The sequence below is a fragment of the Populus nigra genome, chromosome 17 (assembly GCF_951802175.1).
Source record: "Populus nigra chromosome 17, ddPopNigr1.1, whole genome shotgun sequence".
Taxonomy (NCBI): Eukaryota; Viridiplantae; Streptophyta; class Magnoliopsida; order Malpighiales; family Salicaceae; genus Populus; species Populus nigra.
The window spans coordinates 1,724,488-1,795,623 of record NC_084868.1 but is presented as its reverse complement, the minus strand read 5'-3'; the positions used below and the strand labels follow the sequence as shown (position 1 = coordinate 1,795,623).

Below are 71,136 nucleotides of genomic sequence, written 5' to 3'. Positions count from 1 at the left end.
TAGCAACATTTGCTGCCTTAGTGGTTATAATAATTACTATGCTATGCAACACTCCAATTGCAAAGTTACAGCTTAAGTTTCAGTCTAAGCTTATGGTGGCACAAGATGCGAGATTGAAGGCTTGTACTGAGGCTCTGGTTAACATGAAGGTATTGAAATTATATGCTTGGGAAACGCATTTTAAGAATGCCATAGAAATTTTGAGAAATGTAGAGTATAAATGGTTGTCAGCAGTGCAAACGCACAAAGCATATAATGGTTTTCTCTTCTGGTCTTCTCCTGTTTTGGTCTCTGCTGCTACCTTTGGAGCATGCTATTTCCTGAAAATTCCTCTGCATGCTAATAATGTTTTCACTTTTGTGGCGACTTTGCGTCTTGTTCAAGACCCAATTAGATCAATCCCTGATGTTATTGGAGTGGTTATTCAAGCAAAGGTAGCTTTTGTACGTATTGTGAAGTTTCTTGAAGCGCCAGAGTTGCAGAACGGAAATGTTTGGCACAAGCGCAACAATGGGAGTGTGGACCATGCTGTTTTAATCAAGTCAGCTGATTTTTCATGGGAAGAGAATTCTTCAAAGCCTACATTGAGAAATGTGAGTTTTGGAATTCGGCCCGGTGAAAAGGTGGCCATATGTGGAGAAGTTGGCTCTGGCAAGTCTACCTTTTTAGCAGCAATTCTTGGAGAAGTTCCACATACACAGGGAACTGTAAGTGTATCTTTTTAGAACTTCCATTTTAATCTTCTTAAATGTATCTTGCCATGCTCTTCCAGTCCTTAACCTTTTGAAGTTTCTTAAGAACAAATGTGCCTTAATGCAAATTTTATTTCCTATTTCATAAGTGAGCCTTTTTTTGGTCTTTATGACCTGCAGATTCAGGTTTGTGGTAGGATTGCCTATGTTTCTCAAACAGCTTGGATCCAGACGGGATCGATACAAGAGAACATTCTATTCGGTTCGGAAATGGATAGGCAACAATACCATGACACACTTGAGCAATGCTCTTTGGTAAAGGACCTTGAGTTGCTTCCTTATGGTGATCTTACTGAAATAGGTGAAAGAGGAGTCAATTTGAGTGGTGGTCAAAAGCAGCGAATTCAACTTGCCCGGGCTCTCTATCAGAATGCAGATATATATCTCTTGGATGATCCATTCAGCGCTGTGGATGCACACACAGCTACAAGTTTATTCAATGTAATCAAATTTTCCTGATAGAAACCTCTGTCTCCACTCTTAGTTGCTAGCCTTCCCTCAATTCTAACTTGATTCTTTACAGGAATATATCATGGGAGCACTTTCAAGGAAAACAGTCTTGCTTGTGACTCATCAAGTTGATTTCCTCCCAGCATTTGACTCTGTTATGGTTAGTATCCTTTGATTCAATCACTTTTAGGAAATAATTAGTTACTAGCTACAATTCTATGGCTGATTAAACGTCATTTTCACGTTAAAGCAATTTTTCCATAAAATTTGTTTGTTAATCTTTGTAAACAGTTGATGTCGGATGGAGAAATCCTACAAGCCGCTCCTTATCATCAGTTATTGTTGTCAAGCCAAGAATTTCTAGACCTTGTCAATGCACACAAAGAAACAGCTGGTTCTGAAAGGCATACCGAGGTTGATGCTTCGCAGAGACAGGGATCATCTGTTAGGGAGATCAAGAAGAGTTATGTAGAGGGGCAGATTAAAACCTCTCAAGGAGATCAACTGATTAAGCAGGAAGAAAAGGAAGTGGGAGACACAGGGTTTAAGCCTTATGTGCACTATCTAAATCAAAACAAAGGATACTTGTACTTCTCCATTGCTGCTTTCAGTCACCTGTCGTTTGTCATTGGTCAGATAACACAGAACTCTTGGATGGCAGCTAATGTTGATGATCCTCATGTCAGCACATTACGTTTAATTGCGGTCTATCTGTGTATCGAAGTTACCTCAACACTTTTCTTGCTATGTAGATCAATCTCTATAGTTGTTTTGGGTCTTCAATCATCGAAGTCATTATTTTCCCAGCTACTAAATTCTCTTTTTCGTGCACCCATGTCTTTCCATGACTCCACACCTCTTGGAAGAATACTGAGCAGAGTAAGCATCTTACCCAGAAAACGTTGTTTCCTTCATGAGGAATGATGTGTAACTGTTGATCTGGACCTGTGTTTATTTTATGTCTCATAGGTCACGTCAGATTTGAGCATTGTCGATCTTGATGTTCCTTTCGCTTTGATCTTCACCGTTGGTGTAACCACAAATGCTTATAGTGACCTGGGAGTACTGGCTGTTGTCACCTGGCAAGTCCTGTTTGTCTCCATACCAATGGTTTATTTGGCTATTCGCTTACAGGTAATTATGTTATCCTCTTACATGAGTGTTTTGGAATTGTAAGAAGCTTGGCAATGGCCCAATCTAAATAATCAGGAAAGTAGACTTGGGGCTTCAAGAATAATAAGAAAAAAAAGGCTAAAAACAATTCTTAATTTCTTACAATGAGCTGTTCAATTCACCCAAACTGCCTGGAGTGTGGTTCTTCTGAAACCACAGGATAACGTCTCCTCTACATTTAAAAAAAAAATTCATTACAACTTGTGACCATGTCAGAAGTTCAATGCAATGAAATGTAACTAATCATTTTTTATAGAATAATTTGATGTTTATTGTCTTACATTGCCACATGTAGGAATGTAGACCGTAGGCTTAAAAAAAAGGCTAAAAGTTTTCTTACAGTGAGCTTCAAATTGACCAAACTGCTTGGAGTTTGTAATTCTTCTGAAACTGGTTATCATCCCAACTTTTTTTTAGAACAACTTTCTTACTACTTGTGAAGAATCAATGCAATGTAACGCAAGTAATCATCGTGTACAATTTAAGACATGAACTTTCAATTGTATTAGTAATGTTTATATGATAGGTAACCAGTTTAACAAATCAAGGCATGTATAGTGTACACATTCACGAGGGAAATCTTGTTTTCAAGCTAAGAACAAATCTAAAGATTACAGTAGTATTGGCATAACTTCTACAAGAATGGACGCCTCAGTTAGTCTAACAAAGTTGAACTGCTCAAATATAATGCCTAAATTGATTATATGGCTGGAAGTGGTAGTATGCTGTTATGATCTCCTTCTTTTGAGGACCATACTACCATTGAATATGATTTTACGTTTATAAAGTGGATTTAAGGATTTTCTCATTCTTATCTGCAGGCATATTACTTTGCCTCTGCTAAAGAATTGATGCGGATCAATGGCACAACCAAGTCTTTAGTGTCAAATCATCTGGCTGAATCTGTAGTAGGAGCCATGACAATAAGGGCCTTTGAGGAGGAAGAACGTTTCTTCGCAAAAACCCTTAACCTCATTGACATAAATGCTAGTCCTTTCTTCCACAGTTTTGCTGCAAATGAGTGGTTGATTCAACGGCTTGAAATATTTAGTGCAATTGTTCTTGCCTCTGCAGCACTCTGCATGGTTTTACTACCTCCTGGAACTTTCAACTCTGGTGAGCATTTATGTTTACTTTTTTTCAACTTTTTTTGAACACATAATATTACGAGCTTCCCAATTCTGACTCGTTGTAATACTTCCATTACTGTAGGATTTATTGGAATGGCACTTTCTTATGGACTTTCATTAAATATGACGCTGGTGTTTTCGATTCAAAGCCAGTGCACATTAGCAAATTACATCATTTCTGTTGAAAGGCTTAACCAATACATGCACATACCAAGTGAAGCCCCTGAGGTGATTAAAGATAACCGACCTCCATCGAATTGGCCGGAAAAGGGTAAAGTGGATATTTGTGATTTGCAGGTTAGTCTTACTCCTATGATTTATTGGTATTTGATGAGACAATTGGTGAAGCCTAGCAGACTGAAAAAGTTTAGTATCAAACAGATTAGATACATGCCTGACGCACCACTAGTTCTTCGAGGAATCAGTTGCACATTTGAAGGAGGGCACAAGATTGGAATTGTTGGTCGAACCGGCAGTGGGAAGACTACACTTATAGGTGCTCTATTTCGACTGGCGGAACCAGCTGGAGGAAAGATCATCGTAGATGGAATTGACATCTCTAAGATTGGACTTCATGATCTGCGGTCACGACTCGGAATAATACCTCAAGATCCTACTCTCTTTAACGGGACTGTGAGATACAATTTAGACCCCTTATCCCAGCACACTGACCAGGAGATATGGGAGGTAACTTTTCCAGTTCATTAGACATTTTAATCTAGTAATCATTGTCTATAAACCAGCGGAACTGTTGTTTTCTACCTTCATGCTTTCTAACTTGAAAGTTTGTTCCATATTTTCAAGGTTCTCGGAAAGTGTCAGCTTCGAGAGGCTGTACAGGAGAAAGAGCAGGGTCTAGATTCTTTAGGTATGCTTTCTTCCCCTACATGGAAAATAATGAGTGTATGCTTGCGATTGTAATAGTCAGTGAATGATTAACAACCTGCAACACAGTTGTGGAAGATGGATCGAATTGGAGCATGGGGCAGAGACAATTATTTTGCTTGGGCCGTACCATTTTGAGTAGGAGTAGGGTACTGGTGCTTGATGAAGCAACCGCATCAATTGATAATGCCACTGACTTGGTTTTGCAAAAGACTATTCGGACTGAATTTTCAGATTGCACTGTAATCACAGTAGCTCACAGGATACCAACAGTGATGGATTGCACAATGGTACTTTCCATTAGCGATGGTAAGTTTCATTTCTTTAATTCTTATCTAAAAAATGCACTTATCTGTATCCTGCACATCGTGACTTTGAGGATTTGCACTGATTTGTCGCCACTCCAAGATAATCTCATGTAGCTGATCATTCATCCATGCCATCCAACATCTTAGCAGAGGCTTATTTTTCTGGAGTGACCCCAAAATACCAGAGCTATAAGGCGATCTATTGCCAAACCTTGGTTTCCATTAGAAAAAAAAAAAAGACGACAAAAACACAGCCTAACACTTAAGAACAAGAGACGACTGTAGCTGCAACTTCACGTAGATAAATCTCAAAAGAAATTCCAAGATGTATCACTGAGCTGTTTTTGTTCTATTTTAGGAAAACTAGTCGAGTTCGACGAGCCGGAGAAGTTAATGAAGATGGAAGGTTCACTTTTTGGACAACTTGTGAAGGAGTACTGGTCTCATTTACACGCTGCAGAATCACATTGAAGCTGAATATTATTTATCGTGTATCCCACTTCAGCAAGGAAAAGGATGCTAGGACCAGGTAGGAAGTATGATGTATGATATTGCAACAATATTACAGGGCTAGAGAGGAAAAATGGAGAAGAGGAATATCAGTTCCTATCCTTAGTTTTGCACCTGTATTCAAACATCAAGCTTGCTAATATCTACTGGGAAATTGACTTGTAACCAGGATGATGGATGCATGTAAATCAGTGGATGCAAATTATTTTAATAGCAATAATTTTTTTTTGGCAATGCTATGTTCTTTATTAGAAGTTTCTAAGCGATATGCTGCAGACATATGCACAAATAACAACTTTTTTTATTTATTTATTCAATAGTAACCTTATTTTTAGATTAGTTTTCGATTCAATTGAGACAAAATCCCTTCCAGTAATTTTAAAATTACATTTTTATATTATTTTCATGTATTTAAAAAGAAATTCATAAATTTTCATAGCTATTGGCCTCAAAATATAAACTTGAGAAATTAAGGAACATGGTTAATCACCTTAACTATCATATCAACCTATGCCCATGGGGATTATGAACTTAGCAACATGATCATATATAGTAGCAAGTTACTAGTTAATAATATATACCAAAATAAGAAAATTGTAAAATTAACGAGATAGGAATATTAAGCTGTACATAAAAAAATTGGCAAACCTCAAATATACCATAAACTATTAGGGTAATATCAATTTACCTTAAAATTATTTTTTATATCTATTTTATTTTTGAAGTATTTTGATTTCTCAATTAAGAACTTTTAGAGAGAATAAGAGAAATCTTTTAAGCAGGAGAACATTAAATCAATTTTCTTAGAGTATGTTTGTATATGCTTGTTAAAGTATTTGCATCCAAAATGTTAAAATAAATTCCAAATTGTCCTAAAACATAACTTAAAGTTATAATAAATTCTCCACTCATATGGATTGGTGAGGTAAAGGGAAATTTTTTATACTGAAATTGTCGTTTAGGGTAGACTGACAATTGATGGAGGCAAGCAGGGCTGAAAAGGTTCATATGAAACAGATTAGAAATATACCTAACACACCACTAGTTCTTCGAGGGATTAGTTTGGTATTGTTGGTCAAACTGGAAGTGGAAACACTACTTTTATCGATGCTCTATTTCGGCTGGTGGAACCAGAGGGAGGAAAGATTGTAGTGGATGGCGCTGACATTTCTGAGATTGGACTTGATGATTTGAGGTCACGATTTGGAATAATACCTCAAGATCCTACTCTCTCTAAAGGGACAGTGAGATGCATTTGGACCCCTTTTCTCAGCATACTGACCAGGAGATGTGGAAGTTGCTTTCCAATTCTTGCTCATATATAGTTTTTAATCTGTATATAACCATGATCTAACCAATGGATGAAAAACACTTTCTACCCCCATGCTTTTTTTACTTGTATTAGTACAAGTAGGTCGTATAGTATTGCAACAATACTGTAGGTCTAGGGAGGGAGAAATGTGGAGGAGGAACTGAAGTTCCTAACATCAATTTTGAACTAGATTCAAATATCAAGTTTCGCAAATTCTTCTTGGCAATTCAATGAAATTGGCCACTTTTTGCAAGAGCATCAGATTGCAGGCCTGTTGCCACTCCACTGTGATTTTCCTGTATCTATCCACACTCCTGCAGCTAGTTCCTTAGTGTGGATAGATACTGGGAAATCACACTGTCAAAATCATCAGTGATAACTATCATCTGGAGTTGAATCCAGGAGCTCTACGAAGAATACAAAAGGTGGTGCTACTGAAACTTGAACTATAGGCTTTTTGCTTCCTTCCTCTTTTGCTGCTGCTTTTGTCCTGAAAAATGATGCAGAAGCTGTAGATTCTGATAGCGTAAAAGCATGTTCCTCTGTTTTCCAATTATGAATGGTGAAGCAAAAGGAGAGCATGCTTGATCAAGACCAGAGACCAAAGACGGATGCATTTAGCAATCATCAAAGCCCATTGACAAGGAATTGGACAACTTGGGATACATCAAAAGAATTTTATTTTTTATTTTTTAAAAAAGAAGAGCGTATGCTCAGAATGAGGATATAGAATGAACACCATGCAAGTCCTATGAGATATTCCCATAAATAAACAGTGACACCATTCAAAAGATGAAATGATCACTTTCATTTTCTTTATGGTCCTCCAAGAGTAGCGTTTTCTATATCTTCTCTGCTCAATGCGTAACTGAATCTCTTCTCCACATCCTTTTCAAGATTCCCTGGTCCATTCTTTAAGTACCTGATACAGTCTGTTTAGCCAAGCAATAAATCTAAAAGGATGAATAGCGTAACTGAGCATAAGACTTATTTCCTTCCTTTCACGTCAAATTAGCATTTCAGAATCCATCTCCAATGGTAAAATCTAACTACCCTGGATAAACAATGATATCTTAATTTGTGCAATTTGATAAATTGATCGATTAGTCCTAGCAGGTTGAGAATTCAAAATTTGAATAGTAAGGGAGAATAGGGAAGAGTGAACTCTCAGGCAAGCTGCAGAACCAATTAAACCTTGTTTCCCACTTGAAGTTATCCAGCTTTCTCCAACATTCCTTTCCTTTTATTGAATCCCAACCAAGATTCAATGAGCACAATGTCATCATTGCATTGGTCTTACTCTTGAATAGGTGCCATCATCTTCATATTTTAGAAGATTGATGGTAGAGAAACCTCAATTGTACATAGTTCAAAGAAGGTCTGCACAAACCATTACAATAGTAAAAAAATACATATATAAAATATGGAAGCTGCTATTTAAAATGAGAAATCATCTTCTTAAAGAACAGAACATGATATGAAAACCATAACTTATGTCCCAAATTTCAGAAGGGCACTAACTAGCCCAAACTGAATCAATCTTAACCAATTGGTCTGCAGGTTATGAGCCTATGAGCTAGTCCCAAATTTCTGCACCAATGACATTAGACCCATTGATATTTGTTGGACAGGGCTAACCTTTCTGTTAACTTTCCTATTGTCATTGATCACACGACCTCCAACTTCCCACATATTGGTACCAATTTCCTTCACGCAATCACTAATCCATCTTGACTTTTGATCATGCTTAAATACTTTCATTTACATGATCTATTAGCATGAAACTGTTTTTCTATATGATCATGAAGAAGAAGCCTGTGATGGTCCCATAACTTCTCTGCATTGTGTAGGTATATGCCATGCAATCATCTATCTAACTCCATCTCCAGTAGCACTATACTTTTCAATTCCCGCACACACTATTTATCCAAATTAACACAAACTCATCACGTTTATATATCTCTGTCATCAATTATTCCCTAGCTACTTCCACTGAAAAGTGAATAGATACTCTTACAATTGCTAATTTTGAAACTCTAATTTATACATTGCTGCAGCATTTCTGATCTTATCAAACTAACTACAATTTATTAATTCAAATCGTCCATAAACTACTAATATTTTAATAATATTGCTCCACACCATATTACTCTTCTTCCCCAAATGCAAACCTCATATGAGCACAAACTTCTTGACACACTTACTAGATTACTTCTCTAGTGTACAACATGACTAATTGAGAAAATATGGATGTGCTCTTTTTTTAGATAAAATAGAAAGGTATTAACACTGATTCTTCAGCCTTTTGCGGGTCTAGAAAGGTTATCATTACATCAACCAAAATTACCATATCATAGAAGCTCATCTATTCATCGAACCTCACTAAATCCCTATATTCAAACTAGTTGGGATCAGCTAGATCCTTTTTATCAATTCTTTCTGAGCAGCAGAGTTCCCATCACTAACAAGAATAATCTCACTTCCATCATTATACAAATATTTTCAATCGGGGTTGTGTAGCCAAAGATTGACAAACAAACTTCGAGCAATAGCTATAACAAAGCACACTTGACTTGTCAGATTACAGCAAACGCCATTAAAAACTCTCCAGCATAATTTAATGGAAGCTATAATACATCTAACAACAATATTATTTGTTGTTCACTAATTCAAATCACCAATTTTTCCTTGGCAGCTCAAGTTTCCTTCTTTTCTAAAAATTCCAAATTACATGTAGAAACCACTCAACCTAATAATAAAAATAAATCCAAATAATGAACATAATACAAAAACACAGTAATCATTCACAGTAAAATGTTAAGCTCAGCTTAACAAGATTAGAAAGAATAGAAAGAAAAGAGAACAGAAATTGAGAAGGAACAGAAACAAGAGAGAGCAGAGAAATGAGATTGATCTTCTGTATTTTCTTCTTTTTTCTCACACATTTCCATACACCAGTTTATATACAAGCTTTTATTCTTCTACTGACTGTAACTATATTCAAGCCTACTGACTCTAACTACTTCCTTAACTCAACTGCTTTTCTAACTTCCAGCTAACAGAATTCCACCAGACTAACCGTTATTCTTTTAGTGCTGTTGTTGCTTCTTGTTGCTCTCCTTCCAGCCTTTATCATGTCTCCTGGTTCGTAACATAAAAGATAACTTAAACAGACTACATCATGACCACACCAGTGGCAATTCACCAAACCACAATGATCGTATGCAAAGTTGAAAACTTGACAGCAATTACTCACATACACTAATAAACATAACAACAAAAACCCAGATGCTAAAACAACAATAAAGAACCAAACTTTACCTTATATAAAGATCAGTGACATCAAGTGATAACTGAGCATGCCAATCAGGTTTCTCAACAAACCAAACAGCACGGCTCTCTTTGCTTTGGTAAAACCCTAAACCCTTCAACCAAGCTTCAATGCAAGGCAAACTATGAGAGTACAAAGGCTTTTTCTTGTCAGGGAGTGTTTGTAGCCACTCATCTCCTGTTGATGATATCTTCTCTGCTTCTGATGATTTTAAAGAAACTATTCTTTTGGGTTTTCTTGGAAACTTACATAAAGGATAAGGACATGAAGGAGATTTAGAGAAAAGGGATGGATGCAATGAGGGAAAGTGAGAGACTGGAAGCACGAGTAGAAGTTGAAGGGTGCGAGGAGAGGGGGGTGTTAGTAGTGGCAAGGAAGGAAGAAATGGTGGTCATGTTTTTGTTCTATTTCGGGTCCTAAACTTATGGATTCATTTAATTTTTGTTGGGATGGATTGGAGAGGGGAGGTTTTGGTAAAGCTTGGAGGGTGTAGGGTGGAGAGAGAGTGTTTTGAATGAGCAAAGGAGACATTCATTATCTTCCTCTTTGGAGTTAAAGGGATGATTAGAAGAATAACAGTGATAGTTTTTCAGAGTGATTTTTGTTTTTAAATATATTAAAATAATATATTTTTTATTTTAAAAAATATTTTTGATATTAATATATTTAAAAAAATAAAAATATAAAAAAAATTAATTTTTTTTTGGCAAACTTTTGTCTGTGCTTAAAGAGAAAGTTCAAGGTATGGACAAGGAGCTTATTCTTAAAGTTTAATGTGTGGATATTTGGATCGGGTTTGTAATCAAATTATATAAAATAATTGATACAATGAAACTTAATTAAAACCTTATTAATTTGCCTAATTTCATCATAGATTCAATTCAAACTTGATTGGATATAACTAAAATAAATATTATTTTTTTATCCTTATTTAAAAAATAAAAAAATCACATTTATGAATTAATGAAGGCTATATGTTTATTTTTTTGTGGTGCTGTGTTTTTAAAAAAAGTAATTTTTTTTACTTTAAATTATTATTTTTTAATATTTTTGGATTATTTTTATGTGTTATTTAAAAAATTAAAAAAATACTATTTTAAAATATTTTCAAATAAAAAATACTTTAGAAAGCAATTTTTACCACAATATCAAACATTACTAAAATAATTTGTAAGTTGAAATAACTTCATAAGTTGTGAGGTAATGTAACTTAATAATATGAGCATTTCATTGGATTACATATTGAATTATATGGGAAATTTTTTTTGATAGTGTTATTAAATTTGGTGTGGTTTAGTTAGTTAATATGTTAACTTAGTTTCTTGCTTTGAATTGTATTTTAAATTAAATTGAGTTGGAGTTTATTTAAAAAATTTATTAATTTGTGATTTGATCAATTCAATAAAAAATGATTTTTTAAATTAAAACTATATTATTTTATTTTTAAAAAAATATTTAAAACAACAATAACTTTAAATTGAAATTTAAAAAAATGGATTTAAAGTCTTTGATCAACAAAAAAAAAACAAAATCCCGCCAAAAAAAGCCTCAAAATTCGCCCTTTCTATTGAATGATAGGTGTTTAGCATATGGGAATTTGTTTAATGAGAAGTTTAATAGAGTTTTTAGGAGTGTTAATGAAGGGTTTGTTAGTAAATATATTCACTTTAGTTAGGTTGATTTGAAATGTGAAGTTATGTGTGTTAATTTTGATGAGTCTGAAGTGCGTTTTGAGCTTTTTGAGAGGGGGATTAAGGTTTTAGACTTGGGATTTTGTTCTAATGATTCTTTCGGTTTAGGTTCTGTTCTTGTTCCTTTTGGTTTGCTATATTTTTTTTTATTTTTGTGTTTTAAAAGTATTTTTTTAAAAAAATTTTATTTTTTTATTTTTTTATTTACTTTAAATTAATATGTTTTTAGTGTTTTTAAATCATTTTGATGTGTTGATGTTAAAAATAATTTTTAAAAATAAAAAAAATTCATTTTGATATATTTTACTACGAAAAGTTATTTAGAAAACTCTCAAACAGATAATCTTAAGACATTAGATGTGAGTAAAAAGCCTCTGGAAAGTAAGTTCTGTGATCTTGAATTAGTTAACTTGGACATGTTTTCTAGATTTAGTTAGAAATTCATGAATTCACAGTAGTTGTGAACAAAGGAAAATGATTTTGGAAGATTTTGGTGGTGGAATTGCGAAATTACATGTTAAGGCAGTCCAATTCTTTTATGAACTTACTTGAGCTTTCAAGAGAAGTTGAGAAAGACCAAATAGAAAATTGCAGTGAGTTGTCTTAAGATAAAGTTCTTAACATGATATGGATTGAAATGGGTGAGTTTGTCTTCAAATCCACACCTATTTGGCAACATCTCTTGAGTTTTCTGTATAAAAAAGGTTGTGGGGGCTTTGGTTTCTCATTCGAGATGGCAGTTCGTATTAAAAAAATATTTCATTTAAAAATTAAAATTATTAGATAAGATTTTAAGATATGATTTATATAATTATCTGACACATTCTTTTTAAGTGAAAATTTTTTAAACTTGAAACTTGCACATAATTACATTATTTTATGCTTATTTTTTATCAAATAGAATAAGAGTGGTGAGATTTGAATTCGTAACTGCTAGGTCAACAAGGCTTTTAATATGATGTTAAACAATTATCTCAATCTAAAAATTTAAACTATTATTTAAAGCTTATAAATACAATTTATATAATTTTCTAATAACTCTGTAAATGTCAAGCCTTTTATGGTTTCTTCGGCTCTGCTCTTTATTGTGGGAGATGAATTTCACCCTCATGGAGTCACAAGTAAATTTGATGGTGTGAGTTTGGGTCAAGTTTTTAAGAAGACAGAAAATGAGGGTTGCAAATCAAAAATCAATTTGAGCCGCTCTCATGGACTTATTGGTTCTCAATCTGGGCACTTCCCATCCGATAAGTGTGCTGTCACAGGAGGTAGTAAAAGAAAGAAGAACAAAAGAAGTTTAAATATCAGCACTTACCATTAAAATAATATTTTATTATTTGTAAAATTTATTTTAACATTAAAATAATCTAAAAATATTTTAAAAAACTAATTTTAAACTAAAAAAAATCAAATTTTGGGTAAATAATGTTTTGGTTTCACTATCAAACACTTAAAGTTATTGGGTTATTTGATCAATTTTTGTAGTTTTTTTTTTAAATAAAACATCATTATTTTGGATAAAAAATTTAAAAGTTTTTTGGAGTTGACCCGGCTGAGTCTCACTCGGTTTTTAATAGGGTCAATTAAATCACAAGTTGATTAGTCAAGTCACTCGGATTTAACCAGTATTTTGGGATTGTTTTAGGTTGTGTTTAAAAATATGATAGTGGTTACTTTTTCAAAGTGTTTTTTGCTCGGAAATGTATGAAAATAATATATATTTTTATTTTTTTAAAATTATTTTTGACATCTGAACATCAAAACAGTTTAAAAACACTAAAAAATTAATTTTAAACAAAAAAAACTAAAAAAATCATGAAACCGGGAATAAAAAAAACCCTAATAACAATGAAATTCATAGCCTGCTTTCGATGGAATCGTCAAAGTGGAAACCGATTTCAGACTGCCCAAAAAACAGTCCCTAATCCCCTTTGATTCCAAGAAACTCACTGAGAGACTTAAATGGTATCTGCCTAGACAGCCAAGTCAAAACCGTCATGGTCCTCCTATTTATAAATAGAGAGGACCAGTATAACCTTTAAGAACCATGGTGCCTCGAAACAAGAAGAGAAGACTTTAGATTTTGTTGTGTGGTCCTGCACCATGTGATGGGGGACCACCATATTAATTAAGGAGGCAGCTGGCTGCCTCCTTGGTTTAAATTAAATGAAACGGTTACTGTAGATGGCAGTAGCAAATTTAACAAGAGAGGAGAAGAAAACCGAGAGAAAGAAAGAAGAAGAGGCAGCAGAGCAGCCTGCGTTCTTTCTTCAATTTCCAGTTCGTTCACCGTTGGATCGGGCTGAGATTTTGACAGCAGCTTCTAGACACATTCCTCTTCATTCTGGACGGTTGGATCGAAGATTGGTGGTGTGGAAGCTGGCCGTTTTGACAGAAAACGGGGCTGTCAGTTTTGTGAGTTTTTCTCAAATAATTCTCCTTTAATCTTGTTGTAATCCGAGAATAAGTAGTTCTTGATGATATATATGTTGTATCCCTTAGTTGAATCTGAGGAAGAACAGTTATGAACCCATTATTTGTGATAGTGGAAGTTTTTAGGTGGACTCCGGTCCCGTGGTTTTTCCCGCATCGGGTTTTCCACGTAAAAATCTTGGTGTTAATTTGTGTGATTATTTTCATTATATTTGATCATTGTTTGAATCTGTTTTTTACTGCACAAAGAGGGAAAAAGGATTGGGACTTGTGAATTGTGAATTGTATTCCGCTGAATTGATCTGGTTAGTTATCCCGAGTTTTCCCAACAAAGTGGTATCAGAGCATTTGATTGTGTAGATTAAATTCTTGTGCAGTTAAAATGGAAAAGAAGATTCGGGTATGATAAAGCTCACTTCCTCAAATTATTTCCTATGGAAAACAATGATGGAGGATCACTTATATTGCAATGATTTGGCTTTGCCGATTGAATGTAAAGGAATAAAGCCTGATGACATGGATGATGCAAAATGGAATGGACTAAATAGAAAGGCTACAGCTAATGTTAGAAAATGGGTATCTTCTAAGTCCATTAATCATATTTCTCAAGAACATGATTGCTATAAAGTTTGGAAGATGTTGGAAGAAACATTTGTCAAGGAGAGTGCACAAAACAAGGTTTTTGTAATTAGAGACCTTGTGAATTTGAAGTATAAAGATGGTGAAGATGCTTCGGTGCATATAAATGTATTCCAAGGGTTCTTGAATCAGCTGTCATTGATGAACCTTGAGTTAGCCGATGAAATGCAAGCATTAATCATATTGAGTTCATTGCCGGATAGTTGGGAGACTTTGGTAGTGTCACTTAGCAATTCTACTCCGAATGGAAAGCTCACTTTGAAAACAGTGAAGGATTGTATCCTCAATGAAGAGAAGAGGAGGAAAGGGACAAGCACTTCCGAGTCTCATGCACTTGTTACAGAAAGTCGAGGGAGAAGTCAAAGCAGGTTCTCTCACGGCAAGCAAGATGGAGAATCCAGCAATAGAAAAGGCAAATGGAAGCCAAGAGGAAGATCTCAGTCAAGGAAGGGTTTTAAGTGTTATTACTGTGACAAGCCTGGGCATATGCAAAAAGATTGCAGAAAGTATAAAAGAGATAAAAAGGGTAGAGATGAAGACAAGAATGAAGAGAATGGTACAGCTGTAGTTGTATCTGATGGTGATGTTGCCATTGTGTGTGATGATGGCTGTGTTAATCTTGCATGTCAAGATACCACCTGGGTTGCAGATTCAGCAGCTTCTTACCATGTTACACCCCGACGTGATTTTTACACATCCTACATTGCTGGTGACTTTGGTCAAGTTAGGATGGGAAATCAAGGGATGGCTAGTGTTGTGGGCATTAGAGATATTTGGTTGGAAACCAATACTGGGTGCAAGTTGCTACTCAAAGATGTTAGGCATGTGCCTGATATGCGCCTACATTTGATCTCTACTGGTACTCTTGATGAAGAAGGCTATCACAGTTACTTTGGAGATGATAAATGGAAGCTCTCTAAAAATTTCCTAATTGTTGCTAAAGAGAAGAAGATGAGTCTCTACATGTCACAAGCCAAGGTGATCAAAGGGGAGGTAAATGCAATTGAAGATTGCTCTACTGATTTATGGCATAAGCGGCTTGGACATTTGAGTGAGAAAGGCCTTGGAATCCTTGCCAAGAAGAATTACCTTCCTTTAAAAGGTATGAACTTGAACACATGTACTCATTGTTTAGTTGGTAAACAACATAGAGTTGCATTTCAAAGATCACCTCCACATAGAAGATCACATGTTCTTGATTTAGTTCATACTGATGTTTGCTCAATGATTGATAAGTCTCTTAGAGGTGCATTGTACTTTGTTAGTTTTATTGATGATCACTCCAGGAAGATTTGGGCCATTTGTTTGAAATCCAAAGATCAGGTGCTTGATGTCTTTAAGGATTTCCATGCCAGAGTTGAAAGAGAAACTGGTAGAAAGCTGAAATGTGTTCGAGCAGACAATTATGGTGAATACAGGGGTCCTTTTGAGAAGTACTGCAGGGAACATGGCATCAAGTTAGAGAAGACAGTTCCTAAGACTCCACAGCAGAATGGAGTGGCTGAGAGAATGAACAGAATAATTATTGAAAGAATTAGATGTATGCTCTCTCATGCAAAGCTGCCTAAGTCCTTTTGGGGGCAATGAAGACTACAGTTGCCATGATCAACCTTTCTCCATCAGTTCCTCTTGAGTTTGAAGTTCCAGATAGAGTTTGGAAAGGAAAGGATGTTTCCTATGCACACTTAAGAGTGTTTGGATACAGAGCATTTGTACATGTTCCAAGGGATGAAAGGTCTAAGCTTGACAGCAAGACAAAGCAATGTATTTTCTTGGGCTCTGAAGATGATGAGTTTGGTTATAGGTTGTAGGATCCAAAAGAGAAGAAAATTGTGAGAAGCAGAGATGTTATCTTCTTTGAAGATCAAACCATTGAAGACTTTGAACTGAAGGAGAAAACAGAGTCTACTACTTTTATTCCATCTAATTCAAATCCAACACCTACTCCACAGTTATCTTTGATGCCTGCTAATCACGGGGGAGACTTGCAAAATGATGAAAATGGTGGTTTTCTTAATGAGTCATTAGTTGGTGATCCTGAATCAGCTAATGATGATATTGATGTTATTCCTGAACAGGTTATGCAGGAAGCTCCAGATGAGCCACAATTGAGGAGGTCAACTAGACCTCGCCAACCTTCCACCAAATACTCTCCTCATGAGTATGTGCTGGTTACTGACGGGGGAGAGCCAGAATGCTTTGATGAAGCTATGTCACATGAGAAGAAAAGTGAGTGGTTGAAAGCAATGCAAGAAGAGATGAAATCCTTGCATGAAAACCATACCTTTGAGTTAGTGAAGCTTCCTAAAGGTAAGAGAGCACTCAAGAACAAATGGGTGTTCAGGTTAAAAATTGATGAACATTGCTCACAGCCAAGGTACAAGGCAAGATTGGTTGTGAAAGGTTTCGGTCAGAAGAAGGGTATTGATTTTGAAGAAATCTTTTCACCAGTGGTCAAGATGTCTTCAATCCGAGTTGTGCTTGGCTTAGCTGCTAGTTTGAATCTTGAAGTTGAGCAACTTGATGTGAAAACTGCCTTTCTCCATGGTGATTTAGATGAGGAGATCTACATGGAACAGCCTGAAGGGTTTGAAGCAAAAGGTAAAGAGCAGTTAGTTTGCAAGTTGAAAAAGAGCTTATATGGGTTAAAGCAAGCTCCAAGACAATGGTACAAGAAGTTTGATTCTTTCATGGTGGATCATGGTTATGACAGGACCACTTCTGATCATTGTGTATTTATGAAAAGGTTTCCCGATGAAAACTTTATTATTCTCCTGTTGTATGTGGATGATATGTTGATTGTTGGCTATGATGCTAAGAAGATTCAGATTTTGAAGGAAGAGTTAAGCAAGTCTTTTGCAATGAAAGACTTAGGACCGGCAAAACAGATTCTTGGCATGAAGATCACGCGTGACAGGAAGAAGGAGAAACTTTAGCTATCTCAAGAGAGATTGTCCAAAAGGTACTTGAGAGATTCAACATGAGCAACTCCAAACCGGTTTGTTCTCCACTTGCAAGCCACTTTAAACTAAGTTCTAAGCAGTGTCCTTCAAGTGATGAAGAAAGAGATGAGATGAAAAAGGTTCCTTATGCATCCGCAGTTGGTAGCTTGATGTATGCCATGGTTTGCACAAGGCCGGATATAGCTCATGCAGTTGGTATGGTTAGTCGATTCCTCTCCAATCCTGGTAAAGAACACTGGTCAGCAGTGAAATGGATACTCAGGTATCTCAAAGGTACTTCTAGTTTCAGCTTATGTTTTGGTAATGATAAACCTGTGTTGGATGGATACACAGATGCAGATATGGCTGGTGATGTTGATTCTAGAAAGTCCACATCAGGATACTTGATGAAGTTTGCAGGGGGAGCAGTCTCATGGCAATCAAGGTTGCAAAAATGTGTGGCATTATCCACTACAGAGGCTGAATATATTGCTCTTACTGAAGGGGGCAAAGAGTTGTTATGGATGAAGAAGTTCTTACATGAACTTGGCCTAGTTCAAGAGAACTTTGTGTTGCACTGTGATAGTCAAAGTGCAATCCATCTCAGTAAGCATCCTACTTTTCACTCTCGGTCATTGAGGTTAGATATCAATGGATTCGAGATGCTATGGAGATGAAGTCATTTGTTGTCGAGAAGATCCATACCGATGACAACGTGTCAGACATGATGACCAAACCTCTACCGAGAGAGAAGTTTGAGTTTTGCATAAGGGAAGCAGGCTTGTCAGAGCCTCCTAAATTGAAGCTTACATGTTGATCGCCAGTATGGCGAATTCCTCACATGGTGCGTGAGGGGGAGATTTGTTGTGTGGTCCAGCACCATGTGATGGGGGACCACCACATTAATTAAGGAGGCAGCTGGCTGCCTCCTTGGTTTAAATTAAATGAAACGGTTACTATAGATGGCAGTAGCAAATTTAACAAGAGAGGAGAAGAAAACCGAGAGAAAGAAAGAAGAAGAGGCAGCAGAGCAGCCTGTGTTCTTTCTTCGATTTCCAGTTCGTTCACCGTTGGATCGGGCTGAGATTTTGACAGCAGCTTCTAGACACATTCCTCTTCATTCTGGACGATTGGATCGAAGATTGGTGGTGTGGAAGCTGGCCGTTTTGACAGAAAATGGGGCTGTCAGTTTTGTGAGTTTTTCTCAAATAATTCTCCTTTAATCTTGTTGTAATCCGAGAATAAGTAGTTCTTGATGATATATATGTTGTATCCCTTAGTTGAATCTGAGGAAGAACAGTTGTGAACCCATTATTTGTGATAGTGGAAGTTTTTAGGTGGACTCCGGTCCCGTGGTTTTTCCTTCATCGGGTTTTCCACGTAAAAATCTTGGTGTTAATTTGTGTGATTATTTGCATTATATTTGATCATTGTTTGAATCTGTTTTTTACTGCACAAAGAGGGAAAAAGGATTGGGACTTGTAAATTGTGAATTGTATTCCGCTAAATTGATCCGGTTAGTTGTCCCGAGTTTTCCCAACAGATTTGTACATTATTTTTATGCAGAATTCTTCTGTACTTTCAATGAGAACGGCAACGATTTCTTTCCCACAAACCACGGTGATCAGACTTTTTCTACTAAAACAACTAGACACGCATGGTCCTCCGAAGCTATAAATTTGTACCGTCCCCACATTGTTGATACACAGAACAAGCTTGAGATCCAAGATGGCTTGCCAAGCAAAAGCTATCACCCTTCTTCTATCCATCTTAGCTGTCTCCTTATGCAAACCCTCAAATGGTGCAGGCATCGCCATCTATTAGGGTCCAAAATGGCAATGAAGGCAGCTTAGCTGATACTTGTAACTCAGGAAACTATCAATTTGTGAACGTAGCTTTCCTATCTAGTTTCGGCAATGGCCAATCTCCAGTGCTGAACCTAGCAGGCCATTGTGACCCCAACGCCGGTACTTGCACCGGCATAAGCAATGACATTACATCTTGTCAAAATCAAGGAATCAAAGTGCTACTTTCCATTGGAGGTGGTGCAGGTGGCTACGTACTCACTTTCATCAGCCGACGATGCAGGGCAAGTTGCAAACTATATTTGGAATAACTTCCTTGGTGGTCAGTCCAGCTCACGTCCGCTAGGCGATGCCATCTTAGATGGGGTTGATTTTGACATCGAGTCAGGTTCAGGCCAGTTCTGGGATGATCTTGCTAGGGCACTTGATGGCTTTAGCCAACAAAGGAAGGTATGCTTAGCTGCAGCTCCACAATGCATCTTCCCTGATGCTAATCTAGACACTGCAATCCAAACTGGCCTATTTGATTACGTGTGGGTTCAATTCTATAACAATCCTTCATGTCAATACGTAAATGATGCTACCGGTCTCTTAAGTGCATGGAACCAATGGACCACAGTTCAATCCAATCAAATATTCCTGGGACTACCTGCTGCTCCCGAGGCAGCCCCCAGTGGTGGATTCATCCCTGCTGATGTGCTCATTTATCAGGTCCTTCCATCTATCAAGGGTTCACGAAAGTATGGAGGTGTTATGCTCTGGAGCAAGCAGTATAACAATGGGTATAATGCAGCTATAAAGGGCAGTGTCTAGATTTTTTTCAGCCCTGCTCTTCCCCATGCTGTGTGCTCCTGATTCCTGAATAAATTTGATATATATATATGCCACAGCATGTTTGTTCTAAAGAGTGTATGCGGCGATCAAAATATTATGTTTACTTAAATTTCAAGCTAAATAAAACGAACTTATAGTTCCCTGACAAGGAAAATATAATCAATTTACCAGTGAATTCCTTATAGTGTTTTTTCTTTTTTTTTTCTTTTTCATCAAGCTCAACAAAAGTCTTGTGGCTGTGGAGTAACTTTATGCCTTCTAAGAGTCTTCAAAACTCAACTGGGGTGTCTAAATTTTTCCACTCGATCCATGAATGCAAATCCCTTGATATATTAATTTGCTGACATTTTCAAAGGCAAAATGTGAAAGAAAGAAAAGTTGCCAAACAAATAATATTCAATCAATGAGACTAAGGTTAACAGAAATAAAACCCGTTTTAATGGGGGATCGATGAACAAGAAATAGAAATGTAATAAACAGCTGGGGTGTCATGCATGACGGGAAGAGATAGTAGTTCATATGCTTTTAAAAAATTATGTATGTATTAAATTTTATTAGTTATGAAAGCTTTAGTCATTTCAACAATAATTTTAATATTGTCGGATTTAGTTATAAAAATAGATAAATGGTTAATTTTAACAATGAATTTTTTAAAACAAAAGACATATATCCATCCAATATTTAATTTATATTTTTGAGATAAAAAGATGAATCGTGAATATATTCTCCTATTTTTATCAATAATTAGTAAGTAAATAATAGACTTTAAAAAATTATTATTATCTTATGTCAATTATATACATAGCTTAATTAGTATTTTTTATTATTTTCTTATATTATAACTATCCATTGATTAGCTTTTAATAAATAAATTTAGTATTTCTCTTGTATTAAGGCCATGGATTGTGTGTAAAGTATAAGCCATTTGTCCTGAAAACTGTTTTAAAGGCCCAAACCCAACTGAAAACATTTTCCAGTAATCCTATCTCAAGCATGGAAGGCAAGGGCAGTAAAACGCAGTAGTAATTAAGAAAAAAAAATAAATGTTCCATTTGTTTTCTGAATAATTATAAGATTTTTCTCAAAACCCTACATTTTTCACACTACACAGCCAACAACTAAGAGAAATATTTTATTTGCTTTCTGTAACCATAATTTCGACAATATCGCAGCCCATGCAGCTTGAGATAGAAAGTTTACTTGATGCAGAAGCTCAACTCCAACTACGAAAAGAACAATGATTTCGTATGAAGAAAACAAACTGGTCATAAAATTTCAAATTTGAAACCCAATATGAGATTTTGGTAACAAATTTTTATGACAATTTGACTCTTTTTTTTTTTTTTTGGCATTGATGCTCGATCTCAAGGGTTGAGATCATACAAAAAAATATCTAATTAATTTGGATATGAATTAAGGTCTTCCCTTATGAAAAAGAAAAGTATAATATATAGTGAAACTAATCTACAATACTCTATTTTTGATAATATATGGTGATAGTGTGTATGATTATATAAGATCAACTTGCTTCAAACTTCCAAATTTGCTAGCAATCATTAGTTATTGGTGAGTATGGAATATGGATTCAGCCTATAATTTAGTCCTTAAGCTTGAATAAAGTTAATATTAACCTTAATTCGATTGGATAACCATTAATCACAGTAAGGAAAAACAACAAATTAATTAACTTTGTGAGATTAAGGTGTTTGCCTCTGCTAAGTAGAGGCGAGCAAAAAAATAGAAAAACCGATTAAATCAAGAAAACCGGAAAAAAAATAGCCGAACAAACCGAACCGAAAAAAAAACCAATTAAAATTTTGAAAAAACCAGCCGATTCGGTTCGGTTTCGGTTTTATAAGCAAAAAACTGAAAAAACCAAATCGAACCGAAACTAAAAAAAACGGAGCCAAAACCAGTTTGAACCGGTTTTTTCCCTAAAAAACCAAACCGAAACAGGACGGTTTGAGCCGGTTTCGGTTCGGTTTCGGTTTTTAAAAAAAAATCAGTTTGGTTACTTTTTTTGATAAAAACCGAACCGAACCGAAAATGATCATCCTTACTGCTAAGACAGTGCCGAATAAGGTGAAGAATTTCAATTAGATGGGAGATCAAGGGAATGAAAATTTGTCTTCCCTTATTTTCTATATATAATCCAACTCCATAATTATAGATAATGTTCTCATCATCATCCAAGTTATCAAACAAGGTAGTTTAATTGATCTCAACAACTTCTTAGTTAGCCAATCAATATGAGAGACTCTGAGTTCTTTCAGCTTCCAAGCCCACAATGCTACTCTAACAACATACAAGGGCATGACTATTTATATTTTGAACCAGCTATGAATGTTGATATACACCATTTTGAGTCCTCTCCTCCTCTCGCAACAACTGATTTCACTTCTAATGAGTTTATTGGAATCTACAACAATCTACAAACATACACAGGAATGACAATACGAAATCAGAGGAATCCTAGCAGCCTGCAGAAGCACTACTGCCCACAGCACCCTAGAAGCCAGTCTATTTCTATTCTGCAATCTTCATATATATATATAGACACACACACACACACACACACACACACGGTTAACAGGTTATTAATTAGTTAGTTATAACCGTTAAAGTTAGTTGAGAAAGTTACGTTCGAATATGTGTATATATTCATTCATTCAATCTGTAAAGTATAATAAGAATGTGGAGGAAATAAACTCTGCATGCAGATAATCTAGTTAGAATAAAAACTCTTGTTTTTCTTTCAAGAATTCATTCTCCTCTTCTGTTGAATCTTCATCTGTATGTTTTACATTCCTCACGTAGGAATTCTACATGGTATCAAAGCTAAATTCCAAGCTGTGAAATTCAAAGTTTTTTTTGCTCTTTGAACCTCTTCTTCATCGTAAACAGAAAGATTCAAATTCTTTAAGGTTTTACAATCCTTTCTTCATCATCTTCTTGATCTCTTCAAAGACTTCAAAATGTCTGATCATCTTGAAGGAAATGCTTCTACAGCACACAATGAATCATTCAACACCACTACTGTGAATCTATCTGATGATTCCTCATTCTGCTACTACCTGCACCCTTCTGATAACCCTGGTGCACTTCTTGTCTTTGAAATTTTCACGAGCGAAAATTACATTGCATGGAGTAGATCCATGACAATTGCCCTAACAGTGAAAAATAAGATTTCTTTCATTGATGGTTCTTTAATGCAGCCAATCACCAACAATCAATCACTTTGTGTGGCATGGCTAAGATCAAATAATCTGGTCATGTCATGGCTGATGAATTCTATTGCCAAAGACATTCGCAACAGTCTTCTTTACTTCACATCAGCCTTCGATATTGGGGAATTGAGAGTTAGATATCTGAGAAATGATGGACCAAGAGTTTTCAGTTTGGAGAAATCTTTAAGTTCTATTTCTCAGAACTCAAAAACTGTTACAGATTACTTTAGCAAATTCAAGGCCCTATGGGATGAATATATTAGTTTTCGTCCAATACCAAACTGCAAATGTGGAAATCTTGATTCATGTTCTTGTAACATTCTAAAGCACCTAACAGATCAACAACAATCAGATTATGTGATGAAATTTCTTGTAGGACTTCATGATTCCTTCTCTGCAGTCAGAAGCCAATTGCTACTTCAAACTCCCTTGCCATCTATAGGGAAAGTGTTTTTCTTTGCTTCTGCAAGAAGAAAGTCAGAGGTCCCTAACGAATATGGTAGGAATTTCCATTAACTCATAAGTCATGGCTGTTGGACAATATCACAATCCAAATCACAGGTCAGGTTCAACATATGTTACACGTTTTTCTAAACAAAAAGGAAAATCTGAGGCAACTTGTTCCTACTGTGGATATCCAGGACACCTAGTTGATAAATGTTTTCAGATCATTGGATATCCTCCTAGATGGAAGGGGCCAAAAGGAAAAAGATTTGTTGCCATGCCACATGCAAATAGAAATTATCAAACACTACCCATTGCACATAATATTGTTGCTTCAGAACAAAAACAAGAACCTCTCAACATTGTTTTCTCTCAAGAACAAATGCAGAATCTACTCACCCTTGCAGATAACATTTCCAACTCAAAGCTATATAACACTGCTAAGGAACAAGTATCTGTATCAGGTATATCATTTTCTTGTTATACAAATTCTTCACCTCAGAACAATTTTCCTTGGATTCTTAATATAGAGGCAACAGATCACATGATCTGTAGCCCCATTCTTTTTTAGTCCATTATTCTACCTAAAATACAAAACCAAGTTCATCTGTCAAATGGCCAAAAGGTGCCTATTGCCTTTACATGGACGGTTAAATTCTCTCCCGATATCATTTTAAAAAATTCTCTTTATGTACCTTCTTTCAATATTAATCTTATCTTTGTTTCAAGATTAACTGCTGATAACACTATTGGCTTGTTTTTTCTTCACACAAAATGTTTTCTGCAGAATCTAAGCAAATGGAGGACGATTGGGCTTGCTGAAGCTGAATCTGGTCTATATCATAATCACAAACCTTCTGACCAGTCTACAGAATGCTCACCTCCTAGATCATTAATCAAATCTTGTATTGTTGCCACTGACCTTTGGTATTTACGTTTAGGCCACATTCCTATTTCCAAAATCCATCTTCTTAATAAAATTGATCCTTCAGTAACTTCTACAGGTAAATCCATTTGTGACATTTGCCCCTTAGTTAAACAAAAATGGCTGCCCTTTCCCCTGTCTATGCATACATCTACACGGGTTTTTCAATTAATTCACATTGACATTTGGGGACCCTTCTCTGTTACCTCATATTCTGGTTATCAATTTTTTCTCACAATTGTTGATGATTACAGTAGATTCTCTTGGTTATTTTTAATGAAATCCAAGTCTGAAACTAGAGGTCTTCTTAACAACTTTCTAATATATGTTCATACTCAATTCAACACCAGAATTCAGACTATCCGAACAGACAATGGACAAGAGTTTAATATGCCTACTTTTTATCAAGACCATGGCATCATCCATCAAACAATTTGTGTTGAAACACCCGAACAAAATGGAAGAGTTGAAAGGAAACATCAACATCTACTAAATGTAGCTAGATCCCTCATGTTTCAATCCAAACTCCCCTTAACTTACTGGACCAATTGCATCCTCACATCAACTCACATAATTAACCGCACTACCTCACTTATTCTACAACATCAAACACCATATCAACTTCTTTTTAATAAACCACCCACTTATAATTACTTCAAAGTATTCGGTTGCTTATGTTATGCCAGCACACTCATACACAATAGAGGAAAATTTCAACCACGAGCCACCAAATGCATTTTTTTAGGATATCCCCCCCCCCACATTAAAGGGTACAAACTGCTTAACTTAACAACATGCAAGACTTTCGTGTCTCGCAATGCCATTTTTCATTAATCCACATTCTCATCAATACCAAACACAGTTCACATACCCCTTGTCTTTCCTGATTTTCCTCAATTTTTTGATTCCTTCACTTGCAAACCATCCCAGTCCACCCCACACCATTATGTTCTTCCAGCAACCTTGTCTTTCCAAACTTCTGCTCCTCCAACTCCTACCTTGCCTCAGGATGATGTTTCCCAACTTAGAAGGTCTGCAAGAACTAAACATCCACCTTATTACTTACAACAATATTATTATAGAAATATGGCTCAGGTTACTTCAGCAAACCCAAGCTCTTCAAATTGCTTCATTCTTGGTACGCCATACTCACTCTTCTCTTTCTTATCTACTTCCAAATTATCTTTACAACACCGAGCTTTAACTTCTTCTGTTTCTTTAGTTTTTGAACCAAAAACTTACAAATAAACCAGCTCTATTCCTCATTAGCAACAAGCGATGACTAATGAAATTATAGCTCTTGAACAAAACCACACTTGGGATTTAGTACTTCTGCCTCATAACAAATCTGTCATTGGATGTAAATGGGTATACAAAGTCAAATTCCAAGCTGATGGCAAGGTTGAACGCTACAAGACCAGATTGGTAGCTAAGGGCTACACACAACAAGAGGGAATTGATTTCTTTGACACTTATTCCCATGTGGCCAAGATGACAACCGTTAGAGTTTTTCTCATCATTGCTGCTGTCAACAATTGGCATTTACACTAACTTGATGTAGACAATGCCTTCTTGTATGGTGACTTATTTAAGGAAGTATATATGCAGTTGCCCCATGGTTACTCCACTCCTCATGATCCTCGCGTCTATAAACTCAAAATATATGGCCTAAAACAAGCTTTCAGACAATGGTTCTCTAAGCTGTCTGCCTCTCTATTATCATTCGGATTTCCACAAGCAAAATCAGATTCTAGCCTCTCCATTAGAAAAACTACCAGCAGCTTCATTGCAGTATTAATCTATATTGATGATGTCATCATCACTTCCGACACCCTTACAGCAATTAACCAAGTTAAACAGTTCCTTCACACGACTTTCCCTATAAAAGATTTGGGAAAGCTCAAGTATTTTCTAGGCATTGAGGTTGCTCGATCTAAAACAGGCATTGTTCTTTGTCAGCGCAAATATGCCTTAGATATCCTAACCGATAGTGGATTCTCTAGAGCTAAACTAGTCAGCTTTCTTACGGAATCCATATTAAAACTCAATGCCTATGATACTAGCCCTATTATGTATGACCTTACATCTTATTGTCGTTTAATTGGCAGACTTCTCTATCTCACAATCACACGCCCAGACATATCCTATGCCATCCAAACTCTCAGCCAATTCATGTCCAACCCTCATACAACGCATATGCAAGCTGCAGAAAGAGTCCTTCACTATCTTAAAGCAACACTAGGTCAAGGATTACTTCTCAAAGTTGATTCGACATTCCATTTAAAAGCATACTCTAACAGTGATTGCGTTGATACTAGGCGCAGTGTCACTTGATACTTGGTGTTTCTTAAAGATTCACTCATCTCCTAGAAATCAAAGAAACAACCAACTGTCAGTCGATCCTCAGCAGAAGCTGAATATTGAGCCTTGCCAACTACATCATGTGAACTTCAATGGCTGGTTTATTTATTGGCCGATTTTCATATTCAACACTCCCAACCTGCCATGTTGTATACTGACAGCAAACCTGCTTCCGATATTACCTATAATCCGGTTCATCATGAACACTCTAAACATATACAACTTGACTGCCATCTTATACGTGAAAAATTACAGGAGGGATTGCTTAACATCATTCATATCCCTTCCAGATATCAGCTCGCAAACGCACTCACAAAACCACTCAGTTGTCTCACCCTTACTCCTATCCTTAGCAAGATGGGAATGGTAAATATCCATTCTCATCTTAAGGGGGGATATTAGAATCTATAACAATCTACAAACATGCACAGGAATGACAATACGAAATCAAAGGAATCCCAGCAGCCTGTAAAAGCACTACTACCCACAGCATCCTAGAAGCCATTCTATTTCTATTCTGCAGTCTTCATATATATATATATATATATAATTACGGTTAACAGGTTATTAATTAGTTAATTATAACCGTTAAAGTTAATAAAGAAAGTTACGTTCGAATATGTGTATATATTCATTCATTCAATCTGTAAAGTATAATAAGAATGTGGAGGAAATAAACTCTGCATGAAAATAATCTAGTCAGAAAACAACTCTTATTTTTCTTTCAAGAATTCATTCTCCTCTTCTGTTGAATCTTCATATGCATGTTTTACATTCCTCACGTAGGTATTCCACAGAGTTGGTAGATTTTCCTGTTGATTCTGATTTAATGAATATTGATGAGTATTCACCGCTTGATTTTGAGGAGTTTGAGCTCATTTGGAGGGACCAAAATGGGTACTTGTCAAAAGGGCTCGAGGAAAGTTGTTCTTTTCAACCATATTATAGCGAAGGAAAGGTGACCGAAAAATGCAGCCCTAGACCATCCACTATTTGGAGTGCTGGTGCAATATCAATATCAACCATGGATGCTTCTTTGATCCAGCAACCGCTAACCTTGCCAACAGGAGACATGGAGATCGATAATCAACTTAGTGTGCATCATCTAGTCAAGGCTTACAAAGAAGCCATGGAGAACAAAGAGGCAGAACTTGCAGAAGTGATCACGAGAAGGATTAGTAAGAAAGTTGGTCCAACGGGGGAGATAGAGGAGCGCCTTTTGTATTACTCATTTCAACCCTTGACAAGGAAACAGATTATCTTACGCAAGAATCTGCTAAGAACTTTGATAGGGCTTTGGAGGCATTCTATAAGATTTTCCCCGATGGGATGATTTCTCATTTCACAGCTAACTCGGTCATTCTTGAGGCCAAGCCTCGTGATGCTGAGGCTCTACACATAATAGACTTTGATGTGGGAGAAGGGATGCAGTGGTCTTCAATGATCATGGCTCTTGGTCGAAAACAAAAGGAGCTACAAGCACAACAATACTATGTTCATATTCCACACTACACGACCCTAAAAATCACAGCAATCAAGTGGAAAGACGAGGGTTCTGGTCATCATGTACCTTCATGGAGAAAGTTCGAGGAGACAAAAAGGAGGCTACATGATTGTGCAAACCCCTTTGGTTTAATATTGGAAGTGGAAGAGGTGGAGCTACGAGATTTGGCGAGGAAAAGATAAAGGGAAAGAGAAAATGTGGAGAAAGGAGAGAATGGCTGGCCTTTAATTGTATGTGGGCTCTTTCCAAAATGGGGAGAAAGAGGAGTAGAAGGCATGTATTGGACTTCGTTAGGACGGCAAAGGAAATATTAGCCAGTATTTCTGTCTATAGCAATCCTAGTAATGGAGGTTTATTAACATTTGGTGATGGAGGAGCATGGGAATTATTCAAAGACTGCCCTGGTTTTGGATTTTTCTTTGAAAATTGTATGGAACATTATCAAGCCTTGTTGGAATACAAGAGTGGGAGGAAATAGAACAATGTTGTGATTTTAAGACAGGATTTAGGCTTGAAGGGTTGCGGCTAAGCAATGAGAGTTTATTGGAAGCAAAAGAAATGGTGAGAGAAGGAGAGGCCCCATATGCAGTGAGGATTGAAGGAAAGAATTACAATGAGATGGTCTTGGAATTTAGAGGAACTCAATTGATCAAGTTCTCTGCCTGGAAGTCATGATGTACTTTAGTTTCTTTTCACATTTTTCATTTTAAGTAGCTTTTTTCACTCATTATTCATTTGATTAATTCGTGAGTATCAATGTAATATACATAATTTATTATTTTGATAGAGTATTATTGATTACCAACAAAGTTGTAATCCATTCCTTTTTAAACCGATTTTCTTAGCTCTAATGCCCTTATAACCCATCACTATAAATCAAATTTTTATGGATTCAGCACCCTTCATCATCCCATGACATGCCATAAACTATATGGGAAGAAAAGAATCATGCTTGCTTTTTCAAAAAATACGTGAATGATGAAAAGATATTTAGAAGTGTGGTAACGATTATTTTTTAAAAAACTTTTCGTTCAAAAATATATTAAAATAATATTTTATTATTATTTTTTAAAATTATTTTTTATATTATCATATTAAAATAATTTAAAAACACCAAAAATTATTTATAAAAAAAACTCAAATCTGGTTGAAATTTCAGTGTTAACGCAGCTCTAAACATGTCAAAATCAAAACAGTGTGCGTTTGTGTCATGGGCCTAGCGTAGCGGTGTAAACGCAGCCCTCTTTGTCGCTTCTACGCGTTCCTGGGCTATCAAAAGTTGAAAACTTGCTCCGTCAAGGTCAACGCTAAGGCCGCTGACTTTATAACGATGCGGACGATGATAAGATTATTAAACAAGGAAGAGGAAGTTTCTGTCTAGCATCCAAGCAATCACTTATTTATTTACCTTTTAAATATATCAAATTAAAGAATATCAGCTCAATTATGATATCACTAATCATGATTAATTAGCAGAGCTTCAGCTTCCAGATTAGTCAAAATGTTATACACTACTTTTCACTAATCATGATTTTAATTATCACCATATCTTTATTTATTTTGCTTTTTATTAGTTTTTATATTAGTAACTTTTGTTTATTTGTTACTAATTGAAATAAAAAAACACATAAAGGAATTATATTTACTTAATTGGCAATATAATTTCTACTCCTGCTACGAAGGGGACCATTGGCCACTCGAAGAAGCATCATTGAAATTGCTCGTGATCATGGCTATCAGGTCTTCTTCAATTTTTTTTTCATACTTGCTTTAACCCATTGAAACTCGTTACTCCAATCATCATCGATATTTTCTATTGATATAGTATAAAATTTATCTACATGTTATAGTTTCTGTTAAAAAAATAATATAAATTATATTTTGAATTTCATCTAAAATTTTAAATTTTATATAAGATGATTATTTGACATGATATCAAAGTTTTGATGATCAAACGGTCACGAGTTCGAATCTTATCATCCTCATTTATTTAATAAATATTAAAAACAAGTTAATGTGGATCTGTATAAATTTTAAGTTTAAAAAGCTTTTAGTTGAAGATGTATATTAGAAAAATATAAATTATTTGTATTTTAAAAAATCACTTAAAAATTTAAAAACTAATTATGATATATCATATTTAGAGGAATTATATGCGTTTTGTACAAGTAAGTTATTTATGACAAAATAGAAAAACCTGTTTCAGCTGTCTTTTTGTTAGAAATCTTGGGAAAACGACTATTAAGTCCTCCAATTACAATCCTACATCATTGAGCCCTCAAGTAGTAATTTTTATCAATTGAGTTCTTAAAGTATGCACTATTCTCAATTATAGCCTTATATCTAAAGCTTCAAGAAAAACAATGTCAAAGTGAATCGTCTTTTTTTATTGCATAAAACATATATGTTGACAGAATTCGGTAACGAGATATGAATGAAGGGATATAATCGAGAAACCTGAAGATTTTCAGGGTCCAAATGTGGAAATTTGGGACTTTATTCAGAGATGATTAATTGTTTGGAGAAACATAAATGCAATCTCATCTTTCCAAGTTGCATTATCATTATTATATATGTTGATGTTTCTTTTAATTTGCATTCTCTTGTATATATATAAAATGTTGTTATTTTAATATTTTATATTTTCATTTCAAACTTTATTTTTTTTATTTTAATCCTTATATGTTAAAAAATAAATAAATAAAATTGTTGAATAATATTTCGACGAGAGAAATTGTTAAATAACTGCATTCCGATCACTAAAAAAAACGAAATATCTTGGTGATAATAAGTTTTTTTTAAAGCAAATCCAATGGAAATGGTGCCATACTTTAATCATGTTTTAAAAAAAATAAACAAAAATTCTTAAAGCAAACATGCTTAAAAAGTTTTATTTATTTATTTAATTATTGCTTTTAGATATTAGAAATCGTTAAAAGGTTTGAATATAGATTTATTAAGATATTAAAGATGTTTTACAAATTAACATGTCTTTTTTAAGGGAAAAAAAAAGGCTAGAGAGGACAACCTTAAAAAAAAAACATTAATCAACCAAAAGCCCGTGATTTTTGTTTTTGAATCTCAGTGCCCGGCTTTTTAAAAAAAAAAAAACTGTTGATTAATTTTTTTTATTTGAGATTTTAATTATTACCATATCTCTTATTTATTTATCTATTTATTTTTCTTTTTATTAGTTTTTTATTTAAATTTTAATTAATATCCTCTCACTTGTTTTTTAAAATTTTTAGTTAATCTTTTATAACATAATAATTATTTTTTTAATTTCATAATATTTCAAAGAGATTATTATAATTTTTTTTATTTTTTTCTTTTATATTTTATATAAATAAATTGTAATTATATAGTGGATTTATAAAAATAACAATCATTTATTCTTAGTAACCAAAATTAACCTCTAGAATAAAAAACAAATAGCCGAGATTAGATATTTGAATGTGCATGTATCTAGTGTATGTATGTTTGGTATTATAGTGTAATATGCTTTTTAAAAATGCTTTTTGCTTGAAAATATATTAAAATATTTTTTTGTTGATATTTTTAGTTTTTGATATCAGAACATCAAAACTATTATAAAACACTAAAAAATCAATTTAATACTTTTTTAAGTGAAACACACCAACAACAGAAGTTATCATACTCTCAAACACTTCCTAAAGCTTTTTTATTTAATATTTAATTAGCATTAAGAACTATTTTTAGTTTATTATTTCGTACTTTTTATCAAATACTTAATTTGTTTTATTAAATATAAACAATACATTTTTTCTAAATAAAAAAAAATCATGATACCCACCACCAGTATTTTTAAGATGGGAAGAGGGTAACCATCTAGGTGGTGGCCTAGTGGTAAGAACTTGGGACCAAGAGGTTTGCTCCCTCTATGGTTTCAGGTTCGAGCCCGGTGATTACTCATATGATGATCACTAGAAGTTTATATAGTCGTTAATTTTAGGGCCTATAAAATTAATTAAAATGCACATGAACTAACCCGAACATTCACAATAAACTAAAAAAAAGATGGGAAGAGGGTTGTGCAAGCAAGCAATTAATATCCCAGCAACCTCGATCACGCGTATGAAAGTGATGCATGTGATTCCTGATAACTAAACTATCAATCGAATTGGAAAGAGATTGGAATCATTGATTGCACAGGACAAAAATATTTGCAATAGCGGTCAAATGGGCTAACAGGAACATACCCTCCTCCCTTTATTTATTGCCTACAAGACTTCATGCAATTTAATGGAACCCTAATATTGTAGTTCTAGAACCAATAGAATCAATGATTTTACTTTTAGGAAGAAGGAAGAGTTAGATAAGTTGCTTGGTGGGCAATCTTACGTGTGGTTCTTGTTGTCAATCTTGCTTGAAAGGTTTTTGCTTGAGCTAGCATATTCACAAGTGTCAAAATCACTTTGAATTTCCTACACTCCATCGCCGGCTCTCGAGGTTGACGACATGAGAATTTTCAAGTCTTTCCAACCAGCCAAAAATGCCACGAATAATCTTCTTTGGGTGTGTGTCCATGCATTCCATCCTTTTGTCTAGGCAGCTTTGATATTTGATTTATTATTTGCCTGTCCTACGCCACATGTTCTTGAGATAGGCTTGGACAATTTCAAGTCTTTATATCTTCCCAGTCATCTTGGAGGGTTCTCACGAGCTCCATCTTTTTGTTTAAACACTGTTCTTGTCTCAAAAGTTAATTTCCCAGTTGCAAGTTGATCTTAACTATCAAGATTCCATGGCCTCCACGATTTGTTTGTTTTTGTTGTTCTTTTTCTTTTCTATGATTGTTGAGGCTCAAAGTGTAGACTTCATCTTCAATGGATTCAATGAAAGTGAAAAAAACCTCACAATTGATAGAGCTTCTATTATCAAGCCTAGTGGTTTACTAAGGCTCACCAACAAAACACAAGATGCTGTAGGGCATGCATTTTATTCCAAACCAATACAGATGCTTGACACAAGTTCAAATTCATCTCCAAATGCTTCATCTTTCAGCACAACCTTTGTCTTTCAGATAGTCTCTCCAAAAGGAAAAGGAGGCTTCGGCCTTGCTTTCGCCTTAGCTCCCTCCAACCAGCTTCCCGGGGCTGCCGCGGGGCATCACCTTGGTCTTTTCAACACTTCAAATGATGGTAATAGCTCGAACCATATTTTCGCTGTTGAATTTGACACGGTTAATGGGTTCAACGAGAATTCAGACTCTGAAGGAAATCATGTTGGAGTCAACATTAACAGCATGCGTTCGAACTCATCGAGGGCAGCTTCCTATAGCGAGGATGACAACCCAAACCGGTTTGAAGAATTGATATTGGAGAGTGGTAAACCTATTCAAGCCTGGATAGAATATGATGGTGCGGCTAAACTTGTTAGTGTAACAATAGCTCCCATGGAGCAAAGCAGACCGATTATACCACTCATTTCTTTTCCCGTAGATCTAAGCACAATTGTTAAGGATAACATGTATGCTGGTTTCTCTTCCTCTACTGGTAAAAAGACAAGCTCTCATTACATACTGGGATGGAGTTTTTCCACTGAAGGAGCAGCCCGTCCCCTCAATCTTTTTCGACTTCCCGTCGCACCAATATTTGAAGACAGTTCATCATCTTTCCAACCCTCAGTGATTACTATTATCGCTTCGTTATGCGCTGTGACCACTATTCTGTTCGCAATACTGTTCTTTCATGCTGTGTACAGAAAGTGGCCTCAGTCTGAGGCTCTTGAAGACTGGGAATTGGATTGTCCACACAGGTTTCGCTATCAAGATCTACATACGGCAACTAAGGGTTTTAAAAAGAGTGAGATAATTGGGGCTGGTGGGTTTGGTGCGGTGTACAAAGGTAGATTGCCTACAAACGGAAATGAAGTTGCTGTTAAGAGAATCACTCCCAATTCAATCCAGGGTTTGAGAGGATTCACTGCGGAGATCGAGTGCCTGGGACGTTTACGGCACAAGAACTTGGTGAATCTCCAAGGATGGTGTAAGAGAAATAACGACCTCCTCGTGGTTTATGACTACATCCCAAATGGAAGCCTTGCCGGTCTCCTTTTCAGTCGGGGAAACAACTTTGTACTTAGCTGGGAGCAAAGATTCAATATTGTTAAAGACATTGCAGCAGGGCTTTTGTATCTGCATGAGGAATGGGAGCAAGTGGTGATTCACAGAGATGTCAAGTCAAGCAATGTCCTGATAGACGCTGGAATGAACGGGCGGTTAGGGGACTTTGGTCTAGCCAGGTTGTATGATCATGGCACCATGTCGCACACCACAAATATTGTTGGCACGATAGGGTATATCGCACCTGAATTGACACGGACCGGTCAGTCTTCTACCAGTTCCGATGTGTACGCATACGGTATTTTGCTCCTTGAAGTGGCTTGTGGCCGAAAGCCCGTTGAAACGAGTAACTTCATCCTGACAGATTTCGTGATTGAATGCCATCAAAAGGGTAGAGTTCTTGATGCAGCTGATCCAGAGCTGAACTCTGCCTTCGTGGTCAAGGAAATGGAGGTGGTGCTGGGGTTGGGTCTTCTGTGTTCTCATCAGAAGCCTAAAGCCAGGCCAACCATGAGAGAAGTCATACGGTATCTCAACTGGGAAGACAAGCTCCCAGTGATTGATGATCTGGGCTCTTCTGATTCTCCATGTAGGAGCACAAGATATATGGGAGAGGTTTCCATTGAAATGATCACAAGTTCCATAGATGCTGGCAGATAGCAGAATCCATCTTCCTCCTGTTTCTTCCTCGTCAACAGCCTTTTTAGCTTACAGTTTTATGTACGTTGACAAGGGTTAATTTTCAAGTCTTGTATTGGTTCCATCATTAACCATTTATTCCCTCCCAATAATGCAGAACAGTACATTGATTCTTGACTTTGTCATCATGATTTTTGGTCTGAACTCCACTTGCATGGGTTTTACCAAAAGCGCCAACACGTGGTTATCCTAGTACAGTAAAATATTTATCCTTTTATATTTAAAAAAAATTGAAATTAAAATTTGTTTTGTTTCAAAATATTTTTTTAATATTTTTGTATTATTTTGATGTGTTGATATTAAAAATTATTTTAAAAAATATAAAAATATTATTTTAATATATTTCTAAATAAAAATTACTTTAAAAACAACCATAATAAAAAAAAAGAAGGCTATTCAACTAATATTTTAATAATCACATCAATTGCTTCTAGAATTTTATGTTGAATTGGAAGTCACACTGAAAATAAAATATATATGACCCAATCATAAATAGAATAATATTTTATTGAGTAAAATGCAATAGTTCCTGGTCTAAAATACTGAAAAATAAATTTATATTGGGTTTGGAAAACACAGATTTTCAATAGTTTTTTTTATGAAGTTTTCAATTTTTTCAAAAAAAAAGTGTAAAATGATTAATAATAAAAATTTTAATATGTATTAAGATGGTTGAAATCATAAGTTGACTTGTAAAATTATATATAATATATAAAATTAAATTAAAAACTCAAAAACCTGGAAACTCAATCAAATCCGAAAACATGGATTGTTACAAAAAGCAAGAAAATTAATTGACTCCCCTTATAAAATAAGGATCTGGGCTCTCAAGTAATGATGTAATATTTATTCTTCTTCCTCGTGTACGGGTTTTTGCTTCTTTTTCTCTGCAATGATCGATCAGCATCATTCTTACCACTTTCTTTCTCCGACAAGTTTACTCTGTCTTCTTCAAGAGGAGAGGGTACTGGAATGTAACTTGTTGCATACAATTTCTGCACTTCTAGAACGCTTTCTCAGCGCCCAAAATCACCTAATAAATATTCAATAACCATAAATATTTTACGTGTTTTACGGTGTTTGTTTCTCAGTAAAAAACATGTTAAAAGGAAAATATTTTCAGTCCACTGTAAAATTAAAAGAAGGGAAGTAAAACATTTTCCCCCTGTCAACTCTCTCGGATCTCCTCACTCACTTCGCTCTCTCTCAATCCGGATACCAAAGGTACTCGTGTGTATAATACACGAGTACCTTTGAACAATATAAAATATTAAAATTATTTGTTTATTATAAATCTAATATAAAAGACTCTTTATTTGAGTTAAGAAATATTTTTTCCTCATGATCATTTTCAATTAGAACAAAATAAAAATGAGATTTTATATAATTATATCATCCACGATGACCACGACTCGAGAGCATGAAAGGAGATGATACCTTAAAAATGACCACCGATTAGTGGATACATTAAAACGAACCAGAGTACTACGGCGCTTGCATTTGACAACATTCTCTCCTATCCCCACTCAGAGCGGACGGATTACCAAAAATCGTTAAGATTTCACATCCTTTACGACCTCCTTTTTCTTTCCGGGTTCCCTCACAGCCTACCCAAACTAGAAGGTGCCTATTCTAGATGTAGTAACCAAGGACCATAAACAACTTTTACTCTGAAAGCTGAGCTCCATCTCATGAAACAACGCGAGCGATCATCACTTGGGTCCAGTTTGCAGTCTCTTTGAGATGTTCGTCGTCGGATTGAAGACACTCGCCGAGAAATTGAATGCAGAATGCGTTGTCTTTGAACAGTATCTTCGTGTTAGGACCAAGAGCATCCGCCAGGTCGCCCATCACGGCAACTGCTGCTTTTGTGACACTCTCATCCCTGCAAAACAAGGGAACAGCACATTAGATACGAGAAAACAAATGCAGTGACGGTTATATCAGGGTGAGTGGGAATGCAGCGGGTGAACCAAAGAAATGAAAGAGGAAAGGATACCTATATTTCTCTCTGAAAACCACTTCTATGAACTGGAAAAGATGACCAGCATGTGGCAGCATCAACTCAGGCTTGGAATCTTTGAATCCCTGAAGAATACCAGAATAAGCTTCAAATATGCTACGCTTAAGCTGGTTGCCATAATCCATCAACTCCTCATCACTATTGTCCATCTGAGCACAGACCTCAGCTGCGCTCCGCATCATTGCTACTGTAGGCTCAACGTACTTAGAGAATTGCTCACCTATCGCAAGAGCAATATCACCAAAGCAGGCAAATATTGGAGGCTTAACTGACCGGTGGAGTTCAGCACTTTGGAGATTGCGGACAAGGTGGTTCATGATCCCATCACAGTAAGGTAAGACCTTGTCCTCCAATGCACGGCAAATGTCACCAATCACCCCAACTGTGATGGCACAAACCTCGTATTCCTCAAAATTCTGTAATCCCATCTCCAGGTATTTGTATAGCTCAGGCATGTACTTCTCAAATTCTGGACCAGAGGCATGAGCCAGTGCACCAATTGCAAGCATTGCTTCCTCATGCACAGTAGATCTGCGGCAAGCAAAAACCCTGAGGAACAGAAACATAATTGTATCTGCAGCCTGAAGTATACTGGGCTTGGTCTCATCAGTGCTGCTAAGCTTTTGGACGATCACCTGGATAACAGCACAAAGGGATGCTTGCAAGTCTCCTTGCTTCTCTCTATCATCTGATGAGACAATTTGAAGATCTAGAGTCTGCCCCAACTTATGCAAGACGCTTTTGAGCAGCTCCAAAATAATTTGAGATGTTTCCACAATATTGGACGACCTAACAACCTCGTTCAATGTTTCATAAGCAGAAGTCCTGATCTTAGAATCGCTCCCATCTGACCGCTCAGCAGTTTTGAGAAGTTCAGAGATTATCCTAGGGATGTATTGAGTTAGAAGTGAGGAATTTGTTCCAGCATCTTCATATCCCTGTGCAAGGTAATAGATTGCCCCACAAACCTTTTCAGCTACATTTGGAGCATCATTAATACTCTCCAGCAAGACAGTTACAATCCTTTCCAGGTTCTCTGGGGAAACCACAGAAAATCCACTGGCAGGACAGTGCAAAAACTCAAATATACGACTAAGAGCCCATGCAGTTGTGTCCTTAACATGATTATTTTCATCCCTCATCGCATTAAGCAGAAAATCCAAGCCATTAGAAACAAGCGGACCTAATGTTTCAAGGCTAGGGCCTTCTAGAATTGAGCCAAATGCATATGTGGCTGCCTCACGACAATGCCAATCTGGCTTCAGAATATTACCCTCTACAAAGGGCATTACTAGTTTCACAACAGAATCCCCAACAGTTCTAGCAACAAGACCTAGACAGGTGCCCCCTGACATGGATATATTCCAAATGCTATCATCTTGATCCTGATCCTCCTCCTGTTTCAACAAAGTATCCAACAACAAAGGAACAAGATATGGGAGGGCCTTTTCTATGAAGCGTGAATGAGTAGACCCCGAATCTCCACCTTCAAGGGTCCCATATTCTTGAAGCTCTATCTCTTCATCACAAATGGAGCTCCAGAATTCTATTGCTTGGAGGGCAACACTCTCTTCATCCCCTTTCACAGCATTTGATGTGAGCTGGAAGAGGGTCTGCATATAAGGTTCAAGCACATCATAGTATGTTGACGCTATCGAAACAAGACACTCAAAAGCAGCCTGCCTGATATCTGCCTCTTTAGAAATTGCTGTCTCGCATACCACCTTCATTATGTAATTGCGCTCCATATCATTTTCAAAGTTGGTCTGAGCAAAATCTAAGGCATTATATAAGGCCTTTGTAGCAGCAAGGCGTACTTCACAACTATGTTCAGCAAGGTTCATGCCTTGGACAACAGCAGTGAGAACAGAGTTCACTTCATCCTGCACAAGATCCTGGTGGGATATCTCCTCACAAACATATCCAAGAGTTTCCAATGTTGCCTGTTTCAAAGCTGCAGGACTATCTTGCTGGGTCATATTCTTAAGCAATGATCCGATAAGCTCAGGCCACTGCTTCCGTGGAATCTCAATGGAAGCAACTTTTGCAATTACTTGGGCAGAAGTGTGTCTTGCTTCTGATGCAGATGACCCAAGAGTCCTCAGGAGCAAGTCTTTGATTTGTGCTTTCATGGAAATTTCAATTGCCATCCATTGCTGAACAAGATGTTCCTTTCTCACAGAATCTTTAGCATCTAAAGAGTTTTTAAGAACAATACCAGCCAACCTACGTGATTCCAAAGGCTTCTCATTGTTTGCAAGCTCCACTGACAATGATAAGAGGAAAAGGGGCAAGCTCTGCTCTTGGAACTGCCTAAGACTAGCCTCTGCCTGAGTACGGATATTTGCATCTGGTGATTGGGCAGCCAATAGAAACTGAGTGATCTCCATTGCCATTGCTTTCAACACTGCAAGCGAATAAATAACATGAAGTTCTATCACTGAAAACAGTAACATTAAAACAAACATCAATAAAACAAAAAATTGAGGAACATGGAAAAATACAAAATGAATAGAGAACAAAATTATCATAAACCACTACAACAATATGCGCACATGGCAGCAACTAACTCTAAAAACATCAAAGGATCCATCAACAAGATTATGCATTCAGTTCCATCCACATAATATCATACTAATTTCCACAACTTCAAAATCATATTAAAATCCGAGCTAATAGACAGATAGAATCGTACCCAGAAAACAAATGAAATTCTAAAAGAACTTTGAAAAACCATATAATAAAAAACATTAATTACAACAATGCCCATATCATATACAACGAAGGCGGTACAAATTCTATAACCCGTGACAAAATACACACACATCATCCATTACCTATATGATATTATACGTAGAACCTCTAATTTTCAACCAGATTAATCAAAACAGTTCCAGACATATCTTACTTCACTTACGACAATAAGCTGATTTCAGCAACTAATCCGGACCAGCTGGTTAGCAAAATCAGATCAAATAACAACAATTCAAAGCCTTCTTTCACTATATTTACAAATTCAAAAATTGGAAATTATTATTATTATTATTATTATTATTATTATTATTATTATTATTATTAATTGGTAAATCAATAAAAACTACTAAAATTTGTAACTAGAAAATTTTAATTTTTAATCATTCGCTTTAAACAATAAAAATGAAAAGACTTCCGAAATTAAACGCTAAAATAAATACCTAAAAAAAAAAACAAAGAACACAAGCGGTTAAGGAAAAAGGATTGTTGTTTAATTACACAAGCGGTTTTGGATTTTGTGGCAAAACTGCTCCTTTTTCAATGTTAAAGAGTAAAAAAAAAATCCAAAACAAAAAATAACTGAACGAACTAAAAATCTGATGAAACCCTAAACAAGAGTAATTAGAGAGTAAAACCACAAAATCCAAAACCCTAAGCACTAAGCACTAACTGAACACGAACTAACAAACACAACAGATCTACTGATTAAACAAAAAATAAAATAATACCTTAAATCTGATGGAACCGGAGAGATCAGTAACCGTAAAGTGAGAACAAAGAGCGTGACCTTCTCTTCTCTTTCTTCGATGAAGCTGGGGAGAAGCGGAGAGGGAGGGGAGGGATTGGGTGTGGTGGTTTAGTGGTGGAGTTGAGTGAAGAAACTGTTTGATTGATTGACTGATTGATTGATTGATTGATTTTAGGGTTTTGGAGGAAATGAGATGAGTACTGTTGTGATTATTATTACTATTAAGAAAAAACTTATTTTTTTTAATTTTCGAATGGGAATGAAGAAGCGGGAGGCAAGGGAGAGAAGAGGGGTTTTTAGCGTGAAAAAAAAAATACCAACGGGCAAGGGTTTTGTGGCTGCCCGAACACTGCCCAGGATCACCGACTTCAAAAACCCTAGCTTTGTTCTTTTTTGATTTTGAATTCTCTCACGTGTGATGGATGTCGCGCGAGTGTTGCATCCCCAACGTTTAAATCAATTGGGCTTGATTGGGCTTGCATAAGTGGGCTTTCAGGGTACTTTTTGGTTAACATTTGCTGAGTTTTATTTTTCAGGGAATTAATATCACTGGGATTTCTTTACAAGCAGTTTGGCAACATTGTGAAAAATAATTTTTAAAATTAAAAAAAATATTTTTAAATATTTTTAAAAAAATAACCACGCTTCTAAATATTCTAATATATTTAATCTATATATAATAAAATAATTTATTCCATATATTTTATATTTTTTTTATTCAAGTTAAAGGATATCTTTAAACAAGATTATATGGGAACTAAGATTAAATACTTTCTCTAAATAGTTTTAAAAATACATTTGTCACGTTATCTTGAGAAATTTAGGGCTTCTTTAGCCTCTGCTTTTCCACCTTTTACTAAAATAAAGAGCAAAAAAAGTTTTTGCTAAGATTTTAAAAAATCACGTCCTTAACGTTTGATGGTGAAAGATAATTTTTATAAAATCAATTTAAGAATATATTAATATACACTTCAAAAATCACGGAAAATGATTTGTTAGTAAATAGTATGTTAAGTTTTTAATGGTATTTAAACTAAGTTATAGTAGTTGTTTTTTAAAATATTTTTTTGTTTTGAAATATATTAAAATAATATTTTTTTATTTAAAATATTATTTTTAACATTAATATATTAAAATGCTTTGAAAATATAAAAAAATAATTTTAAGCAAATAAAAAGTTCAAATTTTGATAAAAGTTTGAAATGTAATTCCAAACAATAATACCTTAATCTAACAACGCAATTATAAATGATTATTTTTTGTTTGGTTTTTATCAAAAAAAAATAGTCAAACTAATTTTTTTAAAAATAAACGGAACCGAACAGGAACCGGTTCAAACCGACCGGTTTTTGGTTTCGGTTCGGTTATTTTAGAACAAAAATTTGACTCTGTTTTTTTTTCGGTTTGGCTCTATTTTTTTCGGTTTTGGTTTGGTTTTTTTGGTTTCAGACTTATGAAACCGAACCGATTGATTTTTTTAAAATTTTAATCAGTATTTTTTACAGTTCGGTTTTTTCAGTTATTTTTTTCTAGTTTTCTTGATTTTTTAACTTTTTTTACTCATCCTAAATGTCATACAGCATATATTATACGATCTAGCACAGCATTACAAACATATTAAAAATCAATCAAGCTCTAAATAAAAAAAATTTAGATATCGGGCTCCAAGGTTTGAACCTAAAAAAGGAGGCCAAGTAAGATATTTTATAGTATTTTACTAATTTTCATTTAAGCTAAGAGTATTTTTTTCAAAAAAAAATAAAAATAGGAGAATTATTACATTTCATGATTTATTATATTTTAGTAAATTTATTCAATCCAATATGAACCATGATTCCAAACCCTGTATTAATAACCTATTTAATATTATAGTAGTAATTGTTTTAAATGCTTTTTATATAGAAATATATTTAAATAATATTTTTATTTATTTTTTAAAATTTATTTTTTACATCAACACATAAAAATAATATAAAACCATTCAAAAAATTAATTTAAAGCAAAAAAATTAATTTTTTTTAAAAATACCAAAAATATATAATAAATTTAAAATTGAACTTGGACAAATTAGCAGATGCAATTTGTTAAAGCTGCTCTCTTTTTTAATCACACAAGAGTAAGCGAAGGCAACATGGATGTTGCTATGAGTTTAGCAGATGCAATTTGTGGGGGAAATCCAGGCTACCAATCATGACACCATTTATGGAAACATAAGAGTAATGAAAATCTGTAGCTACATATACATCAAATATCTTTATGTAGATCTCTCAAAGGCCTATTAAGTGAACAGAGTTTCTTTTGTTTTGTAGAACAGTACTGAGGCTGGACATTTGGTGAGACTTGTCTCGCAGGACTCTTTACACCACAGAGCTTGTGCTTCAAGCGCCAAGGGAACAGGAGTTCCAGGCCACAACCTTTATGTGAAGCCTCTGATGGATGTGATTGCCCTACTGTTCTTGAGACGTACTCCTCTGAATAATTGTATGGATATGGGAGCTTCTTGTTGAGATTACTGAACGCGCAAAGTGTAGATGATGCAGCTAATGCAGTGGCATCCGGCAGAAACCGCTCCATCATGAAATTTAGAGACTGGCTATCAGTTGCGTTCACACTCTCTAAATTTAGCCTGTCTAGTCTGTGACCATCGTTGGATTTCTGGGCAATGTCTATTGCTTCTGTCAATGACAAAACATCTATGGCATCTGAAAACACGTCAATCTCTTCGCCATCATCATCGTCATCAGCATCAGCATCACAACCATCATCATGATCATCCAGGCTGACGAAACAATTGGGGTCGCCATTTTTTGCTGCTTCATTTTGTAGATGCCATCTGCATGGTGGGAGCCTCGGCTGAGGAGTTCCTGCTTCATGGATGTCATAACTATCCCCGTCCTTGGGCTTGCCAGGAGCTTGTTCCCAACAAAATGGGATCCTATCACTCGTATCCTGTAAAGCAGCCTGTGACTTTGTTGCGTAACAGGTTTCTTCCTTACCGGCGTGGCCACCCAGCCGCCTAGTCGATAAGAGAGGCAGGTTTAAGTTCAGCTTTCTCGGGCGATTGACATCGATCCCTTGTTCACTATTTTCTTCCATAAACACACTATTTTCCTCCATAAACACAACCGGTAGTTTCGTTGAAGTAGTAGAATGCACATAGAAGGAAAAGAGAAAGATGAAGGATGGAGAAATGTGATTAAAAGTGGTTGGCTGATATTATAAAAAGGCAGTTGAAACTATGAGCATCTCGTGCAATCATTTACACCAGCTTTTCGACTTTAGAAATGCTCACAGGCAAAGATAGGAAAGACCCTCTCTCTCACTTTATAGATTGGATTGAAGGAGTAGTTCAACACCGTTAGTGTTACTTTCAACAATCAAGTATCCTAGCTGGTATATCAAACTGTACGTATGGCTTCCAAGTGTTCAGAAATAATGTACATCTTGCAATGAAGTTCTAGAATCTGAAAAATGATGTGTCCTGTGGAGAAGGGAATAAGTAAATAAGTATTGAAACAGAGACATGGAATATTGGGTATGAATTATGAGAAAATTGTGAAGCACAGAGAGCAATACAAGAGACATTACAGTATGTTTTGGCAAAAATCAGTTAATCCATAAACCTCTTGACAGGAGAAGACTTCAGCATAAGCTGCCATTCATGTACATGTTTCTTTCAACTATAATACATTCATTTCAATCTTTGCCGAAGAGAAATATTCGGCAGTGGCAAGAGAGCAGCAGTCTGCAGAATACATACATTCTTCGATAGCAAAGCAAAGCAAAGCAAAATGCAGATATTACATAAATTTACAAGTTACCCCAATCTCTACTATCCCTTTCTTGTTAAATTCAAAGTATCCCTTTCTTCTTCTGCTGAACTTCCCTTCACTTAAGGCCACGGGGATGTCTGCATATCTATGGAGAAAATCCCGAAAAAAATAATTTTCCCTGAGGAACACTGGCCTTCCTAGTACCAAAAACAAGAAACAGAAGTGGCAATGATGTGATTGCCCGGATAATAAAGATAACAAGCATGGATTTCTGGCTCTCATTTTTCTGGTTCATTTCCCCGTTCCCGTGCTCTCTTATAGAGCTCAATGGTACCAGTGTGATTGGGATCAAGACAGAGAGCTGCTTCACAGTCTCTAAGGGTGCAGCTAGTATCGCCCATTGAATCATAAAATGCTGCTCGAAGATGCAGCAGCTGTAAGTCTGGCTTGAAAGCTATGACCCTTGCAAGCTCTCTTATGGCTTCCGCTTCTTTGTGATCATCCATTAAAACTGAAATGGCACAACATTAGTTTTAGTAGTTTAAAAATTTAAATGTGTATTCACTTGCATAATCCACAGGGAAGTCTGATGACTACACAAAAAGCAATGATAATCCCAATAGCTTAATTTAGAAGCAATAGCCTTTCTCGTCTACTGCCGTTCCTCATTTTTTTAATTACATCAGTAGCCAAAATATGCCCATCTAAACTTTAAGTCAACAGGAAACATGTATACAGAAAAAAGAAGAAATAAAACCAAAATAACAACTTTCTTCTAATAACTTTGAAGCAGAAATCAAGTAATTTTCATCTGGATTTTGTTAATATTATTTAACAAGAACTGTAACCTGAAATAAACAAACAAAAAAAAAGGAACTTGGCCATGTTTACTTCAGAAGCATATCAGATCAGCAGTGGGAGCATGAATTCTTCAAAATAAACAAATACAGTCCTTCCTTTACCAGGATGAAATTCATAATTTAATTAAATTGGTGTTTGACTATAGATGAAATCTCATCTAATGGAAGCAACTTTGAGTCTCAGTCATTCTACTCACGCACCCTACAATTACATCAATAGGCAAAATTGAAAATGTGAGAGGATGCAGAAGGTGCTTGGCAGCCCAACCATATACTTCGCACAAAGTAGGAGACTGGATTTTCAAAAGTGAGGAAGCCACGGTTCTATTTATATGAGCAAGATCATAAAGAAAACAATTGTCACCTCAACCAACTCGGCAGGCTAGTATTTCCTGATATTGAAAAGTAAAGGAAGTTGACCAAATAACCAGAACTCTTAACCATAAGCATAACAGAACACCCATTATGTCATCCTACTTCTTGTGGAGCTAAATTCAACAAAACAAATAACAGTTTTTGAGTTAAAAGAGCCATCGTTAGGGATCTCAAGATGCAGCTCTCGTCAAAATTTATAAAGCTTTTAAAACTCTAGTAAACTAGACAAACCACTTATCTTTTGCCAAATGCTCACATATTTCTCCTAGGCAATCAGCATAAGAACAGTAGTGATGTATTTCTCTCTTTTTCATTTTAATGAAAACTGATTCCTGATGACAAGAGGGGGATCCTTTGACAGACCACTCTAACAGGCAAAGAATCTCCAACAAGATTACATTCATTCCTCCAGCTTATGATAATATAATATTGAGTTAAAACCAGATTGAACAACTTTCAGTCAAGAATTAGAATATCCAGGCAAATTTAACACCAAAAGCTTCATAAGTTTAGTGGTTGGTATACATTTGCAATATTTATAGCATAATCACTAACTTATGATTGTCAATAACAATCCCAAAGAGAGCAGATGTAGTCATGGAGCTTACCTGCTGCCCTGTATCTGTATGGGTATGTCCTCAATGGATCTAGTTGTGTTGCTGTGCTAAGATCACTCTTTGCCATGTCACGATCACAGTACTCTGAACGCTTCTCATATGCTGAAGCATTATTCCTTGCTTTCTCAATCAGTTTTGTCATCTCATCATATGCAGCTTTCCGTTGATTTTTTAGATGATAAACACGTGCCAGACCTTGATGTGCTCTTGTATGCTTGATCTCAAGTGCGCTCATGTAACAGTCAGCGGCAAGATCAAACTTCTCACAGTCAACATAAACACTCCCTAGATTGTTCAGTGCCTGCAGAACGGACAAAAAATATCCAACTTAAACAATATTGTGGAGCATTCAGAACAATAGAATTGCATCAAAATTGACACTCACTTGTCCTTTCCGGAGGCCATCTGAAGGGCACCTAAGAGCCTCCTCCAAAAGTTGGATAACATACTTTGAGGACTCGGGATCAAGGCTTGAATCTGCTAAAGCATAAGCTTTAAGGAAAAAGGCTTCAAATGATCTCTGAATTGAAATAGACTGCTCAGCCTTGGATAGTGCTTCTTCGCGGTGCCCGGTGTCATACAAGATCCATCCTTCATAGACAAGTTTCTCATGGTCGGAAGTAGAATAATTTCTAGCCAGCCGCAAACTTCGCATCGCAGCCTTCTGACAATTTAGCCTTTGACATTGAGAAACAACAAGACTCCATTAATACAGATATATTTATGTACTAGAATTGATTGTCCATGTATAGCAACTGTATATATCACAACATTGTCTTTTCTATATACCTTTTTCCTTGGTACCATTGGATGTTAGCGTTCGTGATAAAGAGACTGGGAGGTGGAAAAATGTAACCAAAAAATAACAGAAAGAGCACTCAACACTTTAAGAAAAAAAGCCTCAACTTGCAACTAAACCATTTATATTACTAGCATGAAAACCTTGTGGACATTTGTTTTAAATAAATAAATTATGGGTGAATGAGAAATTGATCTCAAAAAACCCTTGATTTTACACACAAAAAACTCTTGGTTTTTCTAGATTTGATTATTGATTTATGATGGCTAATCAATGGTTGATAATGGTAGGAATTAATTCTTATTAATTTTTCAATCTTTTAGCTTCTAGAATTCACTATAAAAAGGGGGATGAAGGAAGAGTTTAAACCAAGAATTTTTCAGATTTTTACACTCTTCCCCACCTCATATTTTAGCGTTTTATTCTCATTTTATGCTCTGGTTTTCCTCTCAAATCTAGAGCTTATGTTCATATTGTTGAGAGATATTTGAGTTTCATATTTTTTTGTTCAAAGATCTTGGTTTAGAAGAACATCTAAACCAAGGTAATGTTGTTGGAATCTTGGAAAACATATTGCATATATCCTAATTGCACAAGTGATAAGCAATAAAGCTTTAAGGACAAAGAATTCATCTTTGACAACAACAAAAATCTCATTATTTTAACAAGTACCCTTCTTTGATTTGATTTAAGCATGTGTATTTTTATTATTAGTATGCAAGCTAGGACTTTGAATTAATATCAATTATAAGTTTAGATATATGTTTAGTATGCAGTATTAAATTTATGTTGAAAACATGTTTGCCATGAGTTATTATTTTGCATGCTTGCAAGTTTAAACTTACATGAACTCTACGCTTTCCTTGAAAACTTTGTTATGTTTAGCATGCCTTGTGATGATAAACTAGACATCATTTCTTACTAGTCTAATATATAAATATCTACAAAATTTGATCTACAGTCAAAACTAATAATTAATGGTTTAGTTGTAAAGCAAGAGGGAAAATTTCCATCACATCTTTACAGGTTCTGAAGATAGATTTTATTGTAAAAACCTTTCATGACAGAGAAATACTTCTTTCCATAAATCTTCTCTGTGCCTTTGCAATTTCAACATAAATTCAGAATCCTTTCCCAGTTTCTAATTGAGGATGGTGGTCCAAAACCACTTCATTAAAAACGAAGTCAAACAGATAAGGATTTTGATAGTAAAATTCTGAGAATTTTGATTTAATTTGGAAGGTATGCATGAGTAGAGTGTTTCTTTCCTCTTTTCTCTAACTTGTCTTTTCTTGTTCTTCTTTAACTACAGTACATATATTGTTCGCTGGACAGCCCCCAAATTCCCTTCTTTTTTTTTCTTTTTAACTGGCTTCTGAACTCATCCAATCACTAAATAAATGTTAACCTATATTTTCCAAATCTTTCCATGCTAATTAAACTGTTTAAGGAAAACCTAGATTTCAGGGTTAAGTTTCTGCCCAGAAGTTCCAACAAAGTTATTCCTGTCCTAGACCACTCTCTTTTGAACTTCGAGATCTAAAAAGCCTCCACTTTTTTAAATGTTAGCTGATCATAAAGCACTTCTTTGATTAAAATTCAGTCTAAAATGATCAAAATACATGATGATCATTAGAAAACTTTAAATAGCATATATCATACTAGAGCACAAAATGCATTATGAACAGATAGAATTATAAGTGCTTAATACAGTTAAGCAAAGTATTGATGGGGTATATGAATTCTCACCGTAAAAGAAGAAGAGATTGCCGGAACCATAGAAGGCTCTTCCTAGGGTCATTTGCCAGCATTTGGTGTACGACAGCAAGGGAGCCTATATCGTCAACAGAGGACCATCTATCATACAGTTGCATCCAGCAGTCTGCCTGACTGTATTGCTGAACCAGAGGACGGAGGAGTTCTACTAGTTGGTCACCATGCTTCTTCCCATAAAACATCATGTAATTTGGATCCAAAGTCAAAAGAGCACGGACATCTCTTAGGGCTCCTTCATAATCCTCCAACACAACGGAAATCCAGGCCCGTAATTCAAGACAATCAGGAGAGACTTTGAAACCAATAATTTTATTTAGTTCTGAGATAGCTGATTCAAGTTTGTTCTCCTGCACCAACAAAACAGCCCGACACTTGTATGGGAATGAAAGAGTTGGATCCAATTCAGTTGTTGTATTCAAATCCATCAGCTTCTCCTTTCCAGTACAATATAAAGACCTCTCTTGGTACATCCACCCAACTGGTGTATGATCAGAAATCAGCGAGTTCATCATCTTGTATGCTGAATACTTGTGCCCGCGATTGTATTTGGCCCTTGCAACACCCACCGACGAGTATATATGACCTGCTTCAACTGCTTCTTCGAACCATTTCTGGGCATCTTTATACTCTGTTCTTTCGAGCATAACAACACCTAACTGGTGATAGGCAAGCTGTTTCTGCCAATCTTCGGTGGCACATTCTCCCAGTCTCTCCAAAAGCATCACAGTGTTGTTAGATTTCATCTCTTCCTCCATAGCAATCTGGCTCAGAAAATAATACAACAAAAATGAAGCATGGCCTACCGAAGCCAATCTCTCCCTACCCTCAGATCCACAAAACAGTTTCATCACATAAGGATTGTGCATTGAAAATGGAAGCTCTCTCAAAATCACCTGTAAACAAGCTGCCACCAAAAGATACGCGCCCTCCTCCAATCCATATTCAATTAGCATCATGGCTTCCTCCATATCACAAACCAAAGATGCCAAATGGGCATCGCAAGCCGACTTCAATTCCTCACAGCAAAACCTGTTTGCCAAGGAAAGAAGCTCTAAAACAATCTTTAGTTCAAACGAACCCAATCTTTTTGTCCTGCTAAATATCATTGCCGCCCTCATTCCCTCTGCTGATATCCCATTCTGCGAAAAATTTATCTTCTCCCTCCTTGATTCTTTAAACTCCCCATACAACATTGCTCTAAAAGGCCTCGAAAGCGACGCCACATTATACCTCACACCCCTGATCTCATCATCACCAATACAAAATGACATATCACAATCATCATCATCACCACCACCACCACCTCCAGCAGCCTCATCGATATCCGAAGTCGAGCATTCTCCTCCATCCCCCATCAAAACACCCCCCTCCAGCTCCCCTCTCGAACACACGCAAGGATCATTCACCGATTCCGGATCATACCCCGGCACCAAACAAGCCCTAGGGCATTCTAAATTTCTTCCACAACAATCCATAGCCGACAGACCAATCAATTCATCCTCCCTCCTCTCAAACCTCAACCACGAAGCCAAAACAACCTTGGAATGCACATCCACAGCATGCTGTCTCGCACCCCTTAGACTATTCCGAAACAATTTCGGATCACATAAACCCTTAAGCACCGCGCATTGTTCTAAAAATCTCTCTGATTTCTCAAATTGTGAAGAATCCTCAACCTTTTTATAGACGGCAGCTAATGATTCGACGAAATCCACAGATTTAAGACACGGCTCAATTTGTGGCTCCATGAGATCAACGGTCGGTAAACCAGCTGGCAATAAACTTTCGACTGATACATTAGTTCTTGTTGTCTGGGTAGTCGGTGGATGTGAATTTCGACTCGATTTCGTCCGAATCGAATTCGCTCTTAGATCTTGCAAGTGTTGCAAAAACTTCTCCCCAACCTTACCACCACAGCCGCCGCCGCCGCCCTCACCGCCGGTTGGATTGATAGCATAAACTTGAGTTCCTTTACATCCCTCCGGGAATTTCAAGCTACGCATTGTCGTGAATATATTGTGTTGCATTTTTATAAAAAAATCACCAAAAAATTGCCAAAAAAATCTTTAAATAAAGAATAAAATAAAAGATCTGGAAATTTATAGGCAAAAATGTATCTAGATTACGTCGTTTTAGCCTGCAAATCCACCGTATAAACAGAAATGGATACCGAAAAATGGAAAAAACAAAAACAAAAACGAAAACGAAAAAAAAGGAGACGGTGGTGGATGCAGGCTAATGGGATTCGATTTTCCCAATAAAGTGAAAAGATAAAATAAAAATAAAAAGTTTTGTAATTGAATTGATTTTTTTTTCTTTTTGTGTTCTTCTAAGAGAATAAAAAAAAAATGATTATGTTGGCGGCCAACCAGATTTTGACGAGGTGGAGTGGTGACCGTTTAAACGGCCACTCACTCTCTTTTCTTCCTTTTTTTTTCTATTTAATGTACAGAATTCTGTGTGTTTATGTGTTTTCTACGTGTGAGTGTTTTTTTTTCTTTCTAATTTTGTACTTCTATTTAGGATGACAAAAACAAAAGGAGGGAGGAGATTGGTGCTTGTTAATTAACTGGAAAAAAAAATTGATTTCCATTTTTTTGGTTTTTTTACCAAGAAAGATTATAAAATATATTCATTTATTAAGAATAAAAATAAGCTTTTCGTAAGAAAATAAAAAATATATCAAAATTAAAAATATTTTTCAAAGGATATATATATATCCTAAATGTCTAATTAGTTATATGGTTAGAAGTGATCTGGAAATTGCAGTTTGATTAAAAAAATATTAAATTCATATATGTATGTGAATGTGTATTTGTAAAGAATTCTATAAATTATTTAATTCCTAGTATACGAAAGTAAAAGGGGAAAAATTAGGGCAAACCATATAATAAATTTAATAAAACCATAATATAATTCTGCTAAATATGAAATGATAAGGTGGGAAAAATGTGAGATACTCTGTTTAGTGTTGTAGTAGTTATTATTTTTTAAAATATATTTTATTTGAAAATATATTAAAATAATATTTTTTTATTTTTTAAAATTTATTTTTAATATCAGCATATTAAACATATAAAACATTTAAAAATATTAATTTAAAAAATTAATTTTTTAAAAAAAATATTTTCCATTTACAAAAATAAATAGGGCATTATTAATGCGCTGTTTGGATTCATAAAAAATTATAAAAATTTATTTAAAATTACTTTTTATATTTTTGTATCGTTTTAATTTAGTGTTGTGAAAAATAATTTTTTAAAAAATAAAAAAATATATTATTTTAATATATTTTAAATAAAAAATATTTTAAAAAATAATTATTTGAGTTGTGTTTAGTTTTTCATGCAGAGTATGTATGTTTATGTGTAGTAGCGGTTACTTTTCAAATAATTTTTTGTACTAAAATACATGCCAATAATATTTTTTGTTTTTAAAAAATTATTTTTAATATTAATACATTAAAATAATTAAAAATATATAAATCATATTAAATTTTAATAAAAATTAATTTTTAAAAAAATATAGTTTGCTTCATATTTTCAAACAGTACCGTAATGTACTGGGAGAGGGCGTCATTATCCTTCCGGTACAAAAGGAAAGCCGCTAAATTAAGGGCCGTCTTCTTTTTTTTTCCCTTCCTTTTCAAGCTATCATGTCCTTCCAAAATCTTGTTGTTTCTGTCATTATTTGTTGCTGCTGCTGCTGTGGGGTAAATTATATTTTCAGCTATATAAATGAACCAATGTTCTACTCAAGACCCTGTAGTTTAAATTCCCCCAAATATGCCCTTGATCTTTACATGTTTAATATAACCTATCTACAAGACTGCCAGCGCCTAGTGTTATTAAACTTGTCCTAGCCCGATAACTTGATCAGAAACATGACCCGAGCCAAGTTTTTAAAAATAAAATAATAGAAGTTTGCATGGTCAAATTTGGATGATTTAGTAAATCAACTTAAGACCAGATCAAAACTTAATTTAATTTTTTTAAAAATCAAATTAATATTATTTTTATTTTAGAAAAAAAATAAATAAAATGATATTATTTTAACTAATTCGAGTTAATTCGTTTAACTTATAACTCAAATTATTAATCAAATCGAGTTTAATAATCTTGCACGCACTTTATTTTTAAATCTAATTAAATATTTATAAGGAAAATACAAGAGAAAACTAAGGGCGAAAGAGAACGAGGGAAAGGCCATTAGACGCTTAATGGCCACCCAGCAGGGACACTAATATCGAGAATACCTGGAAACATTAAGATTAATATCATGAAATTAAGACTATATGAACTGACGTGGAATTTTTTAAAAATTATAGGGATCAAAATGTAGTTTACTTTTTATTATTTTATTATAGAAAAATCTCTCTCTGGAATCTAATCGATCCATCATGGGTTGGACCCATGATTTGTCATTTCACTCTCATCTGAAGCGCGTTGATGGTTTCAAGATAACAGTTGGCTAAATTAGTTTATTATATTTCTTTGAAGCAAAAGTCTTATAAGTCCCCAGCATATCTCAGGTTTCTAATTGTACCCTTAATTCAAAAGGAGTAATGTTAAATATATATTTAAAAAAATATGATAACAAAGAGCTTTAAGAATACATGTAAATCAAGAAATTAGTGAAACTGTAAAAGGATTTTTTTTTAGATGATAATCTAAAAATACAAATGTTTATATCCGTTTAGTTATTGTTTTGAAATAGAAAAAATAATAAAAATGGATAAATTATTTCTTTTTTATCTCATATTTTTTAAATTATAGAAATTCATTCTTAGAAACAAATTTATTTTATATCTTTCTTTTTATTTTTCTAAATGTGTTCTTGTACTTTATATATTATTTTATATATCTTGGAATATTGATCATATCTTAATTTTTTCTATTGACTTTTTATGTTCAACTTCGATTTTATATATTGAATTTGACATATATATATATATATATAGAAAGAGGAGTGGATTTAGCTGACTATTTTCAGAATTGAAGCTTGGGGGGGATGGCTGATAGTGAATGCTAGAAATTAATAATGGGATATTGACAAAATAAAAGGTAAGTCCAAGAAAATTAACGTTAGTGACGCGGTTCGATTTATTTTTTAAATTAATTTTTATTTAATATTTTAATAAATTGGTATAAGAAAAACAGCATTACATTACCAATCAATTACTTAAACCTCTTTCCTAAGAGCTCATGAATATTTATATATTCATTACTCATGATGATTTGTACGAAAATAGAGGCAAAATGGTCAACCCATTTGAAAGCCTATCATTAGAGTACATCATCAGGATGGCAGTCTCTAACGGGCGGCGGAATATCTTTTGAGGTTTGTTTATTTTTATATTTTAAAAATATTTAAAAAAATAAAATTTTTATTTTTATTTTAAATTAATATTTTTTTATATTTTTAGATTATTTTGATTTGCTAATATTAAAAATAATTTTTTAAAAATAAAAAAAATATTATTTTAATATAATTAAAGCAAAAAACACTTTAAAAACAAATGTTATTGTACTTTTAAACACTTCTTAAATGATATTTATAATTATTTTTTAAAGTGTTTTTTATTAAAAAAAATATTAAAATAATATTTTTTTTATTTTAAAAAAATTTATTTTTGATAATAGTACATTAAAATAATTTAAAAAAATTAAAGATAAAAAAATCAAATTTTAACTCAAAAAAATAATAATAATTAAAACTCACTTCCAAACCATGCTCTCTAATGACGATCCCTCACCAGTGGCATGAGAACATACGAAAGTGCTTCACTCGGTCTGAAATGGACCAGAGGTTTAGTGAAACTGAACAGTGCTTTTTTTATTAAAAAAGTGTTTTTTATTTTTTTATTTTAGATTATTTTGATGTTTTAATATTAAAATAAATTTATATTATTTTAATATATTTTTAAATAAAATACACTTTAAAAAACAAATATTATTATAATTTCAAACACTATCAAATTAATTTATTGATCACCTGGAAGCTTTCATTTGGATCCAAGTATCTCAGACCCTAGCTGAATACACTTATTCCCGGAGTACATCAAAAACCAAGAAATTTTTCTTGTGAAATATGTTCATCCTTGTGCTGGGGCAATATATTCCAGGGAAAAACATCACAGCTAATTTTTTTTTTAATAAATCAAGCTTAATTTGGAGAGAAAAAAGATATTATAGTACACGAGTTGAAAAGCAGCGATATTTATCCTTACAGCCATGGTAACTGCTGACCAAGGCTCGGATTTCATTGTTATTGATATGGTCTTCATTTATGTAACGACTCGCCCAGCTTCCAATAAATCTGTTGGGAATTGTAGCAGTGGTGGTAGTTTAAAGTATTTTTTATTTAAAAATATATTAAAATAATTTTTTTTTATTTTTTAAAAATTATTTTTTATATCAATACATTAAAATAATCTGAAAATATAAAAAACATCAAAATTTTTAAAAACACAATTTGTATTATATTCTCAAACACTCTTAAAAACAGGTTTTATGAGAGTTGAACAAGAGTTATGATTGAAATATATTCTCCTATCAATTAAGTGCTGGAAAATACAATCTGTTCATCTAAGATTGCTTCACAATCGTTATATATAGATAATATCTAAGAATAATAGGGGTATTCATGGATATAGTTAAGTCAGGTTTAAATTTATAATTATATTTAATTTAATTTTTGATATTTATAAATTATAAATCAAATATATTCAATTTCTTTTTAGATCCGAGTGGTTTGGATATATCAGAATGAATTAACTTTTATATAGATATTGCAAATATTCATAATTGGATTTATATTACTAATTTTTATGAATTCATAGCATTGATTATAAATGTCATGACAACTCAATGTTAAGTTTAATTTTCTAACCTTACATTATCATTAAATTCTAATTATCTCCCCTTTTTATCTATTAAAAAGATAAAAAATTTTTTGTTACGCTCACAAAATATAATAAGAAGTCTGTTAATAAAAACTTTGAATTCAAAACATTTATATATATAAAAAAATATTCAATTTATGAACTATTAAATATAAAGATAAAAAATATATATGATATAAAGTTAAATTGAATTGACTGGGTTATAAAAATTTTAATCCACCACCCGTACAATAATATTCAGTTCTTAGATTTTTTTTACTCATCATCATCTATAATATTTATATTATATATTGAATCAAGTTAAATAATGCAGTTGCCATTCCATGATAATAGAATTCTTTTCCTTTGTTTTATGCTCCGAGCCTCTTTACTGGCATGTGTGTATAATGAAAAAACCATATAATTTTTTTAATATATAATTATTCGACCATCTTTCATTAGATACTAGAATACTCATCTGTACTGTATGTAGTGGGTTAGATTATTTTTTTTCTAAGCTTAAATTATTTTTATTAAGAGTTTATAGATTTTTTTTTACTGTATCATTAAATCCAATCAAATAGTTCGATCTTGAAATCTATCAACCTGATTCTTTGTTTTGATCAAGTTTTGAATTAAATTATATGGAAGTTAATCCAAAATGAATTATTCAATTTAATGGGTCAAAATACAACTTGGATGGCCGGTAAAAACATGACATAATTTTTTTTAAAAAAACTTTAAGATAATAATTTTTTTTATATTGAGACGGTGCCAGATTGGATTGATTTTGGTCACCTTTCGACCTGAGTTATGGACTTCAACAAGTTTAATAACTTTGTTGTTTTTGTAAAATATTTTTGTTTAATTTTATGATAACATTAGATGCTTTCAAAATCGAGCATCAATCATTAAAAAAAATATTTATTTGAGATCGTGATAACCATATAGAAAGTAAAAAAAATAAAAAATCATGAACTTTATTTCTTAACCAATCAAATATTTTGAATAAGAGTGAAATAAAAAAACAATTAGAAAATTTAAAAGACATGAAACAAAAAAAACATATCAGGTTTGATGGGTAAACCCACTAAACACATTGATTGGGTAACTCAGGTCATCACGTCAAACCTGCAAACCGGGTAATGAACTCTATTGTGATCAATAATTTTTTCTTCTAAACTATTGTTTATTTAACTATATAATAATAAAAATAGATAATCACAAAATTAAGCGTCAAATCAATACTAAGATTTATTTAAAAGATTATGATAACATCATAGGGAAGTAAAACAAAATAAATGATGAGAATCAATTTTCAATTAGTCCAATAAAAAAAATTCATAAAAACATAAAAAAAGAAGAAAAGTTGAACTTGTTATACACGTTAACAGGCTCATAGACTTTCTAAAATTTAATAACATGTTTTTTTTAATTAATTTTTTAACTATGTGATAAAAAGAAAAATAAACAATCATATAATCAAGTTCAATTAGAAAAAAAAAGAGTACCATATTAAACCCACAAACCAGGACAATTAGAATTACCTCGTCAAACTCACAAACTGAATTATTAACTCTACAAAGTTTATTAACCTAGCTTTTTTAAAATAATTTTTTATTTAACTAAACTTTTTTAAAAATAGATTATACCCCACTACTGAGATATTTGTTTAATATTATAATAACCATATAAAAGATAAATTAAAATAAATTATCAACTCTAAATCCCCTGTAGATATATTATATAAGGATTAAATTAAAAAAAAAATTAATAAAAATAGTCAAAATACAAAAATAAAAAAAACAACACTACATACACATATTATTATTGTAATTCACAAAACTAACCTTTTAGTTTTTTTATAATAAGCTTGATTTCATGATTCATGTTTTTATATTTCTCCACCGGTTTTTTAGTTAGAAATTTCAATTAATTTCATTTAATTAAATGCAACGGTTATTTTTCCATTTCCTCTCTCTCTATCTCTCTTGTAAGATTGGTTATTAGAGACTGCACTAGTTAATATACACTCAATTTATTTATATAAAAAGAATATATATTTACAAAAATAACTTTTATATTTTCTGATTTTATTGTCACAAATTAAAATCATTAAATTGACTGTGTTCAAATTAAGATTAAAATCTTAATTTTTAAACAATTAGAATGAAAGTATATATCTACACAAATAAAATATTTTATATCTTTTATTTTTGCTTTAAAAATGAATCCCATCTTGGAGCAGCTCTTGGTTTCTTTGAAGGCCTAGCAAAAATATATCTACACAAATAATAAAATAAATAATAGTGTTTATGGAGCATTTTGGAGACTTAATTGATTCTTTTTTTTTTCTTTTTTCTTTTTGGCACTCAATTGAATGTAGGCTATGATTGGAGGGCTCTTTTGATAAATCTTTTTCCATTAATCTTGTCCTCCATTCCTGAAGTGCCACGTGTCTCTTCTACTTCAGTAAATGCCCGTAGCTGAGATATCTCGGACGGATAAGGTTTGAACCTGCATACGTGGAGCTATATCATACACAATCATTAATGTGGGCCCTTCACTTCAATCACCAAACAAGGCCCAATAAGCTTTTAGATTCTACCTTCTTGTGATCTTGATTTGGGTCATGATATGGGGTCCAAATTGGGGACACCTGCACGAGTATGGGGCCATTTGCTTGCTTCGCCTGTGTTTGATTTAGGATTAAAAATTAAAATTAAGGTGCTATCTAGAATTGTGTTTTAAAAGGGGTTTCTAAAAATTTTGATTTTTTGTTTGTTTTTATTTGAAATTATTTTTTATACCTTTTAAATTATTTTGATGTGCTAATGTTAAAAATATTTTTTTAAAAATAAAAAATTATTTTAATATATTTTTAAGCGACAAATACTTTAAAAACAATTATTACCGCACTCTCAAATACCCTTTTAGTATTAACAAGTTAAGTGTTAAGGGATAAATTATTAAAAATAAAAGAAAAATATTAAGGATAAGAAATTTTGATGTTTTTTGTTTTTGTTTAAAATTAATTTTTATATTTTTTGATTTTTTGATGTGCTGATGTAAAAAATAATTTTTAAAAAATAAAAATTATTAAGAACGTAAAAAAATGATTAAGGATGGGGAATTGAGGACTTTTGGCAGGGTGTAAAAAATATTTGTAACTGTGGGATTCAATAATTTTTAAATAATATTACAATAAAAAATAAAAATAAAAATAATGTGTAATGATGGAACTCATTTGTTGGTGTGAGTGTGTGTGTGTGTGTGTAAAACAAGGTTGAAAAAATCTAAACAATCTATATAGGGACAGCATGAAATAATCATAATGGGCCCCTAATACATGATTAAATAACCAACCGGTTGCCGACTTCAAAAGGAATCCTGATTATAGTAGAAACTAAAAGAAAGGGTGAATGCCTCGACTGCTTGGAGTAACCAACTTCTTCTCTTCTTCTTCTTCTTCTTCTTCTTTTTTTGTTTATTTTCTATTTTTTCTCTCCCTCAATCTAACCTTTCTACAGCCTAATTTTAAAAAATTAAGTTTGAAATTAAGATAAAATACAAAATTTAAAGATAGAAAGGACTAAAAAATAGAACACGAAGAAAACATAAAGTTAACCTCACGTCAACGACAAATATTATTTTGATTCAAAAATTTATTTTCTCTATCTTTCAGCATTTTAATTAAACAGAAGAGAAAGAAGCTTGCTTCAAAACTATGAGGAAAGAAAAGGTAGTTGGTTGATACCGATTCTGACCATGAAAAATATCAATATTGATGTCAAAGGTTCCATTCAACAAGACGAGTTCTATTGGGGTATTTTTCTATTGGGGTATTTTTTTTAGCTTCACCTTGCCTTGAATAATACATTAGAACTTGGAAAAATTTATTAATTCAGGTTTATTTTTTTACCTATTTTTGGATTATTTGATGCCATAAATAATTTTTTTTAGGTATTTAGATGTTTTTAGGTTAAAAAATGGTTGAGAATGATTTTCAAGTTAAAAATCATCTCCTCTGATTTTTCGACCACTTCTGTGTTGGCTGGATTCTGGGAAATAGATAAACTTAGAAAAAATGTTTAAGCTCCAAAAAACTATTTGACATTGCTAGTAAATTCGAATTAACATATCAACTTTGAACTCTCCCAACCTTATTCCTTGTATAGACTTGGTTTAAAATTAACCCCACGGGAGTTGTCATCAGGTAACTCAATCGACTTGATGAGTCTAAATACAATTTGAAAGCCTGGTAAAAAGTGTGGATTGACTTAAAAATAATAATTCAAGATGACATCTTTTTTTTTAATATTGAGATAATGACATATTAGATTGACTCGGGCTTCGCAACTTAACTTGTCAAAATTCTTGTTTTTTTTTTTAATATTGAGATGATGACATATTAGATCCATTCGGACTTTGCAACTTATCTTGCCAAACTCTTAACCCAAATCATGGACTCTACTGGGTTTAAAAACTTTATTATTTTAAATTATTTTTTATTTAATGATATAAAAACAAAAATAGACGCTTAAAAAAAAATTGAGTATCAATCAAATGTTGAGATGTTTGTTTAAGATCATGATAATCTCAAGGAAATAAAATTAAAATAAATTATGATAATCGATTCAAATTTAATGAAATATTGAAGGATACAATTGAAAAAAGAACATATGAAAGGTAAAATTTAAAAGAAAAAAAAGGAAAGAAAGTTTGAAAAACAATTAAAGGTGCCAATTATTTTAATAAAGAGTGCTAGATTATAGATTTGAGTCTACCATGTTAACTAACAAAATCCCATAACTTGGGCCATAATAAAGTTTGGTGATCGGAATACAAAATGCTTGAAGGATAAAAAAAAACAAGAAGACATTGATCCAATTGACAATGCTATGTATTTGAAGCTTCATGGTTTTCCCAATTTATTTTAGATTTCTTTACTAGCTATCTGACCTCTGCTTCATCGTGAGCTGGATAGTTTTTTTAAAACACAAATAAATGAATACGTCGACATTTCCTCCTCGTTTCTTTACATAAAAAAATCTCAATTGTAAATTAAAAAGTTTGTAGATTCATTTAATTAAATAAATTGAGAATTATTTGTTCAATTGAAATAAATTATGAAGTTCAATTTCTAACTAACTAGAGTTAATCATCCAAACCCATAATCGAGTTATTGACTCAATCAGGTTTAACAACTTTTTTTTAAAATAATTTTTTTATGTAGTTACATGAATAGAAAAATAGATGCGCGCAATAAAAAAAACATATAAGAAAAATCAATAAAGATTCAATTGTGAAGGATCAAATTGAAAAGAATCTAAAATTAAAAAGAAGGAAATAGAAGAGAAAAAAGGCCAATTGTTAAGGATTAAATTGGAAAAAAAATCCAATTCAAAAGACAAAAAATAAAAAAATACTCAGGCGTGCGGGTTTGGACTTCTAAAAAAGGCCCAGGCGCAAGGGCTTGAGCCTCCAACTAAAACCCCACGTGCCTCTGCTTGCGAAATTTCTTTTGTTTTTCTCATGGCACTTGGTTTTTTCTAAAAAAAAATATGAGGTGATTAATCACTCTCTACTCAATTTTTTCAACTAAAAATCACTGAAAAATCAGGCTAGATGTGTACACCACCTAAAAAAAATCTATTAAAACCATTTTTTGTTCCAAAAAACCTAAAAAACACCTTAAAGACACAAATAAACTTATTTATGTTTTCAAATAACCCAAAACATGGTCCAAAAACAAAAAATCAACCCGAAATTCAAAAACTTTTTGAGGTCATATATATATATATATATATATATATATTTTTTTTCAGGCAATTTGAAGGTAAAAGAGCACCTTATTGAAACTGTTTTCATCAAATAGAACCTTAGACACTAAGAACAATCATTTTGGTGGTTATGATAATTGACAATCAAAATATTTTCTCTCAACCACTAAAATTCTATGACTTTCTTTCTCTTACGTCAAATCAAGGATTGAAAAATAAAAAAAATAAAGTTTTATACCATAATTGATTTTTTAGAGATCGAAAAATTATTATTTTTAAAGTAATAGACCAGAGTGTACTTGTGGTCTGATTTTTTAAACTTTCATCCTTTTTCCTTTTTTTTTACACTCCAGTCCATTTTGTTTAAGTTTTTTTTTCCTCCCTAACAATTTTAGATAATTTAGATTGATATAATAAAAAAAACCAAGTATTTTAGATTTTCTGTTATTAATTATAATTGTAATTATAACTAGTTTTGTTGACAAATTATATGATAACCAGTCAAAGGAGCTTGCAAACACCATTCATACTAGTATCTTTTAGTAGAATTTTCTTGGCTCATCTTAATTTTTGTGATGTTTTCAATTTACCTATAAGTTATTTATATTCTGAGTAACTAACTTGTTTATTTTATTATTCTATATAATTTTTATTTTTGTAATTTTTCAAACATAGTTTATATTATTATTATTTATATCCATAAAATAATGTAATGCAGATGACTAAAATTTATATATTAGTAATTACAATGACACAACAACTTAAAATAAAAGATAGAAGTAAATTTTAAATTCTAATTATATACATATAGTAAAAATTAAAAATTTAATTACATGTTTATGATAAATTCAGTTTTAAACCCTAATGAATTATGTTAGAGTTCGTTTGGTATTGTGTAGTGGTTACTTTTCAAAATGTTTTTTATTTAAAAATATATTGAAATAATATTTTTTTATTTTTTTTAAATAATTTTTGATATTAACATATTAAAATAATCTAAAAATATAAAAAAAAATTAATTTTAAAAATAAAATAAAATATTTTTAATTTTTTTTAAAAATATATTTAAAATAGAAAAACAAACGAAGCTCTAACCATTGAGCCCAGTAACTCATAGCCCATCAATATCCCTACCCTTGGCCTCTCTCTTTCAGCCTTCCCTATCCTCTCCCTCGAGTCCTCCATTTCCGACCTCCATTTCCTCTTTAAGCTCTCTCTCTTGACACCCAAAACCCTAATACCTAAAACCCCCACCAAAAATTTCTCACTAAAATGGCTTCAATTAGCTTCAACAACAACTTCTTTGATAACTGGTTCAATAAGCCTCCAAAGCCTCTCCCTTCCATCAACCTTCTCTCTTTAATCTCCTTCAACAACAGCAGCAAAACCCCGAATTTCTCTTCTCTTTCAATCTCAAACCCATTCAAGAAACCCCAAAAACCCGACCCGGACCCGACCCAGCAACAGCCCGGTTACTACAGACAAATGATTGACCAGTATTTCTGGGAATGTGAGAATCTACCTGATTACCGTCACACCCCAGAAGTGGAAAAGATCCTAAACGAAGATCCGGTTTTTGAAAAGAAAGAAAACCCGACCCCAGAAGAAATTGAGGAGAATGAGAGATGGTGGGCTGAGTTTCGGGCCAGCCCAGTTGTTAAGTTCTTGACCCGAGCTCATCAAATTGCCGACGAAATTAATGAGATGGAATTGAAGGCGAATTCGATTCCGTATAGATGGGAAGATAGAAAATTTTGGCAGGCATTGCCGCATGTAACTGGGCCGGACGGCCGGCCAATGCCGCGGAAGGCGATAATCACGAAGAAAGAGAGTGATGATAAGTTTTGGGATTTTGCCAGGCAGTTCTTTTTTGGGCTTTGGGGTTTTAGGCAAAGACCTTATCCTCCTGGTCGCCCCATTGATGTTGCTCAAGCTATTGGGTTTAAGCGTCTTGAGAAGAGATACTATGATTGTAAGTTGGGATTTAATCTGTGTGTAATATGATGTTTTTTTTGTTGGTTAATGTTTGATACAGTGGTTTTGTCATGTTTGTAACCTTGTGCTTTGTTATTGTAGTTATTATGAAAACTGGTGGGTGGTACTATAAGGACCGGTTGGGACGAACACGAGGGCCAATGGAGCTTATACAGCTGAAAACGGCTTGGGGTGGTGGGATAATTGATAAGGACACTTTTATATGGGGTGATGACATGGATGAATGGGCACCGATACATATGATTTACGGCATGGAGCGTGCAATTGCCACTTGGGAAGGTCTGTCTGGTTTGGATTTTGCTTATGTTATTGTTGATTTTAGAGTGCATTGCTTAAAAGAAAGGAAATTTGAATTCGAATATTTGATGTTAGTTTTTGAAGCAGTAATGACTAACCAGTAACTTGCTACTTAGAGACTATGAATTAATTGTTTACCAACATATAAAGCTGAGTGAAATGTTTGGTGGATATGATTTAGATGTGGAGTCATTTACCCCCGTCCTCTTCTAAATTATATCTCTAACTGTAAAATGGCTGTCGAAGGATAGGAATAAAGGTGCTCAATGTATGATGGAATTTCAAGATATCTGTCAAAAATTTTCTTGGTGTTATGTGATGGTATTTTACTTTGACAATATCTATGAGTTGTGTGTTGAAGATACGAGCTTATAGTGCAAAATTATAGGGAGTTAGCGACCAGCTTCCTTCTATTCTGTGGAAATTTGAGGAGATAAATTTTGGAGGTTGGAATGAATCTCTTTCTGTGTAATTTTAACTACTAGTTGGAATGTGGGCTACTAACTATTACTTTATGCACAATGTCAGCCATCAAAAGCTGAAGATGTCTTTATACACATTATTACCCTGATGATTTATTTTGTCATTGCCTTTTATCTTTGATCTTGTAAGTAATACTTTTCCTCTGCATTTCAAATGAATTAGCTCTTAGCGTATGTTTTGGTTATCTCAGTCAGACTTGGTGCTGCGGCAACGGCTTTCCTTCACAAATTACAGAAAGGCATACCTCCATGGGTTCCTTTGAAGGGACGTGAACAGAAAACCTATAAGCAGATGCAGCAAGAAGCTGTAGAAAGCAAGAGACGTGACTTAGCTGTTTTGGAAGCTAATGGTGGTATTTGGCCAGGAGTTAGAATTCCCAGCCATGCTCTTTTTCTTTGGGCTAGTGGCCCTGAATTGACAAATATTTTGGAACAGGACCATATGCCAAACATATTCATTCCAAAAGATCTCAGGTTTGCACTTGCATTTTTTGCTTGATGATGGAATTGCTCTTTTCAAATTTAAGAGCCAGGATGTGTTGATGCTTCTTAAATATTTTACATGCTAGCTTGTAAATTGTGGTTTGTGCTAATTGTAAAACACTGTAGGGCAGTGTGACAACGAGCATGAATGCTACAACATCAACATTTGATATAAGTAAATGAATGTCAACTTACATCCCCATTGTCATTCAAGGTCTAAATTGCTTAAGTTGCATGGTAACTTGGGGGCTGCATAGGTTCCTGTCTGCCTAGCTAAAGATGTAAATGCCCATTAGGTTGTGCAAGTATGCGCCCTTTATTGGCGATGGGTCCATTTATAGGCTTGCTAGTTCTTTCTGAATTTGAGCTAGTCAATGAATTTTTCATATTCCCATCAACTTTTCCCATCAATGTTAGTTAAACTTGTACTTTTTCTTAATTCATCGTTATTTCACTTTTGCTAGAAAAGTTAGGAACTTCATCTTTTCAGCCTTGGTTGCTTTTGTGCTTCAGGCTTCAATTGGCGAAAATTATCCCTGGCTTAAGGCCATGGGAGGTTCTAAGCATTGAGCAAGCGATGGATCAAATAACATATGGTGGACAGTGGTATCGGGAACCTCTTGGCTCATACACGACAGGGCCTCCATACATCAGACATTGGAACAAGGATGTTAAGGTATGGTTTTGTGTCTTTCTTCTAGTTTTCATTTCAAGTTTTTTTTTTTCTTGCTGGAGGTTGGCCTTCCAACTGGATAAGAACTTATATGGTGAAAATAATATTATACTGGAAGACAATATTGACAGCTGAAACTGAAATTACTGTATAGGTTTTCACCGTGCAGTCTTTGCACGTTAATTATAATTCTTGTTAGGTCCTCTTCTACTACCTTGTCTCTGTCATGGGCCAGGTTAATTCTTATGCCTTCATTCACTTATTATGCTTGCAGAGAATACTTCAGATTTTCTACACTCTTAGTACCCGGGTTTACAGCAAACTGCAGCGCACAATTCCCGGTATCGATACCATAATGGAGAAAGTCCATGTTGATTCTGCCTCTAGGGGTGCCAGGCGCAAGCAGAAGAGGGAGGCGCAATTAAAGGCAGAGCAGGAGGAAGCCTTGTATGGTCGAGGGAGGACTGATTCATAGCAAACCAAGTAAGAAGTTTGACTGAGCATGCAATTTAGAGCGTCTGCTCTTGTATTGGACGTTTGACAGATGCCTATTTCGGTCAAAAAGTATGTAATCTACGGGAACAGATAGTATTGTTTGTTTCAATGATTTGCAACCCGTGGCCGGGAGGAGTGAGCGAGTAGGCGAGGAAAGTCTCGTTGCATTTTCCGTCTTTTTACTTGAAAATTTTGTGGGGGAGGGGGAAAGGGCGTCCATATTCTGCAGATTAATGGATCTACAAAAAGTGTTCTTCCACAATTGGTTTATCTATCCGTCTTGGGGTGAGGGTTGTATTGAAAGATAGAGTGAAAAAATCAGGTTAAATAGGTGGTAGGTATTTTTTAAGCTATTTGTTAATCAATCCTTATATGTTTTTTAAAAATATATTTTGTTACCAAATTTTATTTTTTTTCTTTTTCGTTCTTTTTTTTTTTTTTGGATGAGAGAGGTTTGCCAGATTCCATTGTAGAAAGAGAAAGTTGGCGTTGAGGAAGATTTAAGTCACCAAAATGGTTGGTTTTGTATCAAATAATTTTATATGATGAGGGGGTTATAATTAGGTGTTCGTTTATCTTGAAAATATCTTATAAAACAGATTTAAACTTAGGAAGGTTTTTGATTTTGGATTGGTATTTTGGAGGCCATGGATTGGTTTAATAAGCTTATGAGGATGTTTTCTAGGGGGGGTTTAATAAGCTTATTAGGATGTTTTCTAAGTGTTTTGGGTAAAAAAATAAATAACCTTGTTTTTTCCGATCACACCAGTGATCAAATTCTAGGATTTTCAAACTCCGTGTTTTTTTTCCCATTAAACTTTAAAAAAATTAAAGGCCTCATAAATGAGGGTCTTGCCTTGCAGATTTATACACAAGTCTTTTTTTTATTCGGCCAGGTGTTAGGCCCAACTACACTTGATCTCATTTGTTTTTTTAATTTTTTATATTAATGGTTTTTTTATGTATTTTTTCAAATAATTTTTATAATATTTAAATTTTAATTAATATTCATTTTCTATGATTGTTTTTAGATTTTTTAGCTTTTCTTGAATAGCGATTATTATTATTTTAATTATATTAGGTGTGTTTAGTTTTTTTAAGGTTAGTGTAATTCATCTATATTTTTTTGTATATTTTATTAAATATTTTTAATATGTGTAACTTTGCATATTATTTTTTTTATTTTATTTAATAAATTTTACGTGTATCAATTTCTATTACAAATTGATTTTCATAAAAAAATTAATTAAACACAATAAGGTAAATAACCTATATTGCAATATTAAATATTGTTATCCTCATTAGTATTTGAATTTTTCCAATTATATTTTTATTTATCGTTGATTATTTTTTTTCATTTATTTACATAATGACTAGTGATTTATTTAATTGGATGCGTGCATAATTTTTTCGATTTATATTTATAATTTTTTATATAAAAACCTGTGTTGAAAAATTCAATATGTTCAAGTTTATTTGATCATGTATTGACATTTTTAATTTGATCTTTATTTTTATGATTTATTTTACTTTAATTCTTTTATAAAAGTTATGTTTTTTTTTTATTTTATCTTTTAATCCAAGCTGATAGTGTTTTTTTTTATTGATTGATTTTTTTTTATATTTATGTTTTCCTGTTTGTTATAGTTACTTTTTTTTAATATAATTTAAATAAAATTAACTTATTTATTTGGACTAAAATACATTTGTGAAGCCAAAATATTTTATAATAAAAATAATACACACCCGTAGCATAGCTACCGATAACTAGTATCTTATAAAAGGCGAAAACTATACCGAATGCAGAGAGCTTTCCCGTCGGGCGTCGGCCACCGACCTTGCACAGAAATCATCAAGATAACCACAGTAAGGCTCCAAAGAAGTGCCACATGCTGGCTATCAATTGGGCTTTACTTGATCCTTCAGACAACAGCTATGAAGTACGTGTAAAAGGATCATAGCTTCTTTATTGAACAACTATTTGGACGAGGACATTTGTCCCCCCAAAGCCTGTGCATAAATTTTAGTCGGTTTGTACGTCTTGGAGCTGAAAGTGTGTAGAGGTTCCAATTAAACCAAGAAAAGGAAAATCATGGAAGATGGCGTGATAATAGCTGAAAGCTTGTTGCATCTTGAAGAAGAAGAAGATGATGATAAGAAAGTTAATCTTCGAGAAAGTGGAGAAGATAGGCCAAGTGGGTCATTACTAAACCATATCTTCTCAAACCTGGTCTCTAGAGGGGAAGCTGATCATGGAGAAAAAGGAGGTAAAGAAGAGAATGGAGAGAAGAGAGGTGGGCTACTGGACAATATCATATCCAACTTGGTTTCTCCTTCGAGTAAAAAAGAACAGCATGAAGTTTCCCAAGCTAGAGATGGTGGAGGAGCAGCTGAAGATCAAGCACAAAAGAAACAGAAGGTAACAGTAGTTGATGAAGAGAGTGAAAAAGTGAAGGCTGAAGAGGAGGGTGGTGCAGGCATCATTGATCACATTGTTTCCCACTTTCTTACATCTCTTCCAGGTGCTTATATTAAGAAATTAATGTTGCTTAGCTGCTTATATTAAAAAATGAATATTTCAAGCCTGTGAATGTATTTCATTCTGTGCTTTTTATAAACAGATGATGCTGCTCCAACAACTGACGAAGCCACCATTCTTATTCACTCCATCATCCATGATTAAGGGGAATAAGCTTGTAAGAATTCTGGATCTGTAAATTTGAGCGCAGAGGGAACCTGTCACTTTGTATTTCCTCGTGCTTTTTCTTTCTCTAGATGCTTTTCTCACCGTATAACGTGTTTTCTGCTAATTCGATGTATTAAAATTAGAATTCCGACGTTAAAAACTACAGAGGAAAGATTGAAGTAACTGGGAGAAGGGGTGTGGTTTTGCTTTTTATGAGAAATTATTCAAGACATTTACAATAGTCATCTTAAAGCTTTGATAATAAATCTTCCATCCCCTTATTTAATAAGATCTCGTTACAAAGGAAGAATCTATTCGTGCCCCTAAAAAATACTACTTGTTTGTTACTAGCAGAACCAGGAATATCACCTCACAAACCTTGTTTCTCAAAGGCTAGTCACCGAATCCTTCATTGATAGTCACCGAATCCTTCATTGATAGTCACCGAATCCTTCATTGATAGAGAGTTATGATAAAAAAGATGGAAAAGCTGCAGATGATTTCGAAGCCAGAGTGATTTCTTGCTTGATTACCCCGACATGGAAACTCTCCGGCGTCTTAAGGCTCTGCCGCGGTGAAAGACTATAACTTTAAAAGTTATTTGATTTTTGTTGTTTATATTGTTTTTCATCTCAAATTATAAAAATTTAGTTACGAGAAAAGCTATAATTTCTTGATTTTCTTAAATTGTCTTTTCAAACTATAATTTTAAAAACTACAGCAACGTTAGATGTAAATTCGGTTTGGCATTATAATTTATCTGTATTTTTGAATTTTGAATTTTTTATATTATTTTAATATATTAATATTAAAAATAAATATATTATTTTAACATAATTTTAAATAAAAAAATACTTTAAAAAACAACCTTTATTACTCTTACTAACATGCCTTTAGTTATAACGTGCCATAGACATATCAATAAAATTACATAATAGAATTTCATGTAAAATCATAGACTCAGGAATATTAATGCAGAGTTTCTTGAAAAGAAAAATTAAATGATGGTGAAAGATTCTACACTAGTAACTAGTTTATCTTTATAACGTCATATGCTTATCATATCACCAAAAAGATTCTCATTAAATTTTTTAATTAAAATTGATTTCTCTCTATTTTATTGGGAAATAAAATATAAATAAAAAAATGAATTTATTTTTTCTGCATAGTTGGTGGGACTGACAATTCATCTCCATTGAATAGTGAAGCTAAGAAAAACAAAGGCTAAAGGAGAGCCACCTATTTAAGTCGAAGGTAGAATGTCTAAAAGGAGCAAATTTGAACTCTAAAAGGTAAAAATTAATAACAGTCTATTTATTTTTATGTTTTAAAAATATTTTTGAATAAAAATAATTTTTTTTTTATATTTTTTATTTATTTCAAAATATTTTTGTATTTTAAAATTGTTTTGACATGCTAATGTCAAAAATAAAAAATATAATATTATTTCTATGTATTTCTAAGCAAAAAACAATTTAAAAAAGAACCGCTATCACAATACCAAACAAGTTTTAAAGGCTATTCTGATTATTTTTTAAAAAATAAATAAATTAAAAAAAATATCTGCTTCTTTTTTCTGCAAATGATCAATTTAATGAAAATCTATAACCGAAGGTTTAACACACTTTTAAATTTTAATAGATTATAAAAGGTTAAGATTGAGCCAAATAATACAGAGGGCTTGATTTGAGTAAATGTTAAAAGTTGAGGGATGAATGATGATTTTAAACCAAAAAATCATTTGCAATTATCATGTAAGAAAAGAAATAGCAAAATTCACTAAAAATATATTAAAATAAAAACACCAAATAGTAAGATTAAAAGTGTTGGAAAATAGAAATTGACCACCATAATTTGATGTTCCTCTCTCGGAGCTAAAGTTGCTAAATGCATGGTTTCCAAAACCTAAATATTCAATGTGGTAATTATAGGCAACAAATTCTAATGAAACTTATTTTTTATCCTCTTGAACCTAAAGCAATTGAGGACATATACATTCCTTGGAGGTCCTGTAAGAAAGAATAAAGAATATGAGAGTAATATGTTTCTTATGTCATATATTGTATGTTTTTTGCTCTTATTTCATGCATTTATTTTAGTATATTAGATTATGAGTTTTCATGTTTGAACTTTTCCTTTATAAAATAAAAAAAATAGTATCATTTGTAACAAAAAAGGCAAGAAAAAAACAAAT

The 71,136-nt window shown here is 33.8% G+C and overlaps 7 protein-coding genes, 1 long non-coding RNA gene and 2 pseudogenes across 9 annotated transcripts in view; 6 read left to right on the top strand and 4 right to left on the bottom strand.

The window, feature by feature from the left end:
- The window catches only part of LOC133676778 (ABC transporter C family member 10-like), a 6,922-nt gene extending 1,491 nt beyond the window's left edge, over positions 1-5,431 (top strand). The window contains exons 1-11 of the mRNA XM_062098513.1: positions 1-707; positions 873-1,193; positions 1,276-1,362; positions 1,494-2,081; positions 2,172-2,336; positions 3,197-3,491; positions 3,588-3,802; positions 3,887-4,192; positions 4,310-4,373; positions 4,460-4,699; positions 5,057-5,431. The exon at positions 1-707 is cut by the window's left edge and continues 1,491 nt beyond it. Coding sequence (XP_061954497.1) covers positions 1-707; positions 873-1,193; positions 1,276-1,362; positions 1,494-2,081; positions 2,172-2,336; positions 3,197-3,491; positions 3,588-3,802; positions 3,887-4,192; positions 4,310-4,373; positions 4,460-4,699; positions 5,057-5,169 — 3,101 coding nt within the window. The 3' untranslated portion in view covers positions 5,170-5,431. The remainder of the gene's footprint in view (positions 708-872; positions 1,194-1,275; positions 1,363-1,493; positions 2,082-2,171; positions 2,337-3,196; positions 3,492-3,587; positions 3,803-3,886; positions 4,193-4,309; positions 4,374-4,459; positions 4,700-5,056) is intronic.
- Positions 5,432-7,183: 1,752 nt separating this feature from the next.
- On the bottom strand, positions 7,184-10,411 carry LOC133676781 (uncharacterized). Of its 2 annotated transcripts, XR_009835664.1 has the most exons (3): positions 9,842-10,411; positions 9,600-9,661; positions 7,184-7,900 (listed from the first exon to the last, which is right to left on the bottom strand). It is a non-coding gene; the product is annotated as an uncharacterized LOC133676781 (long non-coding RNA). The 2 variants fall into 2 exon arrangements; XR_009835663.1 differs by lacking the exon at positions 7,184-7,900 and having other exon boundaries at positions 9,390-9,661.
- Positions 10,412-19,119: 8,708 nt separating this feature from the next.
- On the top strand, positions 19,120-20,370 carry LOC133676779 (acidic endochitinase-like; annotated as a pseudogene).
- A 5,699-nt stretch (positions 20,371-26,069) lies between these two features.
- On the top strand, positions 26,070-29,331 carry LOC133677506 (uncharacterized; annotated as a pseudogene).
- A 3,723-nt stretch (positions 29,332-33,054) lies between these two features.
- LOC133677157 (lectin-domain containing receptor kinase VI.3-like) lies at positions 33,055-35,554 on the top strand. Its single transcript, XM_062099013.1, has one exon. The coding sequence runs from the start codon at positions 33,422-33,424 to the stop codon at positions 35,399-35,401; it is 1,980 nt and encodes a 659-aa protein (XP_061954997.1). The 5' UTR covers positions 33,055-33,421; the 3' UTR covers positions 35,402-35,554.
- A 1,234-nt stretch (positions 35,555-36,788) lies between these two features.
- LOC133677276 (importin subunit beta-1-like) lies at positions 36,789-41,291 on the bottom strand. Its single transcript, XM_062099206.1, has 3 exons — positions 40,946-41,291; positions 37,440-39,870; positions 36,789-37,325 (listed from the first exon to the last, which is right to left on the bottom strand). The coding sequence occupies exons 2-3, from the start codon at positions 39,857-39,859 to the stop codon at positions 37,130-37,132; spliced, it is 2,616 nt and encodes an 871-aa protein (XP_061955190.1). The 5' UTR covers positions 39,860-39,870; positions 40,946-41,291; the 3' UTR covers positions 36,789-37,129.
- A 1,836-nt stretch (positions 41,292-43,127) lies between these two features.
- Positions 43,128-44,267, bottom strand: LOC133676922 (uncharacterized). Its single transcript, XM_062098725.1, has one exon. The coding sequence runs from the start codon at positions 44,080-44,082 to the stop codon at positions 43,210-43,212; it is 873 nt and encodes a 290-aa protein (XP_061954709.1). The 5' UTR covers positions 44,083-44,267; the 3' UTR covers positions 43,128-43,209.
- A 292-nt stretch (positions 44,268-44,559) lies between these two features.
- On the bottom strand, positions 44,560-51,596 carry LOC133676921 (ethylene-overproduction protein 1-like). Its single transcript, XM_062098724.1, has 4 exons — positions 49,139-51,596; positions 46,976-47,267; positions 46,582-46,891; positions 44,560-45,249 (listed from the first exon to the last, which is right to left on the bottom strand). The coding sequence occupies exons 1-4, from the start codon at positions 51,190-51,192 to the stop codon at positions 45,017-45,019; spliced, it is 2,889 nt and encodes a 962-aa protein (XP_061954708.1). The 5' UTR covers positions 51,193-51,596; the 3' UTR covers positions 44,560-45,016.
- An 11,343-nt stretch (positions 51,597-62,939) lies between these two features.
- On the top strand, positions 62,940-66,365 carry LOC133677421 (protein TIC 56, chloroplastic). Its single transcript, XM_062099479.1, has 5 exons — positions 62,940-63,803; positions 63,908-64,105; positions 64,797-65,079; positions 65,602-65,764; positions 66,036-66,365. The coding sequence occupies exons 1-5, from the start codon at positions 63,104-63,106 to the stop codon at positions 66,234-66,236; spliced, it is 1,545 nt and encodes a 514-aa protein (XP_061955463.1). The 5' UTR covers positions 62,940-63,103; the 3' UTR covers positions 66,237-66,365.
- A 1,647-nt stretch (positions 66,366-68,012) lies between these two features.
- LOC133676419 (uncharacterized) lies at positions 68,013-69,187 on the top strand. Its single transcript, XM_062098062.1, has 2 exons — positions 68,013-68,778; positions 68,878-69,187. Exons 1-2 carry the CDS (start codon positions 68,349-68,351, stop codon positions 68,937-68,939), a joined length of 492 nt encoding a protein of 163 aa, XP_061954046.1. The 5' UTR covers positions 68,013-68,348; the 3' UTR covers positions 68,940-69,187.
- Positions 69,188-71,136: the final 1,949 nt, after the last annotated feature.

What these genes read in the sequence shown, in the direction of transcription:
- LOC133676921 (XM_062098724.1), bottom strand. Translation starts at nt 51,192, where the DNA reads ATGCAACACAATATATTCACGACAATGCGTAGCTTGAAATTCCCGGAG. An exon ending in ATGGCCTCCGGAAAGGACAA is followed by an intron (nt 46,892 to 46,975) that starts GTGAGTGTCAAT and finishes TCCGTTCTGCAG; the next exon opens with GCACTGAACAATCTAGGGAG. An exon ending in ATACAGATACAGGGCAGCAG is followed by an intron (nt 45,250 to 46,581) that starts GTAAGCTCCATG and finishes GTGCCATTTCAG; the next exon opens with TTTTAATGGATGATCACAAA.
- LOC133677421 (XM_062099479.1), top strand. Translation starts at nt 63,104, where the DNA reads ATGGCTTCAATTAGCTTCAACAACAACTTCTTTGATAACTGGTTCAAT. An exon ending in TGAGAAGAGATACTATGATT is followed by an intron (nt 63,804 to 63,907) that starts GTAAGTTGGGAT and finishes TTGTTATTGTAG; the next exon opens with TTATTATGAAAACTGGTGGG. An exon ending in TGCAATTGCCACTTGGGAAG is followed by an intron (nt 64,106 to 64,796) that starts GTCTGTCTGGTT and finishes TGGTTATCTCAG; the next exon opens with TCAGACTTGGTGCTGCGGCA.
- LOC133677276 (XM_062099206.1), bottom strand. Translation starts at nt 39,859, where the DNA reads ATGGCAATGGAGATCACTCAGTTTCTATTGGCTGCCCAATCACCAGAT. An exon ending in GTTTTCAGAGAGAAATATAG is followed by an intron (nt 37,326 to 37,439) that starts GTATCCTTTCCT and finishes CTTGTTTTGCAG; the next exon opens with GGATGAGAGTGTCACAAAAG.
- LOC133676922 (XM_062098725.1), bottom strand. Translation starts at nt 44,082, where the DNA reads ATGGAGGAAAATAGTGTGTTTATGGAAGAAAATAGTGAACAAGGGATC.
- LOC133677157 (XM_062099013.1), top strand. Translation starts at nt 33,422, where the DNA reads ATGGCCTCCACGATTTGTTTGTTTTTGTTGTTCTTTTTCTTTTCTATG.
- LOC133676419 (XM_062098062.1), top strand. Translation starts at nt 68,349, where the DNA reads ATGGAAGATGGCGTGATAATAGCTGAAAGCTTGTTGCATCTTGAAGAA. An exon ending in CTTTCTTACATCTCTTCCAG is followed by an intron (nt 68,779 to 68,877) that starts GTGCTTATATTA and finishes TTTTATAAACAG; the next exon opens with ATGATGCTGCTCCAACAACT.